General features: G+C 34.9%; 5 protein-coding genes and 1 pseudogene across 5 annotated transcripts in view; 5 read left to right on the forward strand and 1 right to left on the reverse strand.

Moving 5' to 3' along the window:
- Positions 1 to 4,631: 4,631 nt before the first annotated feature.
- Positions 4,632 to 7,605, reverse strand: LOC133783687 (alpha-humulene synthase-like). The gene is made up of 7 exons (XM_062223337.1): positions 7,477 to 7,605; positions 7,003 to 7,276; positions 5,970 to 6,345; positions 5,654 to 5,872; positions 5,419 to 5,557; positions 5,026 to 5,277; positions 4,632 to 4,922 (listed from the first exon to the last, which is right to left on the reverse strand). The coding sequence occupies exons 1-7, from the start codon at positions 7,603 to 7,605 to the stop codon at positions 4,632 to 4,634; spliced, it is 1,680 nt and encodes a 559-aa protein (XP_062079321.1).
- Positions 7,606 to 10,272: 2,667 nt separating this feature from the next.
- Positions 10,273 to 14,852, forward strand: LOC133783622 (beta-galactosidase 11-like; annotated as a pseudogene).
- A 10,529-nt stretch (positions 14,853 to 25,381) lies between these two features.
- LOC133783623 (disease resistance protein RPV1-like) lies at positions 25,382 to 25,963 on the forward strand. The gene has a single exon (XM_062223272.1). The coding sequence runs from the start codon at positions 25,382 to 25,384 to the stop codon at positions 25,961 to 25,963; it is 582 nt and encodes a 193-aa protein (XP_062079256.1).
- Positions 25,964 to 26,202: 239 nt separating this feature from the next.
- LOC133783624 (disease resistance protein RPV1-like) lies at positions 26,203 to 31,664 on the forward strand. The gene is made up of 5 exons (XM_062223273.1): positions 26,203 to 26,218; positions 26,647 to 27,566; positions 28,168 to 28,551; positions 29,066 to 30,805; positions 31,314 to 31,664. The coding sequence occupies exons 1-5, from the start codon at positions 26,203 to 26,205 to the stop codon at positions 31,662 to 31,664; spliced, it is 3,411 nt and encodes a 1,136-aa protein (XP_062079257.1).
- A 28,082-nt stretch (positions 31,665 to 59,746) lies between these two features.
- On the forward strand, positions 59,747 to 66,018 carry LOC133783625 (germacrene-A synthase-like). Its single transcript, XM_062223274.1, has 3 exons — positions 59,747 to 60,032; positions 63,125 to 63,645; positions 65,563 to 66,018. The coding sequence occupies exons 1-3, from the start codon at positions 59,747 to 59,749 to the stop codon at positions 66,016 to 66,018; spliced, it is 1,263 nt and encodes a 420-aa protein (XP_062079258.1).
- Positions 66,019 to 71,842: 5,824 nt separating this feature from the next.
- Positions 71,843 to 72,089, forward strand: part of LOC133781388 (germacrene-A synthase) — a 5,089-nt gene continuing 4,842 nt past the window's right edge. Inside the window, exon 1 of the mRNA XM_062220360.1 lies at positions 71,843 to 72,035. Coding sequence (XP_062076344.1) covers positions 71,904 to 72,035 — 132 coding nt within the window. The 5' untranslated portion in view covers positions 71,843 to 71,903. The remainder of the gene's footprint in view (positions 72,036 to 72,089) is intronic.

Genomic DNA, 72,089 nt, shown 5'->3' on the forward strand with positions numbered 1-72,089 from the left:
CTTGTTTCCCTTTGAATTTTCAAGCTCTTTTTGAGGAACCAAGCCAAGGAATCAAGTCTTGATGATCTAGGGTTATGCTCTACCATTGAAGAGGGTGCGTTGCTGAGATTAAGGTCAGTTTCTAGCCATAAAAACATTAGTTCTTGCTCTGTTTTTCCATTCGAGTTCCAGCTGATTTGTGAGTTGGAAAGTTGAGTTTTAATGGATGTTTTTGGCTAGTATTCTTGAGGTTGTGATGCCTAGGACGTGTGGGGATGGTTTTTGGGTTCATTTGGGACTTAATTTGTTGTTTGGAAGCATTGTAATAAAGTTGGGAATGAAGGAGTTGAAGGAGAAAGGTTCAGGGGCATTTCAGGCTGGGTGTAGCGCTGTAGCGCTGTAGCGCCCACAAGGGGGCGCTACAGCGCTACCCAGGGATGCTTGGGGCAGTTTTGGTTCTGTGGAGAGCGCTGAGGCACTAGTGGGTAGCGCTGGGGCACTACCCTATTTCACCAGAATCCTGTTTTGTGTGTTTTTAAGGGTTTTTGGCTCGGGGTTTGAATCCTTAGGGCCCAGGATCGAATCTACTCACCGTGTGGGTACATATCGGGGTCCCGAGAGTGGGAATTGGGTCGTGATCCTATTACTGTTGATTTTCATTGATGGAGGTTATATTTGGTTATGACTAGGGGACCGCTAAAGGATTAAAAGGTTGATCGTTCTCAAGGGTCGTTCTTGTTCTAATTCACGCTCAAACCAGAGGTAAGAAAACTACACCCTGTGTATATGGCATGCATGGTTATTCTTCATGCATGTTGGATGTTTAAATGTGATGCACGTAATGCACGAGAAACATGTGATTAGGGCATGCCAAAGGGGTACCCCTTTCAGAAAAAATTGATTTCTATAATATTAATTTGAGCAATATTTTGAAAATGAATACTAAGGAATCTATGAGGGTAACGAGCATGAAAGTTTTAGCCCTATGTCTTAGGCTTCTATGTATAAAAATTAGAGCAATGTCGAGGTGTGTAGATGGAGATACGACCAAAATACTGATAGATATACGAATATGAGTATAGAACTTCCGAAAATTGCCATCGAAAAGTGGAAAATTTTCAGAATGAATCCTAATGAATCTACAAGGATAATGGGCACAAAAGTTGTAACCCTATGTCTTGGGCTTCTATGTATAAAACTTCGAGCAAGTTTAAGGTATGTAGAGGGAGTTACGACCAAAATTCTTAGAGATGTACGAATATTAGTAAAAAACTTGCGAAAATTGCCATCGAATACTGGAAAATATTTAAATGTGGACTTAAGGCTAAGTTTCAAATCAAATAGAAGAATTTACCCATGAGATGTTGTGTGGAAACATATCGAACGAGTAGCACACGAATGTAATACTTTACGACGAAATTAGCGACTTCTCCAATTTACCAAAGGGGTATTCCTTTAAGAAAAAATCAATTTCTATAATATGAATTTGAGTAATATTTTTAAAATGAATACTAAGGAATCTATGATGGTAATAAGCACAAAAGTTGTAACCCTATGTGTTAGGCTTCTATGTATAAAAATTCGAGCAATTTCGAGGTGTGTAGAGGTATATACGACAAAAATACTGAGAGATGTACGAACATTTGTAAAAAAACTTGCGAAAATTGCCATCGAAAAGTGGAAAATTTAAAAATGTGGTCTTAAGGCTCCATTTCAACTCAAATAGAAGCATTTACCCATGAGATGTCGTGGGGAAAAATATCGAAGAATAGCACACGAGTGCAGTACATTACAGCGAAATTAGTGAAATCTCTAATTTACCAAAGGGGTGCCCCCTTTCAGACAAATTCGATTTATATAATATAAATTCGTGCTACTATCGAGCTAATTTTAAAAGAAATATCCAATAATGATGTGTGGTACCATGGTGTGCAATTTTTGGAGTTGCCTAGCATTGAAGCAATTTTTAAAAAGAAATTGCCAAAGGTGATGTGGATGAGAGACAACATACAAAATTATATTTTGGGATGATTTGTAAAATTTTAACAACTCTCGGTGTTGCTTGTATTGGAGTTGCTCTTATGAGGTGAAAATAGTATCGAACAGGACTAAATACACCCACATAAAAGGGGACAGCAAACATAACCCACAAATAATACAATACAATAATATATATACACAATATTAAATACATGTATAAACGAATTTACAAAAAAGATTAGGGGCAACCACCTTGGGTGATTTGCAAAAACAAAAAAAAAATATATATATATTATTAAAAACCAAATTTTTTTGCTTTGCTCTATCCATTTTGAGTATTTAAAAATAAATGGGTAGATGTGATACATTTTAGACAATAGTACAAGCAGGAGAGTCCAAATAAAACATGGTGAATAGTGTATACATATTACGAATAAATCAATTTATTGAATGGATTTCGAATAAATTAATTTTATATTCTAATTATTGATATCATTTAGCTAATTTAAAACAATAAACAACAGCCCTAGTTCAACACCCCTATCGAGCTCCATCGAGCTAATCTCAAACAGTAAACAACATAACTTATGTAGCCCATCGAGCTCATATCGATCCAGGTAACCCCCCCCCCCCCCCCCCCCCCCCCCCCATCGAGCTCTTATCGAGCTCATATCGATCCAATAAAACAGAACTTGTAAAATTGAAAACAAAACATAATTTCTACCACTATCGAGTCATTAGGTATAAATGGTTTACCCCATCATTGAGCCACGACTGGGGTGTCTTCCACGTCAGAATCCACGCAGGATCGTGATTCCCAGTCCTTACATCCCTCGGGGTCTTGTTGGGATGTCTCTAAGCAGCTACTTGGACACTATCCTATACTATTTGCGATCTGGCTTCTTGAGAGGGTCCAACACCTGTGTAGCCTCCTCTTCTGGTGCAGCTACATCAATGCGAGGTCTTTTCCTCGTGGGATCGATGTAGTCCTCAAACCAATCTGGCTTGCGTTTTGGCGTCTAGTCCTCTGAAACCGAACACCAGCAACATCCTCAGGGTTGACAATAACGACTCCCGGAGTCGTAGCATCAGGTGTCACAATGATGGTAGGAGGTGTGGTTGGATGTAGTGGATTCCGTATATGAGCTAATCGGTTACATATGAATGTATTTATTATTGTAAAATCCCTATGTTCACGGGATATTATATAGTTTGTTAATCAATCCCACAATTTATGGGATATTTCCGTGTACGTAGCAAATAAGAACTTTCCATTTGTAAGAAAAAAAAAATATTGAGATATTGAGGGAAAACTTCGGGCAACTATTCTCTGAAAAGTTTCCAGAAGACGCTCAAACGCTAATAACACAGACTCGTGGACTAGGCATATTTAACTGCTGAACCACGTAAAAAACATCCTGTTTTCATCTTCTTTCATTTCCTCTGATATATTCTTGTTTAATTGCTCTCATTTTTAAGTTGACAAAAAACGGCGTCAACAGTTTGGTGCTTAAATTGAGAGCCATTAAACAGTGCGTGAATCTGTTTAGTCAGAGAGCCTCTCGAATTAGCAATGGCTGCAAATGATCCCAATATACTTGAGGAGGAAATTCTAGATGAAGATGATTACCCCCGGCGCCCTGGAAAGCAACCTATGGTGAATTCTGATCCCGATGAGAGGGGTGACTCGTCTAACTCTCGAGGACCACCTGCTCCCAGGGCCGACGAGGACATGTATTACAATCCCGAGAGATATGTCCCAATCGTGGAACTTGAGAATCGCCAACTGCGTATACAGTTGGCCAAAGCTAAAAAATGCAATGAAGAGCTAGTCAGACTAGTTGTTGAAGCACAGGCGGCTCAGGCCCCGCCTTCGCAAGACGCCCAGGCTCCGCCTCCGCAGGACGCTCATGTCCCACCTCGTAGGCCTCGAGGGCGACTATTGACATATCAGGGGCGACACATTGACTAAAATTATGCTAGGTGTGCAAGTATTTGGGGCGACATTCCAACTTTTAGGTAATAATTAATTATCAGGAGCGACTATTGACTTATCAAGGGCGACGCATCAACTAAAATTATGTCAAATGTGAAAAAATTTGGGGCGACACTTCAACTTTGAGGGGCGACCCATTAAGTCGTCCCTAATGTACACTATTAAGCGCATTTTATCAGGGAGACATATCAGGAGAAAATTTTAGGGTTATTATGTCGCCCCTAAAATTGGTTTTTGTTGTAGTGCTAATGAATCAACCTCATTGTTAGAAGGTTTGCAGAAAGTTTCAGTTTCTTCGAATGGTTCAAAGATTATACCAACAATGCTTATTGCTTGGTCTGTTTGTATAATAATACTTCTCTCTTTCTATCTCTCTCCTTCCAGTACTTTCACTATAGTAGAGAATTGAATGGAAAAGAGAAATTTTAATTAACACATTAATTTCATGAACGATATAAGTCTCTTTAATAATCATTCGAAGAGCCAACATATCTCATCTCCCATTTACTTACATTTACATGTTGTCGATAGAAGTTGTACTGAGAACATTCGGACTTCTAATGACGAGTTTTGTTCTCGGTATAACCTTTGTTTTTTGTAGTGATATAGGAGAATTTATTAATTTTAACAAAGCTTATATAATTAGAGTCCTGCTATATATGTAGAGTATGATTTATCATGGAATATGATCAATAAGCAACGCAGTAACACTATCTTTGGTAACTTTTCCAACATGTGTATAGTTATCCTCATTTTTGTAGAGAAGATCGATTACCCTCGAAAGATTAAGAGCACGGACTAATATAGGTGAAGCTACATCAGTTGGCTTGAGAAACTCTTCATTTATTTCTTTCCATGCATTAACTACTCGCTTATTGAGTTCATCACATGCTTCTTTTTCGAATACACCATATTGCTTCATGTAGCATTCCACAGTAGATGTCACATGATTTCTCTCTTGCTCAAACTGTGTAACCAAATAAGTTAATAATAATTAAAACATAAAAAAAATAATGTATATGTATATATGTGCTTGTCACAATAGGTAATATATCTGATTATTATTTTACCTTGCGACCAACTAGGTCATCCACAAACCTACAAATACTTGCGGTTGCCCTAACAATCTTGGGGTCCTTGGAAAGCCACTCGAGAACTTCTTTTGTCACAATATTATTTTCCATTCCGACTAAAGAGCACGCCATCAACATGAAGTAACCAGAAGTAATCAAAGAAACTTTCAAATGCTCATCAAAACTTGGGATGTATCCTTCGTTCAACCACCGAGCTTCATCAAAATAACCTCGAAGTAATTTTTTAAACTGTTAATTATTAAAATAGTTAGAAGTATATCACGTGAACTTTGTAACAAAATCATATATAAAACAATGAATCTAATCTTATACTCCAAACATGGCCTATATGTATTTTTACTATTTGTAAAAGTTGACTGTTTTACCAACCGCTTCTTTTCCACAGTGAACTTTGTAAGTTTCCTCCTTTTTAAGCTCTTGTTCAAATTCCTCAAACGAATTCAACAGTTTCCTATAATATATCTGCAAGTATTCTGGATTGAGTTTATCCATAAAATTTATGTCCCACCTGAAAATACATATGCTATGCATAATCAGTCGTCAAGCAAAATGACTGATTAGTATACATAAAGAGAAGATCATATATAGAATGTCAAAATCAAACCTGTCAATTGCTTCAGTTAGGAGCTCAAGTTCTTCAAAGGTACCATATGAATCATAAATATCATCAGCAATCGAGGCAAGCGCTATGATTTTGGTTAAAATATTTCTTGCACATGAGTATTGGGGTTCATAATAGACTCCTAATATCCAAAGGTATAGTTCCACAATCCTATTTCTTGCAAAAGGGAATTTGTGTGCACAGTCTAGTTCTTTCCACCACCTAATTATATATGCAAGAGAGTGATGATGATAGCTAGGCTTTAGTAAATCAATCGTAAATTCTTGATAAAAATTAAACACACTATATATATATATACCTGGAGATTTCACTAAGCTCCTGTTTGTGCATAGATTGTAATAGATTGAAATCTACCTTGGCAAGTTGTAGCAATACTTTGTTATGGGAGGCCTCATTTTCATATATTGAAATGAAATGCTTAGCATGGAGCCTCACTAAGCTCTTTCTCAAGGGCCTCTCTAGGGCACGAGATATTTCATTTGATAATGGATCTTCTTTATTATTTGCCACAAACTTAATTAGGTGTGTGGTTGTGAAAGCAAGTGCCTCATCTAGTATATTTTCTCCCAGACAACTCAAATGTGAGGCCTCGTACAAGCTAAGCAAACCGAGGGTGTTAGTTACCAAGCATTCTTTAAAATTTCCATCCTCATCTTTGAACTTTTCAAATGTATCTGCATGCATACGTTGTTCATATTAAATCAAGAATCAAATCATTTATATATATATATATATATGAGTAATTCGTGAAAAATAGATCAGTTTAAGGTATATCAAAGGCTGTCGAGTGTATCATACAGGGTGTCTCTAGTAAGGCCATTTTAAAAAAAAAAAATCTGAAATGAGATTATTGTGCAAAGCGACTATAAAAAGAAACTAATTTTCCAATTATATATATATAGGGAGCGACTACAACACATCTTTTTTTTTTTTGCAATACAGGTGCATCATTTTTCTATATCGGCACTTGAATAGTTATAATCGCAAAAAGATTATATGATGGTGTACATTATAGCTATCTAGAACATCCTACAAAATTTCAAGAAATTCTTAATAAATTATGGTACGGAACAGGGTCTAACGCGTGCCTGTTTTTTTGTGTAGGCGTGTAAAATTTGACAGTTTAAACTCTGTTTTTGGCTTCGTAAACTATTCATAATTTCTTGAAAATTTACAGGATATTCTAAATAACCACAATGTACACCGTCATATAAAAAAATTTGGGATTATATCTATTCAGGTGCCAAAATAGAAAAAGAATACACCGGTATTGCAAAAAAAGGGATGCGTTGTAGTCGATCCCTATATATATTGTTGTTTTATATACTCACCAGAAGAAACCTTAAATCCATGTTGTCGTAGAAGTCTAAACCGAATGGAAGCATCATGTAAATCTTCATCTACAAATAGGTCATTTTGATAAATGCTTTTGTTGTAAATGCCTTCTAGCTCATTTTCTATTTCACTTTCAAAATGGTAGGACAATCCTAAACGTTCCACAGCATCAATTAACTTCAATTGCTTCGAAACATCATATGTAGATTCTCCAAATATTTCTTTTCTTACCACTGTTTTTAATTCCTGAACTCGTTGTTGTTTATAAGACTGAGACATTGCATAAAATATAATTAATAATCAATATATACATCTTCATGATTATATATTCAAATATATATATAAGTGAGCAAATTGCATGCACTTTCACTCATAGTGAGGTGCTTGTAACCCAGAGAAGGGGGAATTAGCATTCATATAAACATATATAGTTTATTATACATTACATCAAATAGGATGATCTTACTTACCAATTCTTCTTCTGAAATATTGTAATGTAAGAATCTTTCTCCCCAAATAGGTGGGTGATAATTTGTTGTTGGCCGAACAATATTATGTATTTTGTCATTTTGAGATGATGCTAAGATTTGAGTGGACATGATCAGCGTTTTGGCTCTGCTTGATTAAAAAAAATTATGAAAGAAAATAGCTGATTTATCAAGTGTTGGAAAATACACACACACACACACACACATATATATACACATTTATGTATGCAGTAGGTACACGCTTATTATTATTTGTTTATTAATTACCTGGGTTGGCACCAAACCAAATTAAAACCTAAAAACATTATCTCAATCTCTAATCTCTAAGCCCAAATGTCTCATTTTATTAGGGATCTTAAATGTATATGGGTAAGTTAGCATTAATTGATTGATCAATATAGCTAAGGGTTCACCCAACAATGCCTCCAACGTTGGTAGTACCTTATTTATAGACAAGGTACCACTTTTATAAATTTCTCACGTTGGTAAAAGAAGTTACTACTTACCTATTCTATAATTAGGTAATTTAGAGATACTGTAAAATCTATAGTGGCGTATATACTGAAAAAACCTATATATTATTGGTAGCTACAATTTTACTTAATGATGATCATTTGTTATTTGTTTATTTGACTAGTTGAGTTGTGATATACTCACAACACAAACTGATCCCATTCTAAACATCCTAAAATTAAACTATATATATAAAATAATATAAAATGTCAATTGAAACAAAAACAATAGCTACCATGACTTTTGTTAATCAAGCCTCCAACCTCATTAACGGGGCAACTGTTTTTAATTTCTCAATTTATTTCAAAAGAGGCACAAATTCTTTTTAATCTAAATAATAAGAGGTACTCTGAATTTTTCTTTGATCAAAATTCAAATACTATTCTCTGTATCATAACAAAATTTTAATTTTAAAAATCATAAAAATAGATCTATTGTCCATTTTTTCTCCACACTACTACAAATATAGGCTTTCTTTGCGCTTTTTTTTTCAACCTAAAAAAAACGCAGAGAAAAGATTTGAATGAGTCTGAAATATCACATTTAATAGACGCGCAAAGAAAAATACTATTTTATTGCGGTTTTAAAAAAACGCAAAGAAAAGTTTCAATGCTAGTGGGGCGCGGAATTTTCTCAGCAATTATGTATAACTACGGAGAAAATGCCCTTTCCCTGCCAAAACCAACCCGAACCTTCATTTTGTTCATTTCCCATTTCACAATCGCGAGAAGAGAACGGCTCCACCCTTCGTCCCCAACCACGACAAGGTCTATTTTCACCATTTTCAGTGTTTTTTATTTATTTTCTTCCATATTAATGCTTTAAAACATGTAAACATACATAATATTGATTTATTTAGAAGTTTTAGGGAAAAAATAAAGAAATATTGAGTGAGTTTAATGGGGTCACAATGTATGTTTATAGGGTGGTGTTTACCCAAAAAACGGCTCCTGATGACGTGGCAGGATTGACTTACAGCGGCTGGCACATGGCGACTTTAAGTGAATGAATCCTGTTCGACCATCGACCCGAAAGTCATTGATTTATCAAGCATCACGCTTAGGTACGACCAGTCTGGTCGCATACTTTCATTTACTTCCTTTTAGATGTGCAATTTTGTAATATTTTGTGTTGACCCTCGATTTGGCCAACGACACGGTGTCAGATTAACGACAAAAGGATAAGAGAATAAACACGAATGGAATCAAATGGTAAAGAAATGACACAGATGATTTATAGTGGTTCGGCTCCAATGAATGGTAATGACCTACGCCCACTTAGTGCTATTATTGATGTTGAATCCCAATGTCGTGATCAAAGAACTAGGGTTCATGAGTTTCACAAGCCTTAGGAGAATTATAACTTTTTGGAGGATAATCACACTATACGCTCTTTCTATGAGTATTCAGAAAAAAGATTAAAAAAAGTCCCTACCTTGAGCCTTCAAATGCATATGTATAGGCTCAAGGGGGGTTACATGGGCCAATGGGACGTACTTACAATTAATGATAGCATATCAAGATAAATAAAGGAAAATATCTCAATGTTATTATTACAAGATTGCATCTCAAAGGAAATAAACTGAAGCATGCGACCAGTCTGGTTGCATCTAATCGTGAGGTTTGATGAGGCAATAAGATGCTGGTCGATAGTCGAACAGCACTCCTTCATTTTGACGCTGCCACGTGTCACCCACATGTAAGAAGCTCTTGCCACGTCATCAGCAACCATTTTTGGGTAAACATTTGCCCCCCAAGTTTATTTTACTGCGGCCAGCATAAAGTAAACTTAGGAAACTGACCCTTCGCGTACCCAACCAAATCTGTTAGAGCCGCCCATGCCTTCTCGAAAAGAGTAACCAATCATGTCCAATCAGGTCTTTTCAGTTTCCCAAAAAGTTGTTTGACGACTATCGCCTTTCCCCATGCTTTGAAAAAAGTAAATCCATGATTACCTCAATGATGAACTATTTGAGATGATTATGAAAAGGATGAACCAGAACCTGCCATGGAAGGCAGTCTTTGAGCTTCTGCATAGATCAAGAAGGTCATACTTTCCAAACTCATCTATGATTTTTAGCTTTTATGGAGTTTTGGTGGATGCATACAATGAAAAATGTAAGGGAGAATGTGACCCAATATCTCCCCTGGTTTTTTCTTGTATCTTGTTGAACGTTTTGTGATTTGGTCATCTTCATATAAGGGCTACTTCATTACAACAAAATTAGCCTTTGTTGAATGGCTCATCTATGAAGAGATTGATACCATGACCAAGTCAAGTTCCAATACCTCAGTTGGTTTTCAACTCTCATATCTAGAACTACTTCAGTTTGTGATCAATGTTTTCAAGGAATGCCTTTACGACGAGCAGTATATGATTGATTGGATCAACACATCTTCCTCAAGAGATAACGAGTCCTATTCATTACTTGTGTCTAGAATGGTTTTGATAATTTGTTTGCTTCATGCGAATTTCGGGATGAGTTCAGATTTACTTTCTGATTTGCTGGGAATGACTAGAATCACTAAACACTTGCCTTTAAAATTTTGTGTTGCTCTCAAGTCATATTTAGATAGCTTAGATCTAAATGTACTCGCCAAAGCATTTGAGCAGATTGGCAATTCTATGGTCGTTGCAAGTGTTGGGACACATGTCTCAAAGTCTTCATTTCCTGTTGCTTTACATGTGGATGTGGGCGCCAATTGTTGCAAGAATGACATAGTAAGAACATTGTTTCCAAAAAGCCACTACTACAAAATACCCTTTACGGGACACTTTTTTAGGACTCGCACATAAATGCTAGTCCTTAAAAATATTTCTGGAGTTTTTAGGACACTCATTGGGAGTCCTGAAAAAACACAATTTAGGACTCGCAATGAGTGTCCTAAAAAAATATGTGAGTCCTAAAAAAATCTAGGCTAAAAAATAAGTGTTTTACTTAATAATTTTAAGGACTTGCTTTGGGAGTCCTTAATACTCTTTTAGGACTAGCTTTGCGAGTCCTAAAAACACCTGAGTTGAAAAATTAGAAATGATGACTTTTAAGGACTTGCTTTGCGAGTCCTAAAAGAGTATTAAGGACTCTCAAAGCAAGTCCTTCAAATTGTTGTTAAGTAAAAGAGCATTTTTTTTATCTAAATAAAATTTGTATAGTTGTGATTTTTAAAATTATTTTTTATAATATTAGAGTATAAAATTGGGAGTTTTATAATCACATTTTTTTTTATCTAAATAATATAATCTGATTTTTATTTATAAAATAAAATATAATAAATATAATTCCCAAATCCCTTTCTCCCTCCCTCCCTCCCTACCCGATCCTTACGTTCCTTTCTCCCTCTCTCTCGCATGCTCTCTGTTAGGCCGAACGACGGCGGTAGGGCTCGGGGAATGGTGGTCGACGGCGGCAGGGGGGTCGGGGTCGGGCTGTTCGGCGGCAGGGGGCTCGGGGCTGGGCTCGACAACAACGGCTGATGGTTGGGGGCTGGGCTCGACGGCGGGTGGGGGTTCTCGGGCTTGGGCTCGACGGCGCAGGGGCTGGGCAGAGGGCTGGGCTCGACGGCGGGTGGGGGTTCTCGGGTCTGGGCTCGACGGCGCAGGGGCTGGGCAGAGGGCTGGGCTCTCCTATCTCTCCATGAACACAAACCCATTTCAGCTCAAGATCTATTCCATTTTCAAGTTTGTATTTTTATTGAACATTTTTATTTCTGCTCTCTTTGTCTCTCTCGGCTCCCTCTCTCTCTATCTCTCACTCATCTCTTTTTTGCATTTCTTAACTATATCTATTTAAACCAAAATTTTGCAGATTAACACATGCAATGGAAGGCACTGTGGAGATACCTTCACTGGTCCTAATAAGCCCAACAAGCCTTCTATTTGGACTGCTCAGTAAGTATATGTACTTGTTAACTATGACCAAATTTTAAAGTTTATTAAGCTTGGTGTGTTCCTGGAGATAGAATCTGATGCCCAACTTTTCATGCACTTACAGATACAGAGTTTTCGGAGACCCTCCTTCTCAAAGAGCAGCAGAAGACATTGCATACTTGGTTGCCCGGTTTTTCTCCAAGAATGGAACTTTGAACAACTACTATATGGTATAAAAATGAATCTTATTCTGATGTAATAGGCAGACTCTCTTGTATTTTGGTAGTAATAATGGCTTTCATTAAAAAATTGCAGTACCATGGTGGGACTAATTTTGGTAGAACAAGTGCTGTTTTCACCACAACTAGATACTATGATGAAGCTCCTCTTGATGAATATGGTAAAAAAAAAATGGTCTCCATGGATTGAAGAAGGGTTGTTAATATAGTTGATCAATCTAATTTTGTTACTCTTTATGCAGGTTTACAAAGGGAGCCTAAGTGGAGTCACCTAAGAGACTTACACAAGGCTTTGAATCTATGCAAGAAGGCTTTACTTTGGGGAGCTCCTGGAGTCCAAAGGTTGGGCAAGCACACTGAGGTAATAAGTTTTTCTAAGTGAAAATAAATGGAGTTTAGAACAAATTATGTGTCATCATATCCATTTAAATGACAGAAGATTAAGCCGTTCATTTATGCAGGTTCGGCTTTATGAGAAGCAAGGAACATCCATCTGTGCTGCTTTTTTAACCAACAACAGCACCAAAGGGGCACACACTGTGAAATTTAGGGGTGAAATTTAGGGGTGATATCTTTTACCTGCCACCAAGGTCCATAAGCATTCTTCCTGATTGCAAGAATGTGGTCTACAACACTCAAATTGTAAGTAGTTATCATTTACATAATCTCCAATTCATATTCCATAAGAAAAAAGCCTCTCATATATTAAGTTTTTCCTTGTCTCAAAACAGATTGTATCACAACATAATGCAAGGAACTATGTCAGAGTGAAAGAAACCAAAAATCTTAAATGGAAGATGTCTCCAGAGCCCATTCCAAATGTCCATCAAATGAATATCAGTAACAAAATACCAAATGAGCTCTATGGCATGCTTAAAGATACCACAGACTATGGATGGTACACCACCAGGTAATTTTCATGGCTCTAATTTAAGTGATCTCTCAGTCTCTCAGCATTGCCTCTGCAGATTAACTCTAATGTGATTAAGTATTTTAATTGCAGCATTGAACTAAGTCGGCATGACTTGCCAATGAGGCCTGATATTCTACCTGTTATAAGAGTTGCAAGTCTTGGCCATGCACTGCATTCATTTGTTAATGGTGAATATATTGGTAAGCCAAATCCACACAGTAACTCACTTATTACATAGAATCAACTGAGAGAGAGAGAGAGAGAGAGTGAATAAGATTTTACAACTAAGACAAGAGGCTTCTGGTTTCAGGATCTGCACATGGGAGTCATGAAGAGAAGGGATTTGTTTTCCAAAAAGCCATAACCTTAAAGCCCGGGACTAACCATATAGCATTGTTGGGCATGACAGTTGGACTCCCTGTAAGGAACTCATAACTTAATTAAGTAACTCACTCACTCACTGATGAAATTTAACTCAAGTCACTGAAAAACCAGTTTGTATTCTTTTTAATTTTAAGGATAGTGGAGCCTACATGGAGCACAGATATGCAGGGCCCCGAGCTGTCACAATCCTTGGTTTGAACACTGGAACAATCGATCTGACACAAAATGGTTGGAGGCATCAGGTAAAAACAACTAAACCAATATCATAACAGTAGGTTTTGATCAAATGGACAAGTTTATTGACCAAATTGGTGCGTTTTTCAGGTTGGTCTGACTGGAGAAATGAATCATGTGTTTGCTGACAAAGGAACAAAGAAGGTTGAGTGGACTCAAGTAAAAGAAGAAGGACCAGCTCTCACTTGGTACAAGGTAAAAAGTTCGAACCTTTCTAATCTTGACAGCAAAAACTCATACATTTATACACACATGCACATATTTATATTAATCTTTCAAATTGGCATGGTTTTGGTTTTCTTTTTAATTAATCTTACTCTCTTTGCATGTAAATGTGTTTTTGGTGGATTGAGTTTGTTTCTTCTTAGTAGTGATTATAGGTTCCGTTTCGTGAAATAGGTGTAATTGTGGGGAGGATTTTGATTAAGTTATATGTTAAAATTGATCGTATTTACAATGTGAAAAATTGTTTCATAAAATGTCCCTAGCTAAAAGATAAAAAGATAAAAAAAACCAACATCAGTTATTGCAAATAAACGAAGAATTTGATGTGCAATATAATAGTTTTAATATCTTTTTCCATCATAAGTTCCAATTACTATACATCCAAGATAGGATTCAAATTAGTGATGTTTCTTTCTTAATTAATCAAGTAATTAAGTAGTACTAATGTCTTATCACTTAAGCTCCTTCCCACTTGAACAATAACATCATAATAAATAATAAGTTTGCATTAAAGTTTTAACGAAATTAGAGATTAAGAGGTGGATTATGATTAAAAGGGTCTCTTAAAAGATGCTTAATTAGATGCTTAATTTAGTCATAACTATTTGATTTGAATGCAATTTGCATAGCTTAATTATGCATTTCAACTTTGATTTGATTGTTAAAAGCCAAATGATGATGATGATGTGTGTGTCTACCTATTTATAAGTTTGAATTATAATATATTTATAATTAAATAACTTTTTTATAATGTGCAGGTCTATATTGAGACACATTTCTTTGGCGTAATACTAGACAACATTGACGGTTGAAGTTTTTAGAATAAAAAATATATTTCACTAACATTGTATACATTTCTTGTTTAATATTTGGTGATAATATAATTTGATTGTTGTATAAACTGTCATGTAATATGATTTTGTAAGTCGGGTAGACTAAATACTGAAATGATATTTTTGAGTAATTAATAAATTATTTTGTTGTATTTTCTTTTGAAATTTTAGAAATCTAACATATATAATACATTTTGGACACTTAAAGGGATATATATTTTTAAATCAAAATGAAAATTGTAGCTGCATTATTAAAAAAAAAAATTACTTTTAAGGGCATGCAAAGCGAGTCCTAAAAAATTACTTAAAGCACTTAATTAGATTTTTTAGGACTCGCAATGCGAGTCCTAAAAACTTAATTAAAGGTACTCAACCAGATTTTTTAGGACTCGCAATGCGAGTCCTAAAAACTTAATTAAAGGCACTCAACCAGATTTTTTAGGACTCGCACCAGATTTTTTAGGACTCGCATTGCGAGTCCTAAAAATGTTCTTTTAGGACTCGCAATGCGAGTCCTAAAAACTTAATTAAAGGCACTTAACCAGATTTTTTAGGACTCGCACCAGATTTTTTAGGACTCGCTTCTTTTAGGACTCGCAATGCGAGTCCTAAAAACTTAATTAAAGACACTTAACCAGATTTTTTAGGACTCGCAACGCGAGTCCTAAAAACATTCTTTTAGGACTCGCAACGCGAGTCCTAAAAACAGTTTTTTAGGACTCGCATTGCAAGTCCTAAAAAACCTTAGTTTTTAAGGCTCTCAAATAGAGGACTCGCGATCCGCGAGTCCTAAAAAATTTTTTAGGACTCGCAATGCTAGTCCTAAAAATCCTTTTTTGTAGTAGTGAGCGTTGAAGTTTCTACAAGAAATTTCACAGCAGGGGAAAATCCACCAATGAATTTATGCTTTTGGGAAATATTTGAAGCCATTAACTCGGAAGGAAATGGAAGAGATCAAAAGAAGCTTACACATCAAATGCTCAAACAATCAAGGTAACCTACTAGTTCTACACTTTTTTTGTTTCACGTATGAGAATGTAAAGAAATTAGGATGCATTGCAGTGGTTTTGTTTTTCCCCTTATTTTCTTCAATCATCATTTTTAGGTGGAATTGGAAAAATACATTCCCCAACTCGAGGAAAAGATCTTATCTCGAGATATGGTCGACATGGTATATGAACTGAAGCAACTTTCTGTAGCATTCGATGCCAGGTTAGCTTTGGTTTTTACTATACTTTTTGTGTTGTGATGAGTTTCCTTTTCTCTAGTGTATTTGATATTGGGGAGCTATTCCTTTCTACTTCTGTTACCTTGTCAGGGACATATCTCTAGCGAAAGAACTTGCTAAGCAGGTGCAATCAAGAAAACTAAGAATGGAAGGTGTCTTGAATAAGTTTTTTCACAAGCATACCACAGATTGTGATCATGAAGGTGTTAAAACCAGTACATCTAGCAATTCAGACAAGGGTGAGCCAAAGGTTTCTGAAGGCAGTAACGAGTCGACAAATTCTGAACCTAATGCAGCTTCGAAAAGTAAAGCAAAGGAAGGTTGTCACATTCTCTGATGCATGATATATGTTGAGCTTGAGTACATATGAACTTTGTAATATACACACACACATATATATATGTTTGAAAAAAAAATACGGTAAACAAATTGTGTGGATAGGTTTCTCTTTTGAAAACAGTTCGGGGATCTTGCTGATTTTTTGAATCTCATCAGCTGAAGCTAACTTAGAACTCGGAGGAATCCAAGTAGTGGAACATACTCATTGATTGCCTTTTATCTTTACTTGCATACCGCGAGTCAAGGCCCAACAAGAAGATCTATATTGGACACAACCCAAAACATAAACAATTCATAAACATATGAAAGTCAACCAACTCACAAGTGCAAAAATCATAATGCATATTTCAATGTATAACAATATAATATATACATAACATCATAATCTAATAATACCGCTCTTGCAACAGCCTACTATCCTTGTGACAATCCCTTCAGTCTGTACACTCAACTTAAATCAACATGCATACACAAGCATGTTTATATAGTTCATACTTTCATAAATCATCATACTATAAAGACATAATCACAATCATGCTCATAACAGTTCATACATGCATATATCCAAAAATGTATCATGACCAAAATCAGATCATATCACTACACCAAAATACTTCTTTTGTGTCAGTCAAATGCATTAGTCAATGCAGTTAACTGACACGGTTGACCGAGATTTAACATTTGTGGCAGTTGGACACTGTCACAAATGAAATTGTATTTGCATCAGTTGTAACACTAACGACGTTATTGGGGATCGTTTGCGTCAGCGACCAAGTGCCGCTGTTAAGGGGAGTGTTTGCGTTAGTGGGGCACGGTCACAAACCTCGTCATTTGCGTCAGTGCTCCACTAACACAAATGCATTTATATTAAAAAAATATGGGTCGAAGCCCATTTCATTTCTAACCTAATTTTGATATTCTCACATACTCAGTCGCCTCTTCTAATTTCTCTCTATCTCAACTTCTCTCTTTTCTCTCATTTTCCCATCTTACTTCTCTCTTTCTCTCTCATGTCATCTCTACCTCATGGCCTCTCTTTCTCACTCACAGTGGGGTTTCGGAAACCAGGCGAACGACTTGACGGCGGGGACAGAGTAATTTCTTTTTGATTGAATTGAGTGAAGAAAAGAGTTCCAATAACTCCAATGAACAAAGTAAATATACCCAATACAAGCATAGGAAATAGCATAGTATTGTCTGACTCATAAGGATACAAAAAAGTGTTTCTAGTACCAAAATTTGGAATAGTAGCAATAAAAGGCACCCCCATAAGTCTTACATTCGTATTAATACAATATTTTTTTTTTATATATATAAAAGAAGAAGTCTTTTCATTATTATTCATTGTTAATAAAGTAAAATATATCAATTAATTATTTAATTACATTTTTATATATATGGTTTCAAAAATAATTTATAATGTTTAATTAATAATATCGTTATCAAGTAATGTTTTGGACTCGGATGTTCAAACAAATCCTTAAACATTCTCATTGTGTAGTATCCACGTGCCACATTATTTGGTTGGTGTGGACGCTAATTATTTAAAAGTATAACTAATTAATTATTAAAAAATGCGTACATATTATTCTACTTAGTAATTATAAAATTTCAATAATTTAAGTTGCAATTACTTATGTGAGGTTGCTTAATGCATAGATTATCAGAGATCTCGACATTAGGAAGGTTCATAGAGAAAAAAATATTGAAAGCATTGACGATCACTGATACAATCTCCTCACGATTATTAAGATACGAGTTCACCAAATCACAACAATAAGCATGATATGTGCATAAAACTGTCGCATACATTTTTTTCTATGTGAATAACATGTAAATTATGGCGTATAAGTAAGAAAGACCAATATTGAAATTCAAAGAAAATGGATTTCTTTTTATAACACTCTTTCGGCTCCTCCACAACCTTAGCCTTTCGATTATGTTTTATCTTTGTAAGTGTGTGAACTTTAGGCTTCCCTAACTTGAACCCAATTTTAGACATCTTCCCAAGTACTTGGATCCCATTCAAAGGCTTAGGAGCCTCCTCAAACTCTTGTTCACCATTGAATGCCTTCTTCCAAGTCCGAAATTTATGCATATTAGGCTAGAATTTCCTATGTCCCATATAACATATTTTTCGAGATTGTTTTAAGTATTCAGAACATGTTTTTTCTTCACAAACGGGGCAAGCCTTATATCCTTTCATATTAAACCTAGATAAATTTTCATAAGCAGGAAAGTCATTAATTGTCTACAACAAGACTCCTCTAAGATTAAATTATTCCTGCCTCCTCACTCCTTTTGGTCTACTTGGCAGAGTTGGAGCAATAGGAGCTATCTCCCCATGGTAATACCAAATTGTGTAACTCTTATCGATCCCATTGAAATATAAGTGTTCTTTGATCTTTTTAAGATTCATATTTTTAACATTTCCACACTTATGACATGGACAAGTAGTAAAATTTGGGTCTTTCACATTTTTCGAACAAAACTTCATGAACAAATCGACCCTATTCCTATATTCCGCAGATAACCTATTCGCTAACATCCATTTTCTATTCATATATTCTCCTATGTCTATGATAACTCTACAAAATAGAGTTATTTTACTACTTTTTATGTGCTAATTGTTGCCTAATTCTTGAGTTTTTTAATTAATTTATTAAGTTTTTAAGTAATTTTGAATTTATTAGTCTTATTTTGATTTTATATAGTTTTGTGTGTTTTTATAGTTATTTTGTTGTAAAATGTTGTAGTTAATTAATTGAATTATTGTCGTTTAGTTTGAGGTAAAAAAATGTTGTATTGTTGAATTTAAATGTTTAAATTAAATTAAGTTTTAATTAATATTTTCAATGAATTAATATGATTTATTTTATAGTTGAAAATATTTTATTTTGATTTAATTTATGTTTATTTTGTAGGGAGTAAGTTGTAATTTTTTTGGGCTTTGAAGAGTAAAGAAAAGAAAGAAAAAGTGACAAATTTCAAAGAAATTGGCATTTTTGATAATTAAAAGCCCAAATGAGCCCAGCCCACTTGATGCACCAGCCAGCCCAAGGCAGCCACGTGCCCAAGCCCAATTTCTCTTGCTCTCCCAGCCGTGGGCCTGCCCTCATCTGCCAGCCCAAATCCTTTTCAGCAAGCATCACACGCCTGTTTCTCCAACCGAGCAGCAAAGCAGCATCACATGATGCCTCCAGCAAGTCTTCCCACTGCCGCCACGTGTCCAGCAAGAGCTGCCTTGCCTCCTTCCCAGTTCCAGCCGAAGACTCCCCCATCTCCTTTCCACGTGACCCAGCAGCAAGCCTCCATCCAGCTGCCACTGAAGAGCTCTTCCAAGCCCAATCCGAAGGCCTGCTCCTCCACCCAGCCCAACGCCCAGCAGGCCCAAAGCCCAGCCACCTGGCCCGTTGCTGCCTTCTCCCCTGCCTGCCCAGCCGCCTGGTGCTGCCGTACACCATCCCCTTGAGCCCATCAACTTGATAATTTGTCCCCTATGACAAAAATGCTAACTTTTTACCCTTTTTTCTACACATTTTACCCCAAAATATCATTATTACACCCTATAATTTACTCATATTTACTATATTATAATTAATTAAATTAATTTAATCAATTTAAATTGATTATTTTAATATACTCATTTTGGCTATAAATAGGGAGTTTTGAAGACCATTTAGGGTGTCCATTTTTGGAGGAGGTTACCATACCAAAAATTCTACACATTTCAAAACCTCTCTATTCTCTTCATCTTCTTCTTCTTTTTGGTTATTTTCTATGTATTTTTAGAGGAACAATTTGGGGGTTTATCCTCCAAATTTTCCTATTTATGTTTGTAATTTTTAGTTTGTATTTGCTACTCTAGTTATGTGTTTCTAATCTTTTTAAGATTATTAAGGTGATGATGAAACAATATGTAACTAGATAGTGTTTATTTTGTATATTGATTTCCCATTTTGTGCAACAAAGTTTATGGAATTTTCTTCTTCAAATATCTTCTTTCATCTTAAATATCATGTATTTTGGATTGTTAGCACATATTTACACTTTGTTCTTCATTAGTGCAAAAACATAATATTCTTTGTGTAAGATGTGTCATTAAATTGTACACATCCATGCTTAGAACAAAAATATTATGTTTTGCCTTATAAATAATGTTCATTGATTTATTTGTTATTTCATTAGATTGATTTACACTAAATGCTTTGAAATTATAATTTTGAAAAGTGAAGAAAAATCTTATCTTTTTATAAATAATTTGTGCTTAAAATTATAAATCTATTTAGAAAATGATAGTTTAATTTATTTTAACTATCACTAAAACTTGGGAATCAATGTACTTATAAATATTATTGAACTTATATTTTGTGGATTCTATTATCTTAATAATCTTTCTTTTACTATCTTGATTTCTATTATTAATTTATGTTTTTATAGTCTTTAATATCTTTATTATTATCTTTTATTTTATTTTCATTATACAAAACTTTTATCAATCTTTGGGACTAGGTTAGAATTTATTAATTTTGGTTTAAAATAGTTTCCTTTTCGATTTTAGACAACTCATTTGGGTTCGACATCCTTGCTTACACGATCACTATTCTATATGAACGATTCGTGCGCTTGCGATTTATAAATTTTTAAACATACCCGTTTTGGGTCCATCAGTCTATGAAAAATAAAAGAAACAACACTAAATAAGCACATGATAGAGCTTATGTCTATATAAAGCTAATTGTTTATAAATTTGGGCAGTACTCCCCTTATATTATTAACCTAACCATCTATCGATTTAATCAAACCAATCAAGCAAGCACAACACAACTTAAATACAAGAAAATAATACATAATCCTAAATAAAATCGGGCAGCATTTCCCTTATAATAACGATCTAACCATCTGCATATGAATAGCAAAACAAACAATCCAAACAACATAAAATAAGTTTCTTCCTTATAGCTCCGCAACACACAACCAATTTTCTCAGAACCTACATCATTAAAACACACAAGTTCTCAATCTTCAGTTATCACCGCAACACACAATTTTAATCTCATAACCTACTTCACTATGGATGAATATTTAAGATATTCAAATTCCTCTTACATTTGTTCAATAATATTAACAGTATAAGTAAGAGAATATATATGTACCTTTTGTAATTAATAATCCAAGCTAGCAAATTTACTTCACTTAGCAATCCACTTTGCTATTAAATCCACTTTGTTTAGAAACTTAATTACTTCAAATGTGTGCTTAAGTAGAAATTTTGAGGCAAAAAGCACCCTAAAATCTCACTCCAACAAAGCCACAACCTACAACATTAAATTAATTAATATATAAAAGAGTACTAAACAAATATCACCAAACATTTAACAATAACTTATTCTTGTAATTTTAGAAACTTAATTACCTCAAATGTGAGTTTGAAATAGAAATTTTGAGGCATAAAATCTGTAATGACCCAACAACTCTAGACTTTGGACCATTAATAACTACTATACATAGATACTAATCTTTAATAAACTTACAAGTGAAATAATCATAACTTCATTAAAAAGTTGTAAAACAAATGTTAGACTACATAAAATTTAGAGTAGGATATGGGATCCCATTGTTTTTAAAATAAAAACATAACATAGTTTTAAATAAATGGACTACATAATAAAGTGCGGAAAATACATATAAAATTTAAAGAGACTTTATCCTCGAATCGAACGCTCGGTCCATCGATTTCGTTTCGCCTCAATACACATCCCCAAGCTTCCAAGAACCTTTTCCGCCACCAAAGCTATTTTCCTGCTCATATAAACATAAAGGAGTGAGCCTAATGCCCAGCAAGGAAAACCTAACACGTAAACCATATACATAAAATTCATAACGCAACATATAATAAAACATATCATAAACATATGTCACATATACTATAATGGCCATTATTACTTGGTGCTCGTAAACTAAAGAAGCTATATGCCTATTAGATTTGTGGGGCTTGCTAGCTAAGCAAGTCATATGCCCATAAATTTATTGGGGCTTGTTAGTTATACAAGTCATATGCCTAAGTCTACAACATACATAACATAACACATAAATCATAAGATAACATATAACATAACACATAAATCATAAGATAACATATAGCATAACATATAATATCCTATCATATTTTCCTTACCAAATATACTGGGATATGAGAACAGATTTGGGACCTTGGGACACTCCTAAAAACCATCAAAGGAAGGTGAGTATACTTAAAGAAAAAGGGATGAAAACAATGAAAGAACTATACCATCGAAAGATACTTACCAAGAACCTTATGTTCAAGATCTTAGATTTCCTAACCAAGAATAAAGAATAAAGTTAGCATGTTGAGTAGAAAACTATAAGAACTTAAGGAAAACATACCAAAATGAACTAGAGTTTGGAATACCTTGAATGCTTCTATGACCGATCTAAACCTTGAACCGAAATATGCTATAAACCTTACTTCCCAAGTGTTTGGTAAGCTTATAATGATTAAGCTTATAATCCCCAACCCAAGTGTTTAAGCACTCAAAAATAATCTAGCAGCTTGCGGCCTCTGAACTTTGCTTGATGAATGAATAAATGGCTGGGTACTAGGTCCTATTTATAGAGTTCAAGAATGAAAAGATCTTCATTTAACTTGAATAAAATAATGGCTTTTTAAGTGAAAAATATTTGAATTATCGTTCAGCAGAGGCTGAAGACTCGGTCAGAAAGATGCTGGACTTATCAAGAGGTTAAAGATTAAAATGAGAACGTTTTAAAAAACATTCAAAAATCCATCAAAGGAGCTGATATATCGCCCCTAGTAGGCGATATATCACCTGGGCCAGCATGCCCGAGGCTCGTCGAGGTGATCGTGCGAAGTTACGTGTTTTTCGTATCCCCGTATTGCGATATATCGCCCCCTATAGCTGCGATATATCGGCATACGCTGAATATTTAAACACGAAATTACACATTTTCATCCTAATTTGAATTGAGTAAAAAATCTTGATTAAGTCCTCTAACGATTTCAAAGCTGCTGACATACCCTAGGATATTCAAATATTACTCTTAATAAACTTATTCCTCAAAAATACTTAATTATCATTAAACATACACAAGACAAGTGTTACTATCTTATTGGGTCTATCTAAACCTTATAATATAATAAATATCACCATCAATATCAGTCATATTAATCAAACCTTAGGTTAAAATTAATATTCTTAAACTATAGGTTAAACTTAGAAAATCTACAAGTGTTACTACAAGTGCTGATTTGCATATCTATCCTCATGACGGCTGCAAATTGTTTGTGGAACGCCGACTGTAGTCCGGACCAGGATTGGATGGATCCTGGCTTGAGCCTCTTCCACCATTCCTCTGCAGGTCCATTTAAAGTAATTCAAAAGTAGAGGCACTTGTCGTTGTTGCAGACGTGGGCTACGGTCATTAATCGATTATAGCGCGATAGATGGTCTCTGGGGTCTGTGTTCCCAGTGTAGGCGGGTAGATTCGGAATTTTGAACCTCTTAGGGAGCACCACATCCAGGATGTGCTTGGTGCAGGGTTCCTTTTCCTCTTCTTCAGAGTCGGAATCTCCTCCATCCTGCTTGCGGACCAGGCGATCCGTGACTGCTTTTAAGTAGGCCAGTTGTTCCATGAACTGTCTGGCTGTACTATCATCTAGAGGAACCATCTCGTTCCTTCTATCGTTGAGATTATTTCTCAAATCGCCTCCTCGGGGGTAGATCTTTTCCTTGCGGGCCTGCTCCTTTCGACCGTTCAGCCTGTCGCGCAGGTCTACCCAGGACGTGTCGTCCCCTGAGCTAAGGGCGTTTGGCTCGTCATCATGTCAGCGTCCTTGGTGATCTTTATTCACGGAGGTGCTTGGGCGGAAAAGTCATTCCCGTCCAGTCTGCCTAGGGGCAGCCCGGGGCCTGGTACCCTGCGGGCACATCCCTTGTGGATTGATCGGGTGTTCCTGTCCTGGGACGGGACACACATTCTCTCTCCTAGGGAGCGGCTGGGGGTTGGCCCCTGTTTTCTGAACGGGAGGAGTTTTCCTCTGGGAGTTTGCTTTTCCCTCAGGGTTGGCCACTTTGGCCTTCCCTTTCTCTTGAGATGGTTAGGCGAGCCCTGTTCATGATCTTGTCCTGGAGGAGGAATTGGCCTCACATTTTTGAGCACGTTATCCCTAGCTTGTGAGGCAGGCGGTTGTGTTCCTGGAGGCAGAACAACTGGAGGACTGGCCGCCAACCCTTGGGTGGCAATGAAAGCTTGCAGGGTCAGGAGGCTTTAATATTAACAATTGAATTAAGATCAATGATCCATATTTATAATTGTTAATTAATATTTATAAAAATAAATTTTGATTTTTCAAACTTTTGGAAGAGTTACGTGATGACTACATGACGATCACATATTTATTCATTCTCCATTTCTTTTTCATTCCTTTTATCCATTCCATGAGAAAAAAAACTATTTTGGAACTATTGGGAATAATTAATGTGACCATCATCTTTCCAACTAATGTTTATTAACTAATTAATCTAAAAAATTCAAAATTATTAATTTTATATATTTTCATCATCATTATAATCATTCCTCGTAAAAAAACTTGTTTAGATGGTGTTTGGTACGAGGTAACGTAAATGTGGGAATGATAATCTAAATCCATTCTTATGTTTGATTCAAATTTTAAGAGAGTAAAATTAATAATTTGTGTGAGCCTCACATATATTTTAAGGATAAAGTGAACTCTTTTGTACACAAGAATTTAATATTACCTCTATCCTAAGTCCTTCTACACTTTTCAAATTAACTCAACTACTCAAAACAAACACTGCTTGCTTGAGCCTCTATTTCGCATCTTTGACTTGAGGTTAGTCATCACACATGTGAGCTCTACAGCCTGTATTTGGCATCTTGACTTGAGGTTAGTCATCACAACTTTTGACATTATATACTTACATATCTACTAAACAGTCCTCTCCTTGAGGTTAGTATCAATCATTATTATATGCCAAAACCAATCACGATTTCTCTGATCTGAAGCCATCTATGGATCGATGCTGATATAATCAACAATCCATTCTCAATGGATGATGATGATGATGATGATAATCAACTATCTATTCTCACCAGTCGAAACAAATACGCTGTTTTCATTAGCTTCAGAGGAGAAGATACCCGCTCTAGTTTTACCAGTCATCTCTACAAAGCACTCATCAGCAACGGAATCGAAACCTACATCGATGACAGACTTGAACGAGGAGATCAGATCTCCAAAGCTCTTCTACACGCCATAGATGACTCTAAATTTTCTCTAGTTATTTTCTCCAAAAATTATGCTTCTTCTTCATGGTGCTTGGATGAACTGGTTCATATCATCCAACGCATGGAGAAGAAGAAACAGATTGTTCTGCCTGTGTTTTACCACGTCGATCCATCGGATGTGCGCAGCGAAAGAGGAAGCTATGCAGATGCGTTTGTGAAACGTAAAAAAAGTTACAGTGATTCTATCATACAACAATGGAGGCTCGCTTTGACTACGGTATCTAATCTTTCAGGATGGCATGTGTCGAATACCAGGTTCTCTTTCTCCAACTTCACTAGTACTACTGTTATACACTATAACATTTCAATTAATATTCCATTAGGAGCTAATGTGATGAATTAATAATTTGTTAAATTTGTAAGATAATAATTTTTTTAGAAAAACACACATATAATAAGCCTTCGTTTGATATATAAATTAATAATTTCACAATTCATGAAAATAGTTTTTTTTTTAATATACAGATAGATTCATGATTTCTATAATTACATATACTTTCTTGATTGTTTGATTTAGTAATTTAGGTGCATTTATCAATTTTTTGATATGTATGCATTCAATGTACAATCATTATAAGAAAAATGGGCTACTACTTCGGTTTTTAAGGTAGAACTACTTCGGTTTTCATATAAATTCGCAACCGAAGTAATTTGGGACGAAGTAAAAAGTGGTGACTCAATATTAGATTACACCAATAGCGGTACGACATGTTTTTGTAGAGTTGGGCACGAGTGAGCAATTCTCATATGAATATTGTACAGATGTGTAATCTAATATTTTGTGGGATTATTATTATTATTATTGAATTTGTTTAAAAGTTAAATTAAGATCGATCTTTACCTAACTATATATATAATTTATAATATCTAGGAATGATGCTGAGTTAGTTGATGAAATTGTCAACTATATTCGAGGAAAATTGAGATACACATCCTCCTCAACTAGTAATTTAAAGCAAGGCTTGGTTGGAATCGATAAGTCTATACAAGATCTCTGTAGGTTGCTATCAAATGCTCCTATTGTAGGGATTTGTGGCATGGGTGGGTTGGGTAAGACCACCTTAGCTGAAGTCGTGTTCGAACAATTTCGTCACCAGTTTGATGGTCATTGTTTTCTTCGAAATGTTAAAGAGGTAGTCAAAAAACATGGATCGACTTATTTGGCAAAAGAATTTTTTGGAAGACTACTATCCAATAAGGGAAAATATATAGACTTGGAAGATTTGGATATTGAAAAGGAAAGACTATATCATAAAAAGTTACTCATTGTTCTTGACGATATAGAGAATATAAGTGAACATGATTCTTTACTTAGAGATAGTCGTGTTTGGTTGAATTCTGAAAGTAAAGTTATCATAACAAGTAGAAATCTACAAGTGCTTCGGAATATTATTGGAGATGACGAAAAGTTGATATACAACCTAAAGCTACTCGATGAAGATGAAGCCCTTGAACTCTTCTATTTGCATGCCTTGAAAAAGAACAAAATTGCTCGAGAAAGTTATACAGAAATTTCAAAAGAGTTAGTGAATTATGCTCAAGGCCTTCCTCTTGCTCTTATAGTTTTAGGTCGTCATCTATATTCAAAGAGAGAAGAAGTGTGGCAGAGCTTGTTGATGAAGCTGAAAGTTGAACCAGATGAAAGTATTCTACAAGTGCTAAAGATGAGTTTCGATGGATTGGATGTTAAGGAGAAGAACATATTTCTTGATATAGCATGTTTTTTTCGAGGTGAGAAAAAATATTATGTGAAGGAAATTTTGGATGATTGTGGTTGTTTTGACATTGTCATTGAAGTTCTTGTTGATAAGTGTTTGATAACTATATGTGAGGGTAGACTTCAAATGCATGATTTGTTGAAAGAAATGGGTTGGTCAATTGCTCGTGGATTGAATAATAGGCTATGGATTGCCAAAGATATTTGCCATGTCTTAAGAAGTAACTCGGTGAGTATTTTTATTTGTGAATATATTAATTATATTTCTTTGGCAAACTTAATTATTTGATAATAGATAAACTCCTTTAAAGACCAAAATTTGGTTTTGAAAACAGGGTATGAATTTATTTAGGGAAAATACCATTTTCGTCCTTATGTTTTTTTTTTGAATATGCGATCAGTCCCTGTGTTTTGTTAAATGACAATTCTAACCTTGTGTTTTACAAACTAGATCAAAATAGTACCTTAGACCTGATTTTAGTCAAAATATTTTCAATAATTAGATCAATTCTCGGGTTCAGAGAAAGTGGTCGAGGGGCTAAGAATGAAATATTATATTTGAAACTTTTTTGATAAAAATTGACTATAAGTACTATTTTTATCTATTTTGTAAAACACATAATCTGAATTGTTATTTAACAAAACACAATTAATAGTCGATCGCGTATTTGAGAAAAAACACAATGGCCAAACTGTTATTTTCCCAATTATTTATATAAGTTTTTATCAGGCAAATAAAGGTAATTAATAGTTTAATTTTAAGAATCTATCCTTGAAATTTCTCTAAATAATAAAAAATTATTTTGATTTGAATTTTCAATTTGTACAAGGCTACTGCAACAATTGAAGGAATGTTCCATGTTGATGATAACTATTATTTTGGTCGAGATGAGAGAAGTGAAAAATTATTATTCAGTGTTCGTGGTGGCCATAGATGTCGATGCAGCAGGGACGAACTACAAACATTCATAAACTTGGACCCTTTTGTCTTTTCAAAGATGAGATTTCTAAGATTTCTTAAACTTTCAACAAGATATTCGTGCATTCGGTTACAATTTCCTCATGGTCTTCATGGCTCTTTCACTGATGAGCTTAGATATCTGGAGTGGTATCACTATCCATTGGACTCTTTAGGGTCAACTTTCACACCATGTAAGCTTATTCATCTTGATATGAGCTATAGCCAACTTGAGAAACTATGGAATGCATCCCAGGTACATAAAATTCATTTGTTGTCACGTTTAGGTTCGAATACAATCAATTAAGAATTTCCGTTATCTATATATATATATATATGCGAATTTTTCTACAAGGATTTCACTTTAAGCTCTATCGGTGAGACTCTCAGTGTTCTTGACCCGTAAATAATTTATAGCGCAAATTTTCAGAAAACTTCGAATAGTTTACAGTATCGAAATCTAAGTTCAAACATGTTACACGTATGACTAATTTTTTTATGTGCGTGGAAACAACATGTTTATGCCTAGTTTTTGGTACTATAAATTATTAGAAATTTTATGAAAATTTGCAGGATACTCTAAATAGCTACAATAAAAAAAAATCGTGCCAAAAACTGTTTACAAGTCGAAAACACTAAGAGCCCCACCGGTAGGACTTAAAATAAAGCCCTATGAAAGAATTAGAATTGTCATATACATATATATATATATATTGATTAATCAGTTAATAATGCTTGTCATTTCTCTTAATGTGACAACATACATGCAGGGCCAGAATGTTAAACCATTAAAATATGTCATTCTTTCTCACTCCAAGAAGCTGACTTGTCTCCCAGATCTCTCTCAAGCAAATCTTCAATTGCTACGCTTACATGGTTGTACAAGTTTAGTTGAGCTTCCTCCGATAAGATTTCACAATGCTCATGACATTATTAATGCAGAAAACGAATCAGAAGTAATGTACAAATATAACAATTTAATGCTACAACTTATAAACTATGAAGCTCATGATGATAAACCCTTCACTAAACGCCCAGAACCTGGAGAATCGATGGCAAGTTTAGATAGCTACATGAAGATAGAGCCATCTTTATTGTGTTATCTGTGGACAGATGGGGCCTATAGTTGCTTGCTTGATCTCAAAGGGTGTCACAATCTCACAACTCTTTCACAGATGTCAGGTAACATAAAATTCTTATGTCTGCGCTCCACAGCAATACAAGAACTGGACTCTTCAATTTGCTCTCTCAATAATCTTCTTGTCCTAGATCTCTACAATTGTAAACTTCTTAGGAATCTTCCCAACAATCTTTGTGATTTGGAGTCTTTGGAATACCTAGATTTGTATGGATGCATACTGATTGACAAGTTTCTAGAGCTTCCAAAGAGTATAAAAGGATTAGATTTAAGTAAAACCTCAATACAACAAGTCAATCCTTCGTCCTTTGAGTGCCTGCCTTCTCTCAACATCTTGTACATGAATCAATGCCAGAAGCTTGAAAGCTTGCCAATCACCACTTGTAAGTTGGAATCTCTCACGAAATTATTCCTCGAAAATTGCTTTCGATTGAAGAGTTTTCCAGAAATCTTGGAGCCCATGGAGAAGCTAAAGGAACTTTATTTGATGGGAACTAGGGTTGAGGAGCTACCATCATCAATAGAGAAACTATCTATGCTTGAAAAGTTGTGCTTGGACTACTGCAAGAGTCTCAAGTTTATTCCAACCACCATTTGTAAGTTGAAGTCTCTTATTATACTATCTTTCATAGAATGCTGGCAATTGGAATGCTTACCAGAGATCTTGGAGCCTATGGAAAATCTAAAGGAACTTGTTTTTGAAAAAGCATGGATTGAAGAGATACCATCATCAATAGAGAAACTAATTCTGCTTGAAAAGTTGTACTTGATCAACTGTAAACATCTCAAGCTTATTACAACCAACATTTGTAAGTTGAAGTCTCTTAAAGTACTTTCTTTGTATAATTGCTCACGATTGAAATACTTTCCAGAAATTTTGGAGCCTATGGAGAATCTAAAACAGCTCTATTTAAGTGGAACATGGATTGAAGCGCTACCCTCATCAATTGAACGTCTAGTTATGCTAAAGATAATAGATTTAGCTAGATGTGAAAATCTTAAGTCTATTCCAACCAACATCTACAATATGCCTAAAATTTCCAAAATCGACATTTCTAAGTATCCAAAAGTCAAGACCTTGTCTTATTATGGTTTGCCCTCATTGACAGTCCTAGGTCCAAGTGATACCACTGCTGGTCAATCATATTTTTACAATAGTCAAACACTTCAACAATCCAAGTGCAGAAGTTCTTGTTCTATCACCACAAATCTAAAAGTTTTCTTCAGATTACATTCTGATGATGGGCTCAAGTATGGTATTCATTTCACTTGTTGTGAGTGCTTTCTATTTTACACGGTGCATAATGTTTTGGCGAGCCAATATTTTGAGGATAATATTTTCCAAAAGTATTACAATGACTTTCATTTTAAGGTACGTCTCTTTCTGTTATTAGATACAATAAAGTTTATAGGGGCTTCAATTCTCCTATAGGGGTTTGGTGGAGTTCTTTAGTATTCTCGACCCGTGAATAGTTTTTGACGTGATTTTTTTTATGATTGTATATATTGTAGTTGTTTAGAATATCCTGCAAATTTTCAGAAAATTCCGAATAGTTTACAGTACCGAAAGCTAGGTTCAAATATGTTGCTTTCCACACGCATAAAAAATTTAGTCACGCGTGCACCAATATGTTTGAACCTAGTTTTCCGTACTGTAAACTATTCAGAATTTTCTAAAAATTGCGTCGATGCTCTAAATAGCTACAATATACACAGTCATAAAAAAAAATTGCATCGAAAACTATTCAAAGGTCAAGAACACTGAGAGCCCCACCAGTCGGGCTTAAAGTGAAACTCCTATAAGAGAATTATCCAAAGTTTATATTTGTTTCGACACTGAATAACGAAAACAATTCTTGCTTGTCTGTTGATTAATGTAGGATTTAAATCGTCCTGGAGCGAGTTTTTCCTATTCTGGAAATGCAATTCCTCTTTGGTTTACTAATCAATCTGTGGGTTCTTCCATAGAAGTAAACTTGGTTCCCTCTTCAGATAATTATTTCAGCTTCTTGGGCTTTGCTTTATGCATTGTTGTTGATTTTGATCCGAGCACTTCAAATCCTGGTGTGGAGGACTTAAGTTGTGAATACATTTTTAAAATGAGTGATGGTCAAAGTTCTAAGCTCTGCTCCACTCTACCAAGACAAAAAGCTACTTCTGATTCTGATGGAGATTCTAATGTAGACAACAATGACATTTTAGACTGGTCATCGGGCAATGTGTTCATATAGTATCTTTACCAAAAAGACAATTGGAATTATGTATGTGGAGTTGACAAGGCCTCGTTTGAGTTTTACTTTGGGGAATCAAATGATAGCATTGGAAAAGAGAGAATAAAACAATGTGGAATTCGCTTAGTATATCGCCAAGATGCAAAGGAGTTTGATACTGCAGATGCACACTCATACTGAAATCAGGTGTTAGTATTTCTTTCCATCAGTTCTCTATATATGTATGAATTCATGGAGTCAATTTGGTTCTCCTTTTTCTATTTTTAGTAAATAAATCAATTGTAAACCAATTCCTAGTTATTTAGGACATTTTGTAATTTTCATCAAATTATGAATAATTAAGCGTGCTGAAATTTAGATTCAAATTGCCTTTTGCACGCATACCTGTTTTTTTTATACGGGTGTAAAATAAACTATTTGAAACTTTGTTTTTGGCATCTTAAATTATCTAAAATTTTATAAAATTTGTAGGATATTCTAAATTACTATGATATATGCATTACAACTTATATATGTACTAAAAATAGAAAAATGATGTAGTTGTGTGTAAAAAAAAAAACATATATATATATATAGATATGTATTGGGTGATGAAAAACCTTATTTTCAAACTAAGTCATCCTTGTTCAGCGAGGAACCATTGTTATTTGTGATAAAAAATCAAGTTAGATGGATGAATTGTTGAAGTTGCTTTTATTGTGTTCAAAGGCAAGATTTTCTTCTATGATTTTTGTGATGTTCTTTTTGGTTTTCTTGTCATGGGATCTTCTCAATGGTTTGTTGACTTCGATGTGTTTTCAGGTCTCTCATATTTATAGGGAAGGAAATCAATCAGCTGACTGTCTTCATTCTAAGGCTCTTTGACATTTTTCACTTGGTGGACAGAATGATTTGTTATCTTCTTTTATTTCTAAAGATATTTTTTTAGTTCTAAGTTGTTTTGTTTAAATAGATTTCCTTGTAAAGCATTGTACTTTTTATCCTCTCTGCAGTTTTTTCTTACTGGGTTTTACTTGTTAGGGGTTTTTATAAGGCTTTCCTATGGAATTTTTTTTCTAGGACAACTTTATGGGTGCTTAGTTCGTTTGATGTTTCTTTGTTATCCTAAACTTTGTATTCTCTTTACTTTTATATATTGGATAGAGTGCAGAAGATGGCTTTAGAGTTGGGTGCCGACCTAGTTGGGATGCTTCTCTATTAGCTTGATGCTTCTCTATTCTCATTTCTATCAAAGTCAATAGCTAATCATTTCTTTGGCTTTTATAGTATATGAAGTTGACATGTTTAACTTGAAAAAGTGTTGTTATTTGACACCTTAAGGTATCCAATACCATACTAGGTGACACCTCATAATTGGTTAGTGATACCTCATAATACTTATTAAATTCAAATATGTAGGACCCAGTATTGAATTGCATCAATAGTGATACGCCATCTCCTTGTGGTGTTGGACATCATTGGTGATCCTTAGTAATTCTCAATTTGAAATGACTAGTTTTGAACCATTTTGGCAACACATCATTCCTTGTATGAAACAACAGTTTATCTTGTTGTTCTACAATAGATGAAACAAATGCCACTGTAGCTAATTATATATTTTGGTTGCAAAACATTTAAGTTGAAACTACTTGTTATCAATAGATCGAGAAAGATGTCATTCATCTTTAGAGCGGCAGAGTCATGGTTTTGGATTAATGCCACTACTTCTAATTAGACAAATAATAGTATTGAAAGGTTTTTGTGTAGTCTTTTTATTTTTCCAATTGCTTAGTTTCTGTTCCTTTACTTCATGGAGAAGCTAGAGAAACTTTATTTGATTTGGCATAGGGATTGAGGTGATACCATCATCAATTGCAACATTTGTAAAGTGAGACGTTTGTTAAGTAGACTACTGTTGACGCGGTTCTTCGCCAACAGATAATTATACGAATAAACGGGATGGATTAGTGCTAAATAGTGAACCATAATATGAAAATATTTAAATTCCAAACTGTCGAAATTAGTATTGTGGGTAGGTTATCACTCCTTTCTTTTTAGGTGGTTCGAAGGTTAAAATCCCTCGAATCCACCAGTCAATATTATTGATATCTCTTGAGTATTCCTTACAGAGTGTTTCTTTACAATAAAAACGCCAACCCCTTGCAACGTCCAGGGTCTCGGTATTTATAGGGAGAGGATATCTGGGCTTTGGTAAAGGGGGTCATCCCGTGATCTTCTTACCCATCATGTCATCTCTGTGACACTTATGATTAATTCCTAAAACCTGACAATGAGGTGTTGTCTAATCAATAGGTAAGGGGAGATAATGGGCCGCATGGCCCAAACCAGTTGTGGGGTGCTTGAACATGCACGTTTATGCTACGCGTTTGAGAATTTAGAAATGGAATAGACATGTGATGTCTGATATGCGCACGTTTACATTGTGTGGTTGAATTCACAAATAGTCGGGGATGCCAGATCTATGTCGCACCTCGAGCTTGATGTAGTGCCAGCTTGTGATATCCATACTGCTGACTCGTTGCCTTTGAGTACACTGCTAACTCTTTGATCAGCTTAGGCTAAAGAGGTGGAAACTCGTAACAGCAGCTCCGGGTGGACGGTTTACACGTGGCGAATTGAATTATGCCATTTTCTAGCTCGCTAATAACTCGTGGATATTTAGGGTGTACAACTACTTTCTAAGGGCCAGCCCATTTCGAGCAAGAAGGTTCCAATCTATAATTCAAAGGGCCCAAATGAGGTGGCCTTACTGCCCCCAAATCCATTGAAGTATCCTTTCAAGTGGATAGGACCCAATCCTTTAGGAATTTTTTGGGGCCTAATTCTCAAGCCATTCCATGGCCTAGTGAGGGAAGCTGATCCCAATCTTTTCATTTGTATTTGGACCGAGAAACCACAGACAAATACTGGCCAATACAACCAATTATTAATCCCCCTTTAGAGTTTGAAGACCTTATCGACCATGATCAGGGAATCAACAGAAAAAGGAAGATTGGCACCTGGGTTATACCTTCTTCTTCTGCGATGGTTTCATTAGCACTGGATCCTGAGTTCTCTCTAAAGGTGGTGAAGGCAAAGGAAGTCCTTCATTCAAGTGAAGGCCTACCCTTAAGCAAGGTGGAAGACGCTTTACTTATGCCGAGTTTCAATCCGGGTACCCAAGTACAAGAGAGATCTAGTCCCTTTCCCAAAATAAAATCAATCAGTTGCTCACCATCACAAGCCAAGAATATAGCGAGTACCACCCCAGTAACCAAAATAAAATATGTTAGGTCATTGAGTGGAAAAAAGAGAGGTAGGTCATGTAAAACCCAAAAACAAAATGATTCCACTGTCTACTGCATCAGTGAAGACATTGTTGACTCTATCAGGGATAAAGAATTCCAGGACTTCATTAGGGAACTTAGGCAAACAGATGAAAGCAGTGATCCGGGGGATGTCCCTAATCAACAAACTCCTTTAGAGGAAGCTCAACTAGATAACAATAACATCACTCGACAAGTTTTTCACTTTGGGGCTTTGGAGACTGGCCCGAAAAAGTCTCCAAGATCCCCATGAAAGCTATGGGCTGGAACTGCCGATGTATCAACCGTATTTCGGCAGTTCACGACTTGGCGGAGTTGATAAAAGCCCATAAACTGGAAATGTTAATCTTATCCAAGACAAGAATTCCAAGGGATGCTTTCACTCATTTGTTAGGTACGTTCCACTATACTGAAATGATATATGTTGAACCAATTGGTTTGTCTGGGGGCTTTGGGCTCTATTGGGAAAAAGGAGTGGATGTTTCCTCTATACAGGCTGATAAAAATGTTATTGTAGCTTCAATCTCTTCGGATCCACCTGAGTTTTCTTGGATCCTCATGGAAATTTATGGGCCCCCTTCATATCATGGAAAGGAAATTTTTTGGAATAGAATATGATTGTTGGTGAGCTCCGCTGCAGTCCACGTGTTGCTTATGAGGGATCTCAATGGAACTCTGAAGGACTCTGAGTGTATCAACTACAGTAGACAAGGAAATACGTCTAATTACTCGTTTGACTTAAGAAGAATGGTTGCAAGAACATGCCTAATTGACATCAATGCTTCGGGACGGAAATTCACATGGAGAATGAAATACACTGAGTCAGGGGGGTTAAGCACTCTAAAAAGGGCAAGGTTGGATAGATGCCGTGCTAATCCAGATTGGAGAATAAAATTCCTAAGAGTCACGCTTCATAACTTAAGCTCTATTTTGGACCACAATCCGATCATAATGGATACCTTGGGTGACAAAGAGAAAATTCGAAAACCATTCAGATTTGAGAACATGTGGACTCGAGATCTTAAATATTTCTGGGTAATCAAAATGGCTTGGCAATCAACTTTCAAAGGTGAATAGATTAGAAATTTCAACCATAACTTCACAGCAACAAAGAAAAATCTAGCCAAATGGAATCGATTGCATTTCCGTTCTATTCATGACCAAATCATATTGGCTAAAGCAGAGTTAGAAAAGGTAGAATTGGATACCCCAAATGATTTTAAACGGGAGCTTCAGGCTAGGAAAAACTTAAATGAGGTACTGCAAAGAGAGGAAATTTTCTGGAAACAGAAATCAAGGATAAAATGGTTAGGAGAAGGGGACAGAAGCACAAAATTTTTCCATGCATCGACCATTATAAGAAGATGAAGGAACTATATTTCTACTTTGAAATTGTCCGAAGGCACTTGGACATATGGCAGAGAATCTATAGGAAAACTATTCTTGGAAGGTTTCAAAAAATAGTTTATGGCAGCTAGAACAACCTTCCCGAATGGCCTCGATGGAATCTTAGATAGCTATATCTTAGAACAATAAAATGAAGCTTTATGTCTCATTTCGGAGGCTACCGAGATTGAAGATGACCTAAACCAAATCGATTCGGATAAGGCTCCAGGACCGGATGGATTCCTAGGTTCGTTTTATAAGCTTCATTGGGAAATCATCAAGACAGATGTTGTAGCTATGGTCAAATGTTTCTTTGAGCAAGCGAGAATGTCACATTTTCTTAATAGAGCGAATATAGTCCTAATTTCCAAAAAGGAAAATGCAGGGGCCATCAATGATTATAGACCCATTGCCATATGCAACGTTTCTTACAAAATAATCTAAAAAATCATTGCTAACAGACTAAGGCCCCAATCCTCCCAGAAAATATATCCCCAATGCAAACAGCGTTTGTAAGAGGCCGCACCATCCAAGACAATACAATGTTGGTTCAAGAAATTCATCATTCAATGAATCAGAAGAGAGGAAAAGAGGGATATATGAGTATCAAGATATATATTGTAATGACCCAACTACTCTAGACTTTGGACCATTAACGAAAACTATACATAGACACTAATCCTTAATAATACTTACAAGTGAAAAGATCATAACTTTATTAAAACTTGTAAAAAGGAAATGTTAAACTTACATAAAATTGAAGTTAGGATATGGGATCCCATTGTTTTAAAATCAAAACATAACATAATGATAATTAAAAAGAGATTACATAATAAAATGCGGAAAAATACATATAAAAACCATAAGAAACAAAACTACATCCTCGAATCGAAACTCTCGGCTCTTTGAATCCATTCCGCCTCAATACACATTCCCCAAGCTTCCAAGAACCTTTCCCGCCACTAAAGCTATTTTCCTGCACATATAAACAAAAAGGAGTGAGCCTAATGCCCAGCAAGGAAAATCTAACACATAGTCCATATACATAAACTTCATATAGAAACATAAAACATATTATAACACTTATGTCACATACATACTATAATGGCCATTATTACTTGGGGTCCCATAAACTAAACAAGTCATATGCCCATTAGATTAGTGGGGTCTTGCTAGCTAAGCAAGTCATATGCCCATAATCTATTTGGGGCTTGTTAGTCATATAGGTCATATGCCCAAGTCTACAATCATACTTAACATAACATATTACATAACATAAAATCATAGATAACATATAAAAGCATGTAACACATAAATCCTATCCTATTTTCCTTACCAAAATAACCGGGATATGAGAACTGATTTGGGACCTTGGAACACTCCTAAAAACCATTTATAATAGGGTGAGTATATTGAAGAAAAGTGATGAAAGAGATGAAGGAACTATACTATTAAAATATACTTACCAAAACCTTGTGCTCAAGAACTTAGATTTCCTAACCAAGAATAGGAATATGGTTAGAATATGAGTAGAAGACTATGAGAACTTTAAAGAAAATAATACAGAAATGGACTAGAGTTTGGGATACCTTGAGTACTTCTAAGACCAATCTAAACCTTGAACCGAAATGTGAATAGTCCTTACTTCCCAAGTGTTTGGTAAGCTTATAGTGATCAAGCTTATGATCCCCAACCCAAGTGTTTACATTCTCACAATAACCTAGCAATTTACAGCCTCTGAACTTAGAGTAATAGATGAATAAATGGCTGGATACTAGGTCCTATTTATAGAGTTTAGGAATGAAAATATCTTAATTTAACTTGAATAAAAATAATGGCTTTTTAAATGAAAATCATTTGAATTATCGTTCAGCAGAGGTTGAAGACTCATTCAGAAAGGTGATGGACTTATCAAGAGGTTGAAGGTTTGAATGGAGAACGTTTTTGAAAACTTTCAAAATATGCTGAGAGAGGCCATATATCGCCTGGGCCAGTATGCCCGAGGCAATCGTGCGACGTTTTTTTTTTCTTTTCCGTGCTGCGATATATGGCCCCTATAGCTGCGATATATCGGCATACGCTGAATATTTAAACACGACATTACACATTTTTAGCTTAATTTGAATTGAGTAAACAACCTTGACTAAGCCCTCTAACGTTTTCAAAGCTGCTGACTGACCCTAGGGTATTCAAATTTTAACCTTAATAAATTAAATCCTCAAAATACTTAATCATTATTAAACATACACATGACATGTGCTTTTATCTTATTGGGTCTTATCTAAACCTTATAATATAATAAATATTACCCTCAATATCAGTCATATTAATCAAACCTTAGGTTAAAATTAATATTCCTAGACTATAGGTTAAACTTAGAAAATCTACAAGTGTTACTATGAGTGTCCAAATAAATCCCAGTCTAAACCAAAAATCCACAGTCATAACAATAATACTACTATCTAACTAGCTAAGTAAAGTTCTTTGGACTCTACAGATATGGAAAAGGCCTATGATAGACTCAATTGGGGTTTTTTGAAAGAAGCGCTTAGTGTTTTGGGTTTGCACCAAGATTCATCGAATGGATAAGTCTATGCACATCTACCTCTCATTTTACGTTATTGCTAAATGGAGCTCCGTCTGGTTCTTTACGGCCAACTCATGGTATTAGACAAGGTGATCCTTTGTCCCCTGCCCTGTTTATCATGGCGGCTGAGGTACTTTCCAGACTCATCAGCAAAAGCAAAACGGAAGGCCTCATCAAGGGTATTAAGATCTCGAGAATGGCCCCCACAATCTCACATTTAATGTTTGCTGACAATATTATGTTGTTTGGTCAAGCTACACCACTTGAAGTAAGTGGTCTGCAATTCTATCTTAATACCTACTGTCAGTGGTCGGGACAGAAAATCAATGCAACAAAATTAGAAGTTCATTTTTCATACAATGTTTCAGGAACAAAAGCTATTGAGTTAATAAACCTTTTGGGAATGCCCCGGGCTAAAAAAGAAACCAGAAATTTGGGCATGCCTTTCGTTCATTCCAGAGCTAAAGCTAGAGATCTATACTTCATTCTCTAACAAGTTTCAACTAGAATCCACGGGTGGAAATCAAAACTCCTGTCTACATCATGAAGAACAACGCTAGTACAAGTAGTAGGAGCTTCACTGGTCTCTTATTCAGCAGCCTCGACACCTATTCATAGTTCTACTTCAGATCAAATTGATAGATTGCTCCGTAATTTCTGGTGGGGCCACACTGAGTCCAAGAGGAAGTTACACACAATAGCTTGGGATTGTGTAATGACCCAAGATTACTATTAAGGCTTGAGGGTCTTAATTAGTGTGCCAGAAGGGCATAATTGGAGATTAAGAGAATTAATGGTAAGAAAGTATGATTAAGAGTATTTGATAAGCAATTTGGGCCCTGTTTGGCTGGAGAGGGCATAATGGTAATTTTGGCCCGTTTGGGCATAAACATGTATATGTGTGTGATAAATTGTTGAGACCACATTATTATGTGGATAGGCTTATATATATATGTATATATGCATGTGTGTTTGTAACTTTCGGCACGAGGCGATCCTAGTGCTAGATAGCGGGAAAAAAGTCACAACGGGGCTTAACAGTTGACTTTGGATAAGTCAAGGGTATTTTAGGTATTGGGTAGTTATTTAGACTATCGGGTTATGAAAATAAATATATGGAGATATATTTGAGGTTAGAAAGTCTAGGTGGGAATACTGGGGGATTTTACCATTTTTTCCCTCGGGGACATTTTGGTACCCCGAACCTGAGGTAACCTTAAAGTTTAAGTTAATAAAAACAAAACAAATGAACCATTTGGGAGACTTAGAGAAACCGACCTAGCCTCTACCCTCTCCTCTTCTTCTTTCTTTCCTCTTTCTTTCATGATGATCTACAGAAATCTTAGGGGAAATCAAGCTAGAATTTCTGAAAATTGATGGTGGGATTTGGAGGTTTAGCTCAAGAGTGAATCAAGAACTAAATCAGGGCTAAGGTAAGCATTTAATTTCCTTTTCTATAGTTAAAATTCTGTGATTATGCTGGGTTTTGAAGAGATTGTGGATTTTGACATTTAAGGGTTGAATTGAGGCTTGGAGCTTGGGAGTTAGCTCAGTTTTACTTGGGGAATTGATTCTGCAGCAAAGGTGAGTTTGAAATAAAGGTTTTAATATTTGAATTTCTGGGATTTTCTGATTAAGTTTTGAAGTTCTTGAGTGTGAGAGTTTCATAAATTAAGATGAGGAATTGAGGAGTTTTAGCCTAGATTTCTACTGGGTTTTATTGTTGGAAGCATGCTAGAGTGTTGGGATAATTGAATTGTGCCATTAGGATGATTTAAAATGGATTTGGATGAGGTTTTGGATGTTAGAAATGGGGGAAATTCTGGGTTCGGAGGCAAGGGCCGCGGCTCTGTTCTAGAGCGCTGTGGCCCTAGCTTGAAGATGAGCCAGGGAGGCTCGGCCAGGGTCAAGCGCCGCGACTTCTTTCAGGGAGGCCCTTGGTTCTGTTTTGAGGGAAGGGCCGCGACTAAGCTTTAAGGGCCGCAACCCTTAGATGCATACTTGAGTGTTCAAGGTTTTAAAGTACAGGGATCGAGCCTAGGGTGCTCGGGATCAATTCCACCACCGTGCTTGGTGGGATTCGATTTCCTGGAAGCTAGTTTTGTACCCGGAAGCCTATATTTGAATATTAATGGAATCTATTATATTGGTTGTGACTAGGTGATAGGCTAGGGCTCGGGAAATGGATTGTGCTCGGGGGTCGTCCTTTCTAATTAAAGCATCTGGAATTAAGGTAAGAAAACTGCACCTATGTAGGTGGATAGGTTGGGACAAAGTGTTCCCTATATTTGTATGTATTGTATGTGATTGTGAATATGATGGGACTAAGAGCTCCCTATAACTATATGAATGTCATGAGGTGGTATTATGCCACGGGGACATGTGATAGTCGGCCTAAGGGTGTCGAAATTAATACTTGCGCACAGGGCGCGACTCGGACACTGGTATCCGAGGACAGCTTATTAATCACTGAGCTCGGTTAAGCTGGCCGGGTCAGTGGGTATGTCACTGGGATTGGTTTAAGCGAACCAAAGGCAGTGACTTAAATAGAAGGTACGGCCTGCGTGCATTGACCCTAATTATTGCTTGATTTATGTCTGTTATGGATTATTGTCTATGTGGAGTCCAAGAACTTTACTTAGCTAATTATTTAGTAGTACTATAGTATGTATAGTATTATCTTGGTAACTGTGGATTTTTGGTTCAGACCGGGAATTATTTGGACACTCATAGTAGTACTTATAGATTTTCTAAGTTTAACCTATAGTTTAAGAATATTAAGTTTAACCTAAGGTTTGATTATATGACTGATATTAAGAATAATATTTATTATACTATAAGGTTTAGATGAGGACCAATAGTATTTTAAGCACATGTTATGAATGGGTGATTAAAGATTAAGTATTTTGAGGATTAAATTTAATAAGGAGTAAAGTTTGAATGCAATAGGGTCAGTCAGCAGCTTTGAATACGTTGAGGGCTTAGTCAAGACTGTTTACTCCATTCAAACTTAGCTAAAAATGTGTAATTTTGTGTTTAATTAATCAGCGTGTGCCGATATATCGCAGCTATAGGGGGCGATATATCGCAGCACGTAGATACAGAAAACACGAGACGATGCACGACAGCCTCGGGCATACTGGCCCAGGCGATATATCGCCTACAGGGGGCGATATATCGCCTCCTTCAGTGTATTTTCAAAAGTTTTTGAATTCTTTTCCTTTCAGCCATCCAACCTCTTGATAAGTCCAGCATCTTTTTGAACGAGTCTTCAGCCTCTGCTGAACGATTATTCAAATTATTTTCACCTAAAAAGCTATTATTTTTATTCAAGTAAAATCAAGATCCTTTCATTCCTAAACTCTATAAATAGGACCTAGTACCCAGCCATTATTCACCTTTTGCTCTAAGTTCAGAGGCTGCAAGTGCTAAGTGAGTGTGAGAGTGTAAACACCTGGTTTGGGGAAATCATAAGCTTAAACATCATAAGCTTATCAAACACTTTGGGAAGTAAGGTTCTATAGTATTTCGGTTGTGGTATAGATTGGTCTTACAAGTCTTTGAGGTAAACCAAAACTCTAGTTCATTTGTTTTATGTTATTTTCTTTCTCATAGCCTTCTACTCAGTCTCTTAACCTCATTCTTATTTTGGTTAGGAAATCTAAGTTCTTGAGCACATAAGTTTTGGTAAGTGTGACTTTCAATGGTTTAGTCATTCCATCCCTTTCATTTCATCTCTTTTTTTTTTCTTCATTGGACTCACCCTGTTATATATGGTTTTAGGAGTGTTCCAAAAGTCCCAACGCTGTCCACATATCCCGGTAACTTTGGTAAGGAAAATAGGATAGAATCTATATGTTTTATGCTTGTGTTATCTTATGTGATATGTTATGAAATATGTTATAAATATGTTATGAAATGTGTATGTTTGTAGGCTTGGGCATATGACCCATATGACTAACAAGACCCCAAAAAGATTATGGGCATATGACCTACTTAGCTAGTAGGACCCCACTAATCTCATGGGCATATGACTTGTTTAGTCTATGGGACCCTAAGTAATAATGGCCATTATAATAAGTGTATGTAATAAGTGTATGTAATAAGTGTTATGATATGCCTTTATGTTTATTATGAAATTTTATGTTTATGACCATGTGTTAGATTTTCCTTGCTGGGCATTAGGCTCATTTCTTTTTGTTTTATGTGCAGGAAAATAGCTTTAGAGGCGGTAAGATTCGTGGACGCTTAGAGAATGTGTATCGATGGTGAATGGAGGCAAGGAGTCGAGAGTTCGATTTCTCGAGGATGTAGTCTTGTTTTACTTTTTATGGTTTTACATGTATTTTCCGCACTTTCTATGTAACTACTTTTTACTTTAAGTTATGTTTTGTTTTAAAGACAATGGGTACCCATATCCTACTTATTTTATGAAAGTAACTTTTGTTTCTACAAGTTTCTAATAAATTTATGGTATTTTCGCAAATGTAAGTCTTATTAAGGTTTGTATGTATAGTTTCATTAATGGTCCAAAAGTCTAGAGTAGTGGGTCATTACAGTCTATGACTTGATGATTATCTAGAGTTGAATTATTGGTTATTGACTAGTGAGCTGCCTTGAATGTACTTCATGGCTTGCTGGAACTGATTAATGTTTTGTGATTGTTGGATTATGCTATGTGAATTGTTTAGATGCAAATACTATGATGTTATGATATTATGTTTTCTTGCTGGGCTTCGGCTCACGGGTGCTACATGGTGCAGGTAATGCTAGTTGGCCATGAGTTGGAGAGCTTTGGGCTTCCGCGTCATTTCCGGAAATGGAGCTAGGAGAGGGCGAGGTGTACATTGTCAGCTGCTCAGCCACCACGGTCTAGGGATTGTACAGGAACGGGAACCTAAATTGTAAATTTTTCCATTAGAGTGGCTTAGTTATTAATTTGTTAGTGAAAATTTTGTACTTACAATATTTAAACACAGTTTTGGGATCCCATGTATCAAACCTGTGTTTTATTAAAATTCAATCATTTATAATCAAAATTCTTTTTAGCCTAACCTATTTGTGTCACTAGATACACATTTTGATTCAAACGACTTGATTAGCAAGTCTTGCACTATTTCAAACACACAGTGTAATAGTCTTGGTTATCCAGGGCGTTACAGATCGTATGTGCAAACCTAAACTCAAAGGGGGTCTAGGATTCCGACCAACTAGATACCTTAATGAGGCCTTTATGGAAAAGAGAGGATGAGAATTAATTACAAGAAAGCAAGGACTGTGGCACAATCTTATGCACAAAAATACATCCAGAGCAACAATTTTTGGATTTAACCCCAAAGAACTCAAACTCAACAATTTGGAAGGGAGTGCTCAAAGGAAGGAACTTGTTAAGCAAGGGTCTCCTCAGGAAAATTGGAAATGGAAATGCTACATCAATTTGGTATGATAACTAGGTTCTTGGACCAAATCCCTGACCAACCCCTCTAAAAGATACCTCTTTCGGAGTTTGTTGGGTCAGTGCCTTTATATCCAATCAGAAATGGAACATCCAAATGCTAGAGGAATGGTTCCAACCCCAAGATGTCCAAAGAATTATCAAGATCAAACTACCATCATACAATGTGGATGATAGTTGGATTTGGAACAGTGACTCTTAGGGGACCTTTACCATTAGATCTGCAATCAACAACAAATCAATGAAGGAAGAGGAACATAATTTAGACATATGGAAAATTATCTGGAAAGCCAAAATCCATTCCCGTCATAAGATCCTTTGGTGGAAAATCTGCAACGATGCCTTACCGACGAAAGACAAACTTTTTCAGATTACAATCAGTGAAGATCCAAGCTGCGTTTTATGTAACACCGAGAGGGAATCAACTTTCCACCTGTTTTGGCAATGCCAAATTGTGTCGAGATTGTGGTTTGGCACTATGGGAGGTATTAAGACAGAGGAATTTCATTTCAAAAACTGGGAGGAATGGTTCCATTACTTCTTCCTAAACCGAAATCTGCCGATAGAACTTCAATAGGATGAGTTCTTCAGCTCAGCATCCATATTGATTGACCACATCTGGAAAGAGAGGAACAAGATCTATCATGGAAATCAACCTACTCCTTTGGACACCCAGTGCGACATGGTGAATAACAGAAAAGAGGAGTGGAAAAAAGAGTTCAGGATAGGTATTAACAGCTCTGTGAGGGAACTCACTCCCAAAGATTGGATTAGTTAGTACTCAGATGTGGCCCTTAGTGACAATGGCGCCTTCATTGCAATAATCAGCAGAGATTGCCTCCAAGAGAATATAGTGGCTAAAGCTTGGAGCATCGACGCAGCAGAACCTATGATTGCAGAGGCCCTTGTGGTGATCCAAGCAGCTACGGGGGCCCAAAAGAGGTGGGAGAAGCAAGTCTTATTCCATTGTGACAATATTTGGGTAGTTGATACTTTTAATCTAGCAAATAGATTCCAATCCAAATGGCTGGAAGATCTATGTCAGGAATTCATATCATTGACTACCCATTTTGATCAATGGAAGCTTACTAAAATCTCAAGAATTCTCAACTTTGAAGCCCATAACGTTGCAAAGTACGCAGCTATCAACAATCTCCAATAGGAGACAAACATCTTGAGTTGCAACACTAATATATTGCAGGAGTCTAACAGGGATTTGCATATTAGATTTAATACCAGGAATGTCTGAACCTTGTTTATGTTTTGTTTAGCTTAGAGTGTTTTAGATAATTCTTTTGTGTTTTTTTTAGTCGCCCCCACCCCAGTTGGGAAGATTTGTGTTGTTAAGTTGTTTCCGTTTCCCTTTGTCTTTTCAGCGCCTCCCTGCCGCTTTCTTTGGCAGCTGATGCCGTTTTGTTAGTTTGCTATTTTTCTTGTTTGTTCTCCCTTTCATGGGAATTTTTCTCCAGCAAAAAAAAAGTAGACTACTTTCTTTGCTCTCTTTTGTACTTTCTATTTAATTTTGTGACAAATGTCATTTTTTAAAGAATGTTTATTTTTACTTAATAAGTAGTCATTATATTATACTTTTATTACACTTATGTCACTCTAACTAATCCACTCCATTAAATTTTTTTTACTTAAGTGAGAGTAGAAATAAGAAAAAAAAATTAGTGAGCACAACAAACGTGTAGAAGTTTTTTTCATTATATAACAAAGCAATTACTTAAATTGAAGCACCAAAACAAATACTTAAATTTCTACCTAAAAGTAAAATCTATATTTCTATTATTGGAAAATAAATTAAAGATTAAATTCATTCAACATTTGTGGTGATTGTTACAACATATTTTTTTAGAGCCTCTTGGCAAAACGACTTATTTTTTTTAAAGTCATTTTGCATTCTAGCCTAATTTTAATAATTCTTTACAAAATTGCCTCTTATAATTTAGGCAGCTAGTAAAAAATTTAGAGAGGTAAAAAAATTTAAATAGCCAGTCGAAAATTTTAGATAGCTGGTCGAAAAATTTAGACAATTGGTCGAATTTTAGACAAATGTTATTTTATAAAAAATTATCAAAAGTAGACCAGAGTGCAAAATCACTTAAAAAAGAAACTATTTTCACCAATTTCTCATTTTTTAAGGGTTATTGTTGAACTAGATAACACGACCTAATTCACTACAACAAATTTTACTATTACCGGCGGGATCCTCCGCCGGTAATAAATGGTGCGTTCGTCGGTATTCCATATTACCGGCGGAAGTCCGCCGGTAAAGACCCGCCGGTAATAATCGGTCGGTATTACCACAATTACCGACCGACTGACACACCCGCCGGTATTGTATTAATACCGGCGGATTAATAGAGGCGGGACTCCGCCGGTAATGTGTAACGCTGTCAACCTCGTTTGACTCGTTTATTACGAGCGGGTTCCGCCTCTATTAATCCGCCGGAAATAAAATACTAATATTAAAATATAATAATGAATTTTATTTTATTTCTTAATAAATATACATATAATATTTATTTAAAAATAATAATATTTAACATAAATTATAATTAATAACACAATTAATATTCATCAAACAAAAATAACATTGTAATCATAAAATTAACTTAATAAAATACAAATTGTCTCATTTTAATTACATATGAACTAATTATAAAATAAACATAATAAAATTTTAATTGTCTTAATATAATTAAAAAACATAATCTAATTATTATTGTTTTGATCGGGCCAACTTGGTGTAAAATATTCATTAAGATCAATATCTTGATCACTAGTATTAGGACGCGGCAACGGTGGTGAAGCAAACTGTGGTGCTTGTGTAGAGTGGTGCTGCAAAGATGATCTAAATTGTCGAGTATGTGGTCGCGGCGAGGGAGACTGATGCAAAAAACTCTCAAACTGACCATACCTTTGCTGCTGCGACGAACTCACAAATTGACCATACATCTGCTGTGGATGCTGCTGCTGTGATGAATCCCCGAAGTCACGACGCCTAGGATGTGACGTCTGAGATCCTGCAAGAACGTCGGGGTAATAAAAAGGAAGGGACTGGGAGGAGCGTCCATACATGTTTGGATAATTCTGTTGAGGTGGATACAAATGTTGTTGTTGTGGCATCGACCAAGGAGGTGGACTTTGAGAAGATATACCACCTTCAGGTTATGATGGTAAATATCGTTGGAGAAGGCTTTCAAACCGCGACTCAGTTTCTGTACTGGTATGCTGAGGATTACCAGATGAACCTTGTTGAGATTTCAACATCCAGATCTCTTCACGCATTGACTTCATCATTTCCGCCATAGTAGCCATGTCTTCCTGAGGTGTATGTGCAGGTTGGGCCTGTGACTGACTTTGACTTGTGGAGCTGGAAGCTGATTTTTTCCCTTTGCCTTTGCTGTAACCTACTCCTCTTTGAAAGTCAGACCTCTCCCCAAGTACTTTACTCATAATCTCGTACTGATCGATCGACGAGGATTCAGCAGCAGATCCACTTTCAGATCCCTATGTCTGTCCTTGAGACTGGCTTTGAAGTCGTGCCCTCTAAGCTCTTCCGTCATTTTTTCCTGTTCATAAAAAGTGTTAGAAACACATCAGTAACATAGTTTAATGAAAATAATAACACAAAAGTTTAAACTTACAAAAGTTTCTCGAGCTGTGTCATTGACAAAAACTTTTGTCGATTTTCTCAAATGGCTATCTTTCCAAGTATCAATAACATGTTCATCAGGGTTCGCCTATACAAATTTAGAGATAGGAAGTTAGAATGTAAAATTTTGTTAAATTAAATTAATATTTTTACTTACAAATTGGTGATGCTTAGCGGCCATCGATTTTGTGCCTTGCGTCGATGTATACTTCATTTCTTTTCTGTTTTTCTTGTTTTGGTTGGATCGCGCGATAAATTTTGGGCTCAAAAACAACTGAACAATATCTTTCCAACTCTCCTTGGAGCAATGGTCAGGTGGGGCAACTAAAACACTCTCCAAATCTTCCGGATTAGAGTAATATTTTTTGAAGTGAGTATGTCTGATGTTCTTTCTCTCAGAATATCTTTTGCGCATCTCTGTGTAGATAGTTTTCATAACTCTCTCGGGTTCTGGATGACATTCAACATTATAAAAATACTACATTAAAAATAACACGTTAGTTTAGTTTGTAAATGATTTTAATAAAAAAATTATACCACAAGACTTGTTCTAAATTTGTACCTTCATCCTTTGTACGACTTGTTCCTTAAATTGTTGAGGTACATCAGCGAAATCCAAGTAATGTCCTGGCAACAACAAGGTGACTTGGAGGCCTATCTCGCGGACAAAAGCTTGGTCCACCAAGCCAACCACTTTGTCCGTCCTAGGATCAAGCTGAAGATCTAGTGGTTTCCCGGCATTTCGCCTTCGAATTTCAAGTGGCTTCGAATTAGCCAGGCCACGACCCTTTCTTCTCGGCATTTCAGCTATCCACATTTTCAAGATTAACCAAAATTTGAAATATTAATATATATTAAACATTCGTTGAGCTTGACTTTCAAGCAATGGGCAAAATTTGAAAATTATTATTAACCTGACTCGCAGGAAGAGGGTACTCTACTAGGATCTGGCGGGTCTAGACCTCCACCATCTTCGCTGTGAGAGGTGGCTATATCTACTGACATTGTACTTAGGAACAAAAATGATTAGTTAGTATTAAATTATTAGTTAGTATCAAATATCACCAATGGAAATGAACAAAATGATTACAAGTCTCATATATTATATTTTAAACAATTGTCTTTATTACAAAAATATAAAAACTAAGTAGAATAATCACTATCACTTTCATCATTAATTAAATTAACATCAATCGGAGACACATGATTAACATCATCTTCACAAATATCAACTAGCAATTCATCTTCTTCATCGACTTCTTCTTCGCCTAAGTCGTCATTTATGAAATTTTCATCCAATTGATCAGCAGGTGAATTTTGTATAGTGCCAATATATGTTGCAGGTTCATGAGATTCCATAACCAACTGACCGAGATCCACGGTCAACACAAAATTTGATGAGTTTCTGTCATGTACAACATCAACATCTGCATCAGCTTCATCGTCCTTGATGTCCCAAATTTGACGATGATTGACATCCTCAACAATTTTCCAGTGTCGGCCTCTAAGTAGATCATCGAGATAAAATACTTGCTTAGCTTGGCTAGCAAGTATATAAGGCTCATCTTTGTACCATTCGCTATTGACGTTTATACTGGTGATATTATTTTCAGTGATTGTTTTCTTCTTGCTTGGATCAGTCTTAAACCATTTACACCTAAACAATGCAACTGAATATGCACCAGTGAAAGATAAGACCAGTACTTCTTGAAGCGTGCCATAATAGTTAAAACCTTCAGTTCCCGCAACAGACACTCCATTATTTTGTGTGGTGCGCTTTTGATCTCGGTCATAAGCAATAAATGGAACATCGTTAACTGTACAACCTTCGTAGTATGTTGCCAAGTGATCTGACCCAGATGGTAAAGCTAGCAACTCATCACCATTCTCTAAAGATCCATGTTTGTGCAAGTCATATATCTAAATAAATTAATAAACCTATATTAGAATGATAAAAATATCATTACAATAATAAAGGTTTAAAAATAATCTCAATTTTACCTTCTTATGAAACCACTGGCGAAAATTTTTCTTCTGTAAAAGATTATGATCACCATTTGGGTATTTCAGTTTGATCTCTACTAGGTGTTCGCTGTAAATTTGAATGCTTTGACTACATTAGATAAAATAATTTGGAATAAACATAAATTTCACTTTAAAGGGAATAAACTTACTCTAAGTAATCCTGAATTTCGGGTGAATTGTTAATAATGAACCATTCAGCCATTTCACGAGTCGCAAGATCGAGAGGCTTGAGAGTTCCCTTTGTTAGGGGACGACATTGAGATTGAAACACAGTAAGGTGTCGTGGGACATACACCTCATCCTTATTGCGATCAAGACGATTAAATCTAGTTTCAACCCCTTTGAAATACATCGAACAAAATGTCATAGCCTCATCAGCGACATAGCCTTCAACTATTGACCCTTCAGGACGAGCTTTATTTCCCACGTAGTTCTTCAATTTTTTCATGTACCTTTCAAAAGGATACACCCATCTCTTAAATACCAGTCCACCCAAAATTGCTTCTTCAGGAAAATGTAAGACCAAGTGAATCATTATATCAAAAAAAGCTGGAGGAAAAATCAACTCCATCTTGCACAATATCAGAACAAGGTCTTTTTGTGCTTCCTCCATATCTGTAACATTTATAGTCCTCGAACATAGTTCCCTGAAAAAACTACATAGTTCAGAAATGGTGGTCGATATATCTTTTGGGAGAAACTTGCGAACACCCACTGACAATAATCATTGCATTATAACATGACAATCGTGGGATTTCAACCCAATGATATTTGTTTCATTCTCGATTACTTTTTTCTTCAAATTTGAACAAAAGCCATCTGGAAATTTCACTTCTTTAATAAATTGAAAAAATTGTTGTCTCTGAGCAGGAGTTAACATGTAAGAAGCATGAGGCTTCATCAACTTTCCACTCTCATCTTCATAAATCCACAATGATTCCCTTACTCCCATCTTCTTCAAATCATATCTTGTATTAGTGGTGTCCTTAGACTTATCATTGTCCATGATTGTGCCGAGGAGACTATCACACACATTTTTTTCGACATGCATGACATCAATGTTATGTTTTAAAATGTTTGTACTCCAATAATCAAGCTCGTAGAAGATGCTTTTTTTCCTCCAATTTCTATCTTCCGAAACTCTTCTACGTTTCGCACCTCCAAACTGCAAGTGTTTTCCAGGAACTTGGGGTGGAAGGTTGTTCACTTGTTCTAATATTTCCTCACAAGTAAATCGTTTCAGAGGACGTCTTCTCTCAATTTGTCCATCGAACTCAGTGTTCCTTCTCATTCGATGTGTACTGGGCAAGAATCTTCTGTGACCAACATAAGATGTCTTACCGATCACTCGAATGGAAGATGTGTCTTCATTACATGTAGGACAAGCTTTGTATCCCTGACCATTCCATCCAGACAAACTACTTCGAGCTGGAAAATCATTGACTGTCCATAAAAGGGCTGCGCGCAGCTTGAACATAGTGTTGGCCGTACAATCTCTCGTAACAACTCCGTTAGCCCACAACTCCTTCAACTCATCCACCAATGGTCTTAGAAATACATCTATGTCCTTACCCGGTGATTTTGGACTAGGAATAAGGATGGTCAGCATCAAATTGTTGTCTTTCATACATAACCAAGGTGGAAGATTATAGTTCGCCAACACCACAGGCCACATGCTGTATGCCAGGTTCATGTTGCCAAATGGATTAAATCCATCAGCAGCTAAGCCTAAACGAACATTCCTAGGATCACTTGCAAAACCAAGATGATTGACGTCAAAGTTCTTCCACACCGTCCCATCCACCGGGTGTCGCATCACTCCATCATCTTTCGATTTCCCAGTGTGGTGCCATAGCATGTCCTTTGCTGTAAGCCTTGAGCTGTATAGTCTTTTCAACCGGGGTGTCAATGGAAAGTAACACATCACCTTATGCGGCACCTTTTTTCCTTTAGTTTTTTCAAAAGTAACCCATCGACTAGTTCCGCAAACTGGACATTCCTCTTTGTTTGCATGCTCTTTGTAAATTAAACAGCAATCATATTGGCACACATGAATCGAATCGTATCCCAACCCTAATTTCTTCAATCTCTTTTTAGCCTCGTAGTACGTTGATGGAATTTTATTTTCCTTCGGAAAGGAAAGCTTTAACAACTTCAATAATTCATCGAATATGTTGTTAGGAATCTTCCCTCTAACTTTTAAATGTAATAGCTTAGCTAAGAAGTTAAGGGAAGAAATCCAATCACATCCAGGATACAACTCAGCTTCAATCTCCTTAAATAACTCGTCGTAATATTGACTTGTGCCACTATTGTCTACTTGCTCAGTTGTCGGTAAGAGGAAGTCCTCCACTATGGGAATCATCTCGTCAACTTCATCATCATCAACTACCTCATCAACAACATCTAGTTCCGCTTCCCCATGATAAATCCACCTCTCATAACCTTGATAAAATCCCCTATCGAATACATGTGCTTCGACAACAGGTAAAATTTCAAGCCTATTATTTATGCATTTGACACACAGACACCTAATTCTTCCATCAGAATCCTTATATTCCGAGGCCATCCTAAAAAAAGATTGTAGACCATTCCAATATTCTTGACAAGCACGATTTCTCAATGTTGTCCAAGTCTTGTCAATCGCCATCTAGAGTGTTACAAGAGTCTGTGAGTTTTAGTAATGTGAATAGGAATGGATAACAAAAAAATTTGTTATTATTTTTTAAATCTTATGCAATATTATAATATCTTATGTTATTTTATGATGTTTTATTAGATAATGTTATTCAAATTAAAAAAAAAATTCATTTCATTATTTTATTGTTAATACTTTAAACTTATCATTTCTATGCCGATATCCCTGTAATCGATGGTTGTAGTCAACAACCATCAATCACAAGCATACCGGGACAGAAAAAATAAATTATTATAAGATATGTAGTAATTTTTAATTAATCATTATTAATTGTAAAAACTTTTAATAAACAAATTTTTTAATTTCTATATTAAAATAATTTAATAATAGTTAATATTATTAATTAGATAACATTAACTATTAAATTATATAATTAATAATATTAACTATTTAATTAATCATTATTAATTTTTAAGATTTGTATTAAATTAGATTAAATTATTCAATTAGATAATGTTATTTAATAAAAAATTAAATTAAATTATTTAATTAAATAATGTTGAACCAAAATTTTATTATTTAATTAATTAAAAAATTAATTATTATAAGATATGTAGTAATTTTTAATTAATCATTATTAATTGTACAAAAATTTATTAAATAAAATTTTCAATTTCTATATTCAAATAATTTAATATTAGTTAATATTAGATAATAATATTTAATAAACAAATTAAAATAATTTCTTAAAATAATTTATTATTTATTTAATTAATCATTATTAATTTTTAAGACTTATTAAATTAAATTATTTAATTAAATAATGTTGAATTAAACTTTTATTATTTAATTAATTAAAAAATTAAATAATAAATTATTATATAGCATAATAACAAACAAAGAGAACTATATTATGAGACAAACTTTTAAATAACAAACAATTATTTCCAAAATATAAAGCATAATTAACCCATTGTAAAATGAAAAATAAAGTTCAATACAAAGAGAACTATAGTCTATAACCCATTTCAGCATTCAATTAATTTAATGATACAAATTTATTCAGCTTTCAATCAATTCAATAATGTGAACATTTGATATTAAAATAAACCTTCAAGAAATACCTTGAAAGATACTTGGAGAGGAATTTGATAAACACCTTCAAGAAAGATCAAGACACACCTGCAGATTCATTGAAACCAATGCACCACAATCACAAAAACATAAAAAAAAAAATGACATAATAACATAACAAAATATTGTTTCTTTTTGTACTTTGGCTATAGCAAATATGTTTTTCTTTTCCCATAATTATTGGTCTAGTTTACAAGTTATATACTTTTATGTATATCACTAGGATGCAAGAGATTAACTTTTAGTGTACATTTATTCAGATTCATCTGGCAAGAGAGATATATAGTTGTTTAAATACGCCAGATTATTCTTCGAATCTTTGTTCATTTTATAATTGATTATGGATAATTCCAAATACTTGAAAAAACAAATAAACCAAATATGAAGACATAGAAGTTTTTAAATACTTGTAATAATAAAAAATAAAAAAAGAAAAGGATCTGCCGTCACAGTAAATTAGTAATATTTCAAATAAAACAAAGGAAATGCCAACAAGTGAAGCAAAGGAAGTAAAAAGAGCAGAACCTGGATTGGAATTGGACGGCAACCAACGAAGGAGACGACTTTAATCACTGCAAAGGCATCACCTGGTTTGATATCCAAGCTTCCTTCAGTCCATGGTTGGCAGCAATTCTTCTGAAAAACACTTTTCATGAGTAAATTATGCAGCACAAAAGGCAATGACACTAATGAATATAGGCATGATGAAGAGGGATAATAACCTCTGAAACACCTTTACTTTCTGAAGTTGATGTTTCTATTGGAGCTGGTCGACGATGACTGTGGGTGTAGTGTAGCCGCTGGTCGGGGGCTGCGCGTTGATGCGACGGAGGAGCGTTGAAGAAGAAGAAGAAGAAGAAGAAGGCTCTCTCAAAAAATGTTAGAAGACGAAGAACAAACAGAGATCTGCCAAGAAGAAGGCTGTATATAATATTATTACCGGCGGATCTTCGCCGGTAATACAACATCACCGGCGGGTCCCGCTGCATTTAATCCGCCGGTAATGCACTATCACCAGCGGGTCCGCCGCTATTTACTCACCGGTAATATACTATTACCGGCGGGTCCCGTTGTTATCACCATAACCCGCCGCTATCACAATAACTCCGCCGGTAATAAATTTGAAACCGTTCCCGGGCATTGTATTAGCGGCGGACAATCCGCCTCTAATAATGGAAAAGTCTGCCGCTAATAAAAAAATTAATTTTTTATTTTGATTTCCCCAATATTAGCGGCGGACCCAGTACTCCGCGTGCTAATATGCTGTACATTACCGGCGGACTAAGTCCGCCGGTAATATTTCCGCCTCTAAAAACTCTTTTTCTTGTAGTGATTTGTGGAGTTTGCCTTCCAAGTTCTAGCTAAGAGAAGTATTAAATACCTAGTTTAGTTGTGTTGCAATGATAAATATTTATGTGCTATATAGTGTGTGGCTCCTTAGATCTATCAAATACAATTATGACAACAAAAATAGATAATATTGTAGGTTAATCATCTTTACTACCAGCCTAGACAACACTCTAAAAGACATGTAGAGTAGTTTGCATGCTGTTAAGTGATTGGGCCAAACCGTACCAAACCACATCAATGGGAACTACACGACCAGAACCAACTCAAGGTCAATAACCACTATATATTAGCCTGTAAGCAAGGTAATTAAGTTGCAACAACATAAATATATCAGAGTATAGAACATCGGAGCTGACAAAAAAAACCGTTTTCTCTTCATGCTTCTTATGTTTGTTGGGAAATTATTGATCATATGACATATCATATTTTAAGTTAATTACTCTCTCTCTCTCTCGAACCCTCTTAATTATAATTAATTAATTTTTTGTTGGAATCGGGGGCTGATTGGGGGTAACAATCACAATGTTAATTACATTTTAAGTGATTATCCTTTATCTATCAAATTAACATTTGAATTTCCAATAATTTAGATAAGAAAGTTTGGCATTCCTCCTTGTATTTATATACCTCTTTGAAAAAGAAAAAAAAAACAATGATAAATATATACTAAGAAATAATCTATTTGTTATAGTTTTTAATTTAAAAATTCGTGATTATAAAAATAAATAGTATTTGGAGAAAGAGTGTTTGCAGGATTAATACCTTATGTTTTTGCGTTGATATATATCTTATGTTTTTGCATTGATATATTCATGAACGTTACAATTTTATTGCATCTGTGACCATCTCGGTCGTACCAAGGTGACAAATGTGATCCATTTTATATTTTTAATTAAAAATTATTAATTTATTTTAATATAATAAAATCTAAATATTTATTTCAATTAATAAAAAATAAAACCAAATTTGTAACAAACAAAAGAGTAGAGGTTTAAAGAGAAGGACCATATGATGATGCACTACAAAAATGGAGCCTATACTGACAACATTGAAAAATGTTGCCATTACATGTGTATTCAGAAAAGTGCCTAATGTTCACGGTTTTTTTTTTGGGCTATACCTTTACTGACAACATAACTTCTACCGTCAACATATTGATGGTAGAAGTCGTCGAGATTATTAAAACACATAGGACCCCCTTCTTCTTCTTCCCTTCAGACGTGAGAAACACCCACTCTCTCTCGCTAAAATCCCCCCATTTTTTTCCTTTGCCTTCTCTCTAAAAAATCTCTAAACTTTCACTAAAAAATCAACCCAAATTAGTGACTCACATTTCAGATTGGGGAGGATTGGTATCACATTTCAAAATTTTTAAAATTTTTTTGTATGAATTTTAAAATTTTTTTGTATCAATTTGAATTCGAAATTGAGTCGTGACTTTAATTGTTTATAGGGATTTTATTGCCCTTCGGTGTTTACAAAAGACAAAGGACAACTCTATTGGTAATAATTTTTTGTTTTTTTGTTTTTTTTTGGTTTCTCCATTTTTTGTTTACTTTTTTTCTTCCATAATTTTGGGTGTAGCTGCTGAAGGCACGACTCCGACACCTCTCCGGCGGCGTCTCCAGAATTGTCTCCGCTCCTCCATAGTTGGTGGTTCCGTGTGCTAGCTTCCACAGCCCCTAGGTATATATATATATATTATTTTTTTGCTGAATATATATTTATTTTGTTAATTAAATAGAAATCAGATTTTAGTTTAGTTAGAATGTGAGTGTTAATTTTTGGGAGATAAAAGTTACAAGAAATGTCAATATTAGGGGTGGACACATTAGATGTGGATTCATCTAATAAGAGGGATATTAGTAGCGGACCCAACAGTCTACCGCTAATAAAGTGTTTTTTATTTAAAAAAATCATTTGTGACACAATAGAAACTATCCACCGCTGATAATGAAGAGGGAAAGGGCAGGAATTTTCCCGGGCTTCTATTTGAATAGGTATTAGCGGCGGACCCACACATTATTAGTGGCGAACTGCCCGCCGCTAATACATAATAGCGGCGGGTACCACACATTATTAGCTGCGGACTGCTCGTGGCTAATAATGTGTAATTATGAACGCTTTTTTTAATACTGGTGGGAACCCATTATTAGCAGCGAGAGTCCACTGCTAATAATGGGCAATTTTGACCGTTTTTTATTACTGGCGGAAAAGCATTATTAGCGGCGAACACCCGCTACTAATAATCTCCTATATAAAAGCTCACCGCGCTCCTTTCTTCGTCTCTCTATCTTCTCCATCCACGACCCTCCGCCCCTACCCGAGCCCCTCCACAACCATACCATCTCATGGGTAAATGCTTCTATTTGAGTTGAAACGGAGCCTTAAGTCCACCTTTTAAAATTTTCAACTTTTCGATGGCAATTTTTGTAATTTTTTCACTAATATTCGTACATCTCTCAGTATTTTGGTTGTATCTCCCTCTACACACCTCAAAATTGCTGGAAATTTTATACGTAGAAGCCTAAGACATAGGGCTACAACTTTCGTGCCCATTACCCTCGCAGTTTCCATAGTATTCATTTTCAAAATATTTCTCGAATTCATAGTATATAAATCGAATTTTTCTGAAATGGGTACCTCTATAGTAAATTGGAGATTCCACTAATTTTTTTTGTAAAGTATTACGCTCGTGTGCTACTTGGTCGATATTTTTCCCCACAATATCTCACGGGTAAATGCTTCTATTTGAGTTAAAACGAATCCTTAACTCCACATTTTAATAATGACATTACGTAACCATTTTTTAAAAATAAAAATAAGCATTAATCTTGAATATTAATCAAATAGTTTAAGTAATAAATTCTAAAGTAATTAAATAACTTTTAACCTAATATTAGAAAATTTGTGAAAATGAATAAAACATTTAAATAATCTTAGAAAACAAAATTTAAACATAATCTTAATAATTATCAAAATTGCATTAATTGTAAATGATTAACCATTTATTGTAATTAAAATAAAAATTAATATTTGAGTTAGAAAAAAAAATGTCAAATTTGTATAATTTTAATAATATTTACACTTAAATATATTACGGTCTGATATTATAAACAACATAATTAACTTCAAAGAGCATAAGACATTATAAAAAAATATTTAATTTTATTTGTTTTTCTTTGGTAATAGGAAATTATTACCAAAGATAATTTTTTATTTTGTTATTGTTCATCACAAGAAGCCTTAGACCCGTTCGGAGATGGTGAGTTATTGAGAAGACTCATAAATTTTCCTCTCTCTAAATTGTTCAATTAAGACAGTTTGTGATTACTGTATACCTAGTGTGATTTGCTACTCATTTATTGTTTCATTTGTAAAGATTTCAGTATGCATTTCTTTTGTTCTCTTAAGTGGCCAGACTGTCTTCAGAAAGTGTCGAGGCCATCAGATGGGTTACGACCGTATACTTACCACGAGGGACGGTACACATCCATCGTCGGTATAGGCAGAGCCATAAACAAACTGGCGAGGGTTTCTGCCGACGACTTAACATCGGTATATACCGATAATAAGTTGTCCGTATAACTGTACCGACAACAGATACAATACCGTCGGTAGAAAGTGGACTTCTACCGACAAAGTTCTACCAATCGACAACATTTTACCGACAACATATTGTCGGAAAATCATCTACTGACGATACTTTGTGTTCTACCGGCGACATTTGTAGTCGGTAGAAACCATCTTTTTTGTAGTGATGATGAGGAGGAAGAAATTAAAAATCCATCAAGGTTTTGCTAGAATTTGGGTTCATTTTAAGCCTTAAAATATACATATATATATATATGTATATATTTATATCTATGCATGTACCTTTATTTTCAGATTATAAAGAATTTGTGACTTTTTTTAAAGGCCTCTAGATTACCTAACTATAATAAGTTAATAATTTAATTTCAAAGTGAGAAATTAGTAGAAGTGGTCCTTTGTTAATGAGGTACTACAACGTTGGAGGCTCTTTCAATAAATGCATTGTTAGGCGAACCCTATGCTATTGAATCAATTCATGGTTACTTACCAAGCCTACGTACTTACACATAGACTTCTTTCTTCTTCTTCTTCTTTTTTTTTTTATCTTTATTTTATATATAAATGTCATTTTCCAACATTTGGTTCATCAATAATTTTCCTTCATATATTTTCTTAAGCAAGCGAAGCCAAATCACAAATCATGTCCACTCAAATCTTAGCATCATCATCTCAAAATGAAAAAATACATAAAATTCTTCGGCCAACAAAAAAACTTCAACCATCTGTATGGGGTGAGCGATTCTTACATTACAATATTTCAGAACAAGAATTGGTAAGTAATATTATTCTAATCGATCTATTCTATAATAGAGTATATAATAAAAGTATATGATTATATTGATTTTTTTTTATTTTTGAGTGAATGTGCCTGCAAAACTTAATTTGTTAGCTTATATTTATTTAAATATATAATCATGAAGATATATATATTGATTGTATTCTATGCAATGTCTCAGCGTTATAAACAACAGGAAGTTGAGGAGCTAAAAGCAGTGGTAAAAAAAGAAATATTTGGAGAATCTGCATATGATGTTTCTCATCAATTGAAGTTAATCAACGTCGTCGAACGTTTAGGATTGTCCTATCATTTTGAAAGTGAAATAGAAAATGAGCTAGAACGCATTTATAATAAAAGTATTGATCAAAATTACATTTTGAAAGATGAGAATTTACATGATGCTTCCCTTCGGTTTAGACTTCTACGACAACATGGATTTAGGGTTTCTTCTGCAGGTAAGTATATAAAACAATGATATATATATATATATATTTAGGACAATTCTCCTATAAGGTTCCATTTTACGCCCTACCAGTGGGGCTCTTCAGTGTTCTCGACATGTGAACAGTTTTCGGCGCGATTTTTTTTGTGTGACCATATATACTTTAGCTGTTTAGAGCATCCTGCAAATTTTCAGAAAATTCTGAATATTTTACAGTACCGAAAACTAGGTTCAAAATGTTGATTTCCACGCGCATAAAAAATTAGTCACGTGTGCAACATGTTTGAACCTAGTTTTCAGTACTCTAAATTATTCAGAATTTTCTAAAAATCGTGTTGATACTCTAAACAGCTACAATATATACTGTCATAAAAAAAATCGCGCCAAAAACTGTTCAAAGGTCGAGAACACTGAGAGCTCCACCGTCAAGGCTTAAAGCGGAGCCCCTATAGGAGAATTGTCCTATATATATATGGTGTTTCAATGGTAGGGGCTAGAAAAAGAGGTGCACCGGTGCACCTCTTTTGTGTTCTCCTATGTGAACAATTTTCGACGCGATTTTTTTAATGACTGTATATATTGTAGTTATATATTTATAACATCGTGCAAAATTTTCAGAAAATTTCGAATGATTTACAATATTGAAAATTAGGTTTGAACGTACTATTTTCCACGCACATAAAAAAAAATTAGTCACGTGTACGACTTGTTTGAACCTTGTTTTCGGCACAGTAAATTATTCAGAATTTCTGAAATTTTGTAGGATAATCTAAATAACTAGAATAAACAAGATTATAAAAAAAAATAACGCCGAAAACTATTCACGATAGAAAACACAAAAAAGGTCCACCGGCACGCCTCTTTTTTAGACCCTACAAAAAAAAAATCCAATATATATGTGTGTTTTGAAAAATGCAATATATAGCATTCCAAATACTATTGACACCTTGTATGATACTCTGTGTGGAGACCATTTTGTAATATATATATATATATATGTATATAAAAAGGTCATTTGGCACAATGAAATTTAAAATTGTTGTTACAACCCAACTATTCTAGACCTTAGACCATTAATAACTACTTTACTAATTTTAAGAAAACGTACATATGAAATAACCATAACATTATTTAAAAACTGTAAAGTAAAGGTTAAATACATAAAAATTCATTTAGGATATGAGATATTGTTTTGAAAATAAAACAAAACATAACTTAAATAAATTGGTAACAAAATTAAGTGCGGAAAAATAATACATAGAAATCATAACTAAAAGACTAAAAAAAACTTCATCCTCTAATCGAACGCTCAGTCCATCGATTCTATCCTGCCTCAATACACATCCCCAAGCTGCCAAGAATCTTTCCGCCGCCATAACTATTTTCCTGCATATATAAAACATAAAAGAATGAGCCTAATGCCCAGCAAGGAAAATCTAACACATAATTCATATACATAAAATTCATAACGTAGCATATAATAAAACATATCATAAACATATGTCACACATACTATAATGGCCATTATTACTTGGGGTCCCATAACTAAACAAGTCATATGCTCATTAGATTTGTGGGGCTTTCTAGCTAAGCAAGTCATATGCCCATAAATTTATTGGGGCTTGTTAGTGTATAGGTCATATGCCAAAGTCTACAAACATACATAACACACAAATCATAAGTTAACATAACACATAAATCATAAGATAACATATGGCATAACACATAATATCCTATCCTATTTTCCTTACCAATATACCGGGATGATGAGAACAAAGTCGGGATTTCGGAACACTCCTAAAAACCATAATATAGAGGTGAGTATTCTAAAAGAAATCGATGAATGAACTAAAAACCACCGAGAATATTCTTACCGACAAGAAACCTCAAGTTCGAAGAACTTAGATGCCTAACCAAGAATAGAGAAGACTGAGTTAGGACTATAAAACTAATGAAACAATACTGAAAAGAACTAAGAATAGGAATACCTTTGAAATTGCTATGATCAAACTACACCTCGAAACCGAAATACACACTATGAACCTTACTTCCTAAGTATTTATTAAGCTTATAATGATTAAGCTTATAACCCCAACCCAAGTGTTTATCACTCTATAGTCTCATTTGCACTTGGAAGGCTCTGATCAATGCTTGAAGAATGAATGAAAAGGCTTGGTGCTAGGTCCTATTTATAGAGTTCTAGGAATAAAAATCTTCTTTTTGGCTTTGAATAAAAATAATAAATTAAATTGAAAATATTTCAATATCCTTCAGCCAAAGGCTTAGCAATTGGTCAAATTGTTCAGAGAGATTTAATGATTCAAAGCTTGATTTTTAAAACAAAAATAATAAAAACAAATAGAATCCTAACTTCTAACTCCCTAAATCTCGTAACTCTAAACTCCCCTGCAGTAAAATAAACATATTTGGAGCTTTATGACTCCGATTTAGACTCTCTTTATACCGTTAGAAAGATAATTAAATTATCTACAACTTTCGATAAATACTATTTTTCAAAATTCATAACATAACTAGGTAAAAAATAGGTCGGAAGTTACAGTACTCTAAAGTTACGAAAAATCTATTTAATTATCTAAATAACACAAATAAATAAAATTGTGATAAATGTCATACTCCTAACAGATTCTGGTGAAGACAAGTCTTATATTTCCCTTATTTTATCATTAAAATAATAATTTCTTAATAATCATGCATATGACAAATGACATAATCCTATTGACTCTATCTAAACCTTAGGAATAACCATGCTCATGACAAGTGTCATATTCTTATTAGCTCTATCTAAACCTTAGGTTATAATAATTATCATATTAATAACCAGCAATATTAATCAAACCTTATGTTATAATTAATATTCTTAAATTATATGTTAAACTTATAAAATCCATAACTATTGCTAGGAGTTTCCAACTAAGTCCCGGCTTGAACCAAAATCCACAGTCATAAAAATACTACTACTATTACTATTATATTACTATCTAACTAGCTACGTAAAGTTTTTGGACTCTACATTTCATCACTTATTTTGTTCTTGATTTAATATACGAGTACTATTCTGTATATGGATTATGTATATGCACGCAGATATATTTGAAAAGTTTAAAGATGAGGATGGAAACTTTAAAGAATGCTTGGTATCCGATACCATTGGTTTGCTTAGCTTATATGAGGCCTCACATTTGAGCTGTGTTGGGGAAAATATATTAGATAAAGCCCTTGCTTTGACGACCACACATCTAACTGAGTTCTTGGCAAATAAAAATGAACATGATGATCCATTATCGAAAGAAATATCCCAAGCTTTAGAGAGACCCTTGAGAAAGAGCCTTGAAACGCTGGCTACTAGGCATTTCATTTCAATATATGAAAATGAGACCTCCCATAACAAAGTATTGCTACAACTTGCAAAGTTAGATTTCAATCTATTACAATCAATGAACAAAAAGGAGCTTAGTGAAATCTCCAGGTATATAAACACACACAAACACACACACAAATCTATTCATGACCAAATAAGATTGGCTAAAGCGGAGTTAGAAAAGGTAGAATTGGATACCCCAAATGATTTTAAACGGGAGCTTCAGGCTAGGAAAAACATAAATGAGGTACTGCAAAGAGAGGAGATTTTCTGGAAAAAGAAATTAAGGATAAAATGGTTAAGAGAAGGGGACAGAAGAACGAAATTTTTCCATGCATCGACCATTATAAGAAGATGAAGGAACTATTTTTCTACTCTGAAATTGCCCGAAGGCACTTGGACATATGGTAGAGAATCTATAGGCAAACTATTCTTGGAAGGTTTCAAAAAATAGTTTATGGCGGTTAGAACAACCTTCTCGAATGGCCTCGATGGACTCTTAGAAAGCTCCATCTCAGAACAATAAAATGAAGCTTTATGTCTCAATCTGGAGGCTACCGAGATTGAAGAGGACCTAAACCAGATCGATCCGGATAAGGCTCCAGGATCGGATGGATTCCCAGGTTCGTTTTATAAGCTTCATTGGGAAATCATCAAGACAGATGTTGTAGCTATGGTCAAATGTTTCTTTGAGCAAGCGAGAACGTCACATTTTCTTAATAGAGCGAATATAGTCCTGATTCCCAAAAAGGAAAATGCAGGGGTCATCAATGATTATAGACCCATTGCCCTATGCGACGTTGCTTACAAAATAATCTAAAAAATCATTGCTAACAGACTAAGGCCCCAATCCTCCCAGAAATTATATCCCCAATGCAAACAACATTTGTAAGAGGCCGCACCATCCAAGACAACACAATGTTGGTTGAAGAAATTCATCATTCAATGAATCAAAAGAGAGGAAAAGGGGGATATATGAGTATCAAGATAGATATGGAAAAGGCCTTTGACAGACTCAATTGGGGTTTTTTGAAAGAAGCGCTCAGTGTTTTGGGTTTGCACCAAGATTCATCGAATGGATAAGTCTATGCATATCTACCTCTCATTTTACTTTATTGCAAAATGGAGCTCCGTGTGGTTCTTTATGGCCAACTCGTGGAATTAGACAGGGCGATCCTTTATCCCCTGCCTTGTTTATCACGGCGGCTGAGGTACTTTCCAGACTCATCAGCAAAAGCAAAACGCAAGGCCTCATCAAGGGTATTAAGATCTCGAGAATGGCCCCCACAATCTCACATTTAATGTTTGCTGACAATATTATGTTGTTTGGTCAAGCTACACCACTCGAAGTAAGTGGTCTGCAATTCTGTCTTAATACCTACTGTCAGTGGTCGGGATAGAAAGTCAATGTAACAAAATCAAAAGTTCATTTTTCATACAATGTTTCAGGAACAAAAGCTATTGAGTTAACAAACCTTTTGGGAATGCCCCGGGCTAAAAAAGAAACCAGAAATTTGGGCATGCCTTTCGTTCATTCCAGAGCTAAAGCTAGAGATCTATACTTCATTCTCTAATAGGTTTCAACTAGAATCCAAGGGTGGAAATCAAAACTCTTGTCTAAAGCATGAAGAACAACGCTCGTACAAGTAGTAGGACCTTCACTGGTCTCTTATTCAGCAGCCTCGGCACCTATTCCTAGTTTTACTTCAGATCAAATTGTCAGATTGCTCCGTAATTTCTGGTGGGGCCACACTGAGTTCAAGAGGAAGTTACACACAATAGCTTGGGATCATATGTGCAAACCTAAACTCAAAGAGGGTCTAGGATTTCGACCAACTAGATACCTTAATGAGGCCTTTATGGAAAAAAGAGGATGATAATTAATTACAGGAAAGCAAGGACTGTGGCACAATCTTATGCACAAAAATACATCCAGAGCAACAATTTTAAGGATCTAACACCAAAGAACTCAAACTCAACAATTTGGAAGGGAGTGCTCAAACGAAGGAACTTGTTATGCAAGGGTCTCCTCAGGAAAATTTGAAATGGAAATGCTACATCAATCTGGTATGATAACTGGGTGCTTGGACCAAATCCCTGACCAACCCCTCTAAAAGATACCTCTTTCGGAGTTTGCTGGGTCAGTGCCTTTATATTCAATTAGAAATGGAACATCCAAATGCTAAAGGAATGGTTCCAACCCCAAGATGTCCAAAGAATTATCAAGATCAAACTACCATCATACAATGTGGATGATTGTTGGATTTGGAACAATGACTCTCAGGGGACCTTTACCATTAGATCTGCAATCAACAACAGATCAATGAACGAAGAGGAGCAGAATTCAGACATATGGAAAATTATCTGGAAAGTCAAAATCCATTCCCGTCATAAGATCCTATGGTGGCAAATCTGCAACGATGCCTTATCGACGAAAGACAAACTTTTTCAGATTACAATCAGTGAAGATCCAAACTGCGTGATATGTAACACCGAGAGGGGATCAACTTTCCACCTGTTTTGGCAATGCCAAATTGTGTCGAGATTGTGGTTTGGCACTATGGGAGGTATTAAGACAGATGAATTTCATTTCCAAAACTGGGAGGAGTGGTTCCATTAGTTCTTCCTAAACCGAAATCTGCCGATAGAACTTCAATAGGATGAGTTCTTCAACTCAGCATCCATATTGATTGACCACATCTGGAAAGAGAGCAGCAAGATCTATCATGGAAATCAACCTACTCCTTTGGACACCCAGTGCGACATGGTGAATAACATAAAAGAGGAGTGGAAAGAAGAGTTCAGGATAGGTATTAACCGCTCTGTGAGGGAACTCACTCCCAAAGATTGGATTAGTTATTACTCAGATGCGGCCCTTAGTGACAATGGCGCCTTCATTGCAATAATCAGTACAGATTGCCTCCAAGAGAATATAGTGGCTAAAACTTGGAGCATCGACGCAGCAGAACCTATGATTGCAGAGGCCCTTGCGGTGATCCAAGCAGCTAAGGGGGCCCAAAAGAGGGGGGAGAAGCAAGTCTTATTCCATTGTGACAATATCTGGGTAGTTGATACTTTTAATCTAGCAGATAGATTCCAATCCAAATGGCTGGAAGATCTATGTCAGGAATTCATATCATTGACTACCCATTTTGACCAATGGAAGCTTACTAAAATCTCAAGAATTCTCAACTTTGAAGCCCATAACGCTGTAAAGTACGCAGCTATCAACAATCTCCAATAGGAGACAAACATCTTGAGTTGCAACACTAATATTTTGCAGGAGTCTAACAGGGATTTGCATATTAGAATTAATACCAGGAGTGTCTGAACCTAGTTTATGTTTTGGTTAGCTTAGAGTGTTTTAGATAATTCTTTTGTGTTTTTTTAGTCGCCCCCCAGTTGGGAAGCTTTGTGTTATTAATTTGTTTCCATTTCCTTTGGTCTTTTCAGCGCCTCCCTATCGCTTTCTTTGGCAGCTGATGCCGTTTTGTTAGTTTGCTATTTTTCTTGTTTGTTCTCCCTTTCATGGGCCGAGCAAAAAAAAAAGTAGACTACTTTCTTTGCTCTCTTTTGTACTTTCTATTTAATTTTGTGACAAATGTCATTTTTTAAAGTATGTTTATTTTTACTTAATAAGTAGTCATTATATTATACTTTTATTACACTTATGTCACTCTAACTAATTCACTCCATTAATTTTTTTTTACTTAAGTGAGAGTAGAAATAAGAAAAAAAAATTAGTCAGCACAACAAACGTGTAGAAGTTTTTTTCATTATATAACAAAGCAATTATTAAATTGAAGCAACAAAACAAATACTTAAATTTCCACCTAAAAGTAAAATCTATATTTCTATTATTGGAAAATAAATTAAAGATTAAATTCATTCAATATTTGTGGTGATTGTTACAACATATTTTTTTAGGGCCTCTTGGCAAAATGACTTATTTTTTTAAAGCTATTTTGCATTCTAGCATAATTTTAATAATTTTTTGCAAAATTGCCTCTCATAATTTAGACAGCTAGTAAAAAATTTAGAGATGCAGTCAAAAAATTTAAACAACCAGTCAAAATTTTTAGACAGTTGGTCGAAACAATTAGACAATTGGTCGAATTTTAGACAAATGTCATTTTGTAAAAAATTATCAAAAGTAGACTAGAGTGCAAAATTACTTAAAAAAGAAACCATTTTCACCAATTTATCTTTTTTTTTAAGGGTTATTGTTGAACTAGATAACACGACCTAATTTGTGGAGTTTGCCTTCCAAGTTCTAGCTAAGAGAAGCATTAAATACCTAGGTTAGTTGTGTTGCAATGATAAATATTTATGTGCTATATAGTGTGTGGCTCCTTAGATCTATCAAATACAATTATGACTACAAAAATAGATAATATTGTGGGTTAATCATCTTTACTACCAGCCTAGACAACACTCTAAAATACATGTAGAGTAGTTTGCATGGTGTTAAGTGATTGGGCCAAACCGTACCAAACCACATCATTGGGAACTACACCACCAGAACCAACTCAGGTCAATAACCACTATTCATTAGCCTGTAAGCAAGGTAATTAAGTTGCAACAACATAAATATATCAGAGTATAGAACATCAGATCATATGACATATCATATTTTAAGTCAATTACTCTCTCTCTCGAACCCTGTTAATTATAATTAATTAATTTTTTGTTGGAATCTGGGGCTGATTGGGGGTAACTATCACAATGTTAATTACATTTTAAGTGATTATCTTTTATCTATCAAATTAACATTTGAATTTCCAATAGTTTAGATAAGAAAGTTTGGCATTCCTCCTTGTATTTATATACCTCTTTGAAAAAGAAAAAAAAAACAATGATAAATATATACTAAGAAATAATCTATTTGTTATAGTTTTTAATTTAAAATTTCGTGATTATAAAAAATAAATAGTATTTGGAGAAATGGTATTTGCGGGATTAATACCTTATATTTTTGCGTTGATATATATATATATATATATATCTTATGTTTTTGCATTGATATATTCATGAACGTTACAATTTTATTGCATCGGTGACCATCTCGGTCGTACCAAGGTGATAAATGTAATTCATTTTATACTTTTAATTAAAAATTATTAATTTATTTTAAAATAATAAAATCTAAATATTTATTTCAATTAATAAAAAATAATTATAAAATAAAAAATAAAACCAAATTTGTAGGAAACAAAAGAGTGGAGGTTTAAAAAGGAGAAGCATATGATGATGCACTAAGTACAAAAAAGGAGCCTAAACTGACAACATTGAAAAATGTTGTCAATACATGTGTTTTTAGAAAAGTGCCTAAAGTTCGCGGTTTTTTTTTTGGCTATACCTTTACTGACAACATAACTTCTACCGTCAACATATTGATGGTAGAAGTCGTCGAGATTATTAAAACACAGAAGACCCCCTTTTTCTTCTTTCCTCCAGATGTGAGAAACACCCACTCTCTATCGCTAAAATCCCCCCATTTTTTTCCTTTGCCTTCTCTCTAAAAAATTTCTAAACTCTCACTAAAAAATCAACCAAAATTCGTAACTCACATCTCAGATTGGGGAGGATTAGTATCACATTTCAAGGTTTGTTTTTATTTTTTGTATGAATTAAATTTTTTTTATTGTATCAATTTGAATTCGAAATTGAGTCGTGACTTTGTTTGTTTGTAGGTATTTTATTGTCCTTTGGTGTTTACAAAAGACAAAGGACATCTCTATTGGTAATAATTTTTTTTTTTTTGTTTTTTTTTTGGTTTCTCCATTTTTTGTTTACTTTTCTTCCTCCATAATTTTGGGTGTAGCCGCTGTAGGTACGACTCCGACACCTCTCCGGCGGCATCTCCAGCGTTGTCTCCGCCCCTCCATAGCTGGTGGTTCCGTGTGCTAGCTTCCACAACCCCTAGGTATATATATATTATTATTTTGCTGAATATATATTTATTTTGTTAATTAAATAAAAATCAGATTTTAGTTTAGTTAGAAAGTGAGTGTTAATTTGAGTATAAATATTTGAGTGATAATTTTTTAGATTTGGTTAAATAATGTGAGTGTTAATTTTTGGGAGATAAAGTTACAAGAAATGTCAATATTAGGGGTGGACGCATTAGAGGTAGATTCATCTAATAAGAGGGATATCAGCAGCGGACCCAGCAGTCTGCCGCCAATAAATTGTTATTTATTTATTTTTATTTAAAAAATCATTTGCGACACAATAGAAACTATGCACCGCTAATAAAGAAGAGGGAAAGTGCAGGAATTTTACCGGGCTTCTATTTGAATAGGTATTAGCGGCGAACCCACACATTATTAGTGGCGGACTGCCCGCAGCTAATAATGTGTAATTATGAACGTTTTTTTTAATACCGGTGGGAACCCATTATTAGCAGCGAGAGTCCAATGCTAATAATGGGTAATTCTGACCGTTTTTTATTACTGGCGGAAAAGCATTATTAGCGACGAACACTCGCTGCTAATAATCTCCTATATAAAAGCCCACCGTGCCCCTTTCTTCTGTTTTCCCATTTCTTCGTCTCTCTATCTTCTCCAGCCACGACCCTTCGCCCCCTACCCGAGCCCCTCCACAACCACGACATCTCATGTGTAAATGCTTCTATTTGAGTTGAAACGGAGCCTTAAGTCCACCTTTTAAAATTTTCAACTTTTCGATGGCAATTTTTGCAATTTTTTCACTAATATCCGTACATCTCTCAGTATTTTGGTTGTATCTCCCTCTACACACCTTGAAATTGCTGGAAATTTTATACGTAGAAGCCTAAGACATAGGGCTACAACTTTCGTGCCCATTACCCTCGTAGTTTCCTTAATATTCATTTTCAAAATATTTCTTGAATTCATATTATATAAATCGAATTTTTCTGAAATGGGTACCTCTATAGTAAATTTGAGATTTCACTAATTTTGTCGTAAAGTATTACACTCATGTGCTATTCGTTCGATATTTTTCCCCACGACATCTCATGGATAAATGCTTCTATTTGAGTTAAAACGAATCCTTAAGTCCACATTTTAATAATGACATTACGTAACCATTTTTTTAAAATAAAAATAAACATTAATCTTGAATATTAATTAAATAGTTTAAGTAATAAATTCTAAAGTAATTAAATAACTTTTAACCTAATATTAGAAATTTTGTGAAAATGAATAAAACATTTCAATAATCTTAGAAAACAAAATTTTAACATAATCTTAATAATTATCAAAATTGCATTAATTGTAAATGATTAACCATTTATTGTAATTAAAATAAAAATTAATATTTGAGTTAGAAAAAAAAGTATGTCAAATTTATATAATTTTAATAATATTTATACTTAAATATATTACAATCTGACATCATAAAACAACATAATTAACTTCAAAGAGCATAAGACATTATAAAAAAATAATTAATTTTATTTGTTTTTATTTGGTAATAAGAAATTATTACCAAAGATAGGATAGAGTGTTAATATCACCTAGTGATAATTTTTTATTTTGTTATTGTTCATCACAAGAAGCCTTAGACCCATTCGGAGATGGTGAGTTATTGAAGACTCTTAAATTTTCCTCTCTCTGAATTGTTCAATTCAGACAGTTTGTGATTACTGTATACCTATAGTGTGATTTGCTACTCATTTATTGTTTCATTTGTAAAGATTTTAGTATGCATTTCTTTTGTTCTCTTAAGTGGCCAGATTGTCTTCAGAAAGTGTCGAGGCCATCAGATGGGTTACGACCGTATACTTACCACGAGGGACGGTACACATCCGCCGTCGGTATAGGCATAGCCATAAACAAACTGGTGAGGGTTTCTGCCGACGACTTAACATCGGTATATACCGACAATAAATTGTCTGTATAAACTGTACCGACAACAGATACAATATCGTCGGTAGAAAGTGGACTTCTACCGACAAAGTTCTATCAATCGACAACATTTTACCGACAACATAGTGTCGGAAAATCATCTGCTGACGATACTTCGTGTTCTATCTTTTTTGTAGTGATGATGAGGAGGAAAAAATAAAAAATCCATCAAGGTTTTGCTAGAATTCCGTTTCATCTTAAGCCTTAAAATATACATATATATATATGTATATATTTATATCTACGCATGTACCTTTATTTTCGATTATAAAGAATTTGTGACTTTTTTAAAGGCCACTAAATTTCCTAAATATAATAAGTTAATAATTTAATTTCAAAGTGAGAAATTAGTAGAAGTGGTCCTTTGTTAACGAGGTACTACAACGTTGGAGGCTCTTTCTATAAAGACATTGTTAGGCGAACCCTATGCTATTGAATCAATTCATGCTTACTTACCATGCCTACGTACTTACACATAGACTTCTTTCTTCTTCTTCTTCTTGTTATTTTTTTTTATCTTTGTTGTATATATAAATGCCATTTTCCAACATTTGGTTCATCAACAATTTTCCTTCATATATTTTCTTAAGCAAGCCAAGCCAAATTACTAATCATGTCCACTCAAATCTTAGCATCATCATCTCAAAATGAAAAAATACATAAAATTCTTCGGCCTACAAAAAAATTTCAACCATCTGTTTGGGGTGAGCGATTCTTACATTACAATATTTCAGAACAAGAATTGGTAAGTAATATCATTCTAATCGCGGATCTATTCTATAATAGAGTATATAATAAA

This window comes from Humulus lupulus, chromosome 6 (genome assembly GCF_963169125.1).
Source record: "Humulus lupulus chromosome 6, drHumLupu1.1, whole genome shotgun sequence".
In the NCBI taxonomy this organism is placed as follows: domain Eukaryota; kingdom Viridiplantae; phylum Streptophyta; class Magnoliopsida; order Rosales; family Cannabaceae; genus Humulus; species Humulus lupulus.

Coding starts and splice junctions, on each gene's coding strand:
- LOC133783625 (XM_062223274.1), top strand. CDS start 59,747: ATGTCTCAGCGTTATAAACAACAGGAAGTTGAGGAGCTAAAAGCAGTG. Junction 60,033..63,124: donor ATTTAGGGTTTCTTCTGCAG/GTAAGTATATAA, acceptor ATATGCACGCAG/ATATATTTGAAAAGTTTAAA. Junction 63,646..65,562: donor CTAGGAAAAACATAAATGAG/GTACTGCAAAGA, acceptor ATATTCAATTAG/AAATGGAACATCCAAATGCT.
- LOC133783687 (XM_062223337.1), bottom strand. CDS start 7,605: ATGTCCACTCAAATCTTAGCATCATCTCAAAATGACAAAATACATAAT. Junction 7,277..7,476: donor ATATTTCAGAAGAAGAATTG/GTAAGTAAGATC, acceptor GCAATGTCTCAG/TCTTATAAACAACAACGAGT. Junction 4,923..5,025: donor ATGACCTAGTTGGTCGCAAG/GTAAAATAATAA, acceptor TTGGTTACACAG/TTTGAGCAAGAGAGAAATCA.
- LOC133783623 (XM_062223272.1), top strand. CDS start 25,382: ATGGATGATGATGATGATGATGATAATCAACTATCTATTCTCACCAGT.
- LOC133783624 (XM_062223273.1), top strand. Junction 27,567..28,167: donor ATGTCTTAAGAAGTAACTCG/GTGAGTATTTTT, acceptor AATTTGTACAAG/GCTACTGCAACAATTGAAGG. Junction 30,806..31,313: donor ACAATGACTTTCATTTTAAG/GTACGTCTCTTT, acceptor TGATTAATGTAG/GATTTAAATCGTCCTGGAGC.